General features: G+C 39.2%; 1 protein-coding gene across 5 annotated transcripts; it reads left to right on the top strand.

Moving 5' to 3' along the window:
• The first annotated feature begins 17,840 nt into the window (after positions 1-17,840).
• On the top strand, positions 17,841-42,686 carry CCDC198 (coiled-coil domain containing 198). 5 transcript variants are annotated; one of them, XM_025392168.1, is made up of 7 exons: positions 17,841-18,211; positions 20,694-20,776; positions 28,693-28,779; positions 30,195-30,293; positions 31,095-31,254; positions 36,103-36,207; positions 40,398-42,686. In XM_025392168.1, exons 1-7 carry the CDS (start codon positions 17,989-17,991, stop codon positions 40,631-40,633), a joined length of 993 nt encoding a protein of 330 aa, XP_025247953.1. In that variant the 5' UTR covers positions 17,841-17,988; the 3' UTR covers positions 40,634-42,686. The 5 variants fall into 5 exon arrangements, with proteins under 5 accessions (XP_025247953.1, XP_025247957.1, XP_025247955.1 ...); XM_025392172.1 differs by lacking the exon at positions 36,103-36,207 and having other exon boundaries at positions 17,841-18,191; positions 20,694-20,823; positions 40,398-42,107; XM_025392170.1 differs by lacking the exon at positions 36,103-36,207 and having other exon boundaries at positions 40,398-42,107.
• The last annotated feature ends 29,403 nt before the right edge of the window (positions 42,687-72,089 follow it).

The raw sequence follows: 72,089 nt of genomic DNA, 5'->3' as shown, positions 1-72,089 counted from the left end.
TTTTCTTAAAAAGTTAAACATACACTCAACATATTACTCAATAATTCTACTTTTAGGCATTTACGCAAGAGAAATGAAACTTGTGTTCACACAAAACCTTGTACACAAATGTTCATAGCAGCTCTAGTCATAGTAGCCCATGATCAGAAACAACCCAAATGACCATATTAAGAGGTGAACAGATAAACTACAGTATATTCAGACAATGAAATATGACTTAACACCAAAAATGAACAAACTACACATACAACATGGATAAATTTCAAAAACATTATGCTTAGCTATGGAAGAGAAACACAAAAGAGTATTTACTATATGGTCCCATTTACATGAGACTGTAGTAATAACAAATCTAATCCAAATCTGACTACAAAAAGCACATTGGCCAGGGGTGGGTGGGACGGAGACAAGAAAGACTAGGATGGGGCACAGGGGCACTCTTTGGGGTGTTAGAAATATTCTGTATATTGACTGAGGTACCCATTACACAGATGTATACATTTGTCTAAACTTGTTGAAATGCACACTTAACATTTACAAATTTTGTTGTTTGTAAACTACACCACAACAAATTTGATCAGGAAAAAATAAAGAAGCAGAACAAATTGCTATGATCCTAGCATGCTCAGACACTCCTCACAAATCATTTATGGATTGCAATCACAGTTGTTCAGCAGCAGCCTCTGGAACGTTGTTGTAGCCAGTAAACATGCTCCTAGACACCAGAACATCAGTCACGCTGAAGAGATCATATTTCAACTCTTGTTTGGAGGATTTGATATATTCCCTGAACTTACATAGCCCAGTACCACCCACAACAAAATACTTCATTCTACAGATAAAGAACTGGAGACTGATCTATTATCTTACTCTCTCATACACCTTAACATCAATATAATTTTTCTTCTGTTATCAAAGTTCAAAACCCTAGGAAGGGTATGCAGGGTAAGTGTTACAAATGAGAAAATATATTCAGATGTACAGGTGGCTCATTTTCTCCAAGACAAATCATTCCAAAGAGACAATGTTCGAATTCCAGTAAAAATAGCTACAACTCAAGCTCTGTCTCTCACTGAACTTGACCAACACATATAAGAAAAATCTTGGCAGTTCTCAAGACAAATCAGCTGCAAGAACCTCTACTTTCTTCTTGCTACATTTAGCAAACAAGCATAATCTTGAGCCAACAATTGGTCTTTAATTAAACAGGCTTTATTTTTTAGTTATTACCATTGTATCCTTATAAGGGTAAGGTGATGAAGCAAAATCTCGCTAAATAGACCATAAAGTTTGTCACTAGTCCGAGAGTGAGACACACCAACAACCTAGACAACATTACCTAAGGTTTTTCTTTTTAATTTACATGGCATCCAGCTAAGGGCCAAGAAAATGTTGGTATTAAATAGGCACAGTGTAAAGGAGGATGACATTTGAGAGAAATGGGTTGGCAGAGAAGCAGATTAAATGCATAGTGTAGACCTACTTCCCTAGCATCCAAACACCTGAAAATTCAAAAACAGATTTTTTTTTGCTGTATAATTCAGGGATAACTGGTATTCACACTAAAAAGGCAAAGGCATTTCAAGAGTGTAAAGTGGTATCTGAATCAAAGGAAAGCTTATATTTAGTATAATTTCACATCAATTATACTCTAATTCTTTGGAAAAAATGTTTTTATAACTTTTAATAAACCAGGACATTTAATAATCTAGGAGTTCCTTATAAGCAGGGACTACATAAGTTTCATTCTATCCCAGTATCTAGCACAGTGAAAAGCACAAAATGTACCTTCAATAAATGTTAGTTGAAATAAAACGAAAACATGTATGATGGTTTGGGTTTTTTAAAAAGAAAATGTCCCCCATATACGTGTTTATATATACATGTGAACACGCAAAAAATATGGCAAGATGCACACTGAACTGTCATCAAGGAGCACCTCATGGATTTGAGGCAATGAGGAGAGTTTTAGCGTTTCTTTAATACACAGCACAATGATGAAGATCATAGGTTCTGGAGTTAGACTTGGTTCAGATGCCAACTCCACCCCCTCTCATATGTGTCACCAGGCAAGTTACTTAACTTCTATATGCCTCATTCTCTCATTTGTAAATAAAGATCAAATAGTTCTGCCTCAGTGTCAGGATGAAGATTGATACAATATGCATAATGCACTCAAGGGTGATTGACACTTAGCAAGCATTAATTAATGTTAGCTATTATGAATATTTTGATTTGTTAGTGATTTGAAATAAAGGAAAATTTTTTGTTACATGACAAAAAAATGTTAAAGGAACCACTTTACAAGAAAAAAAAGAGAAGAAGGAAAAAAGAGGGGAAAGGGGAATAGGGAAGAGAAGGAAGAAAGTAGCTATTAATTTCATGTTAAAGAAATCTCTCCTTCGGCCTTCTGAATTGGCTCCAGTTTGAATTGGTTGCTCCATGCTTGGTGCACAACTGTTATCTTGGGTTTTTCTTTCATCCTGGGAATTTCTTTTGTCTGTCTCTTATGTTGGATTACGTTTTTCTGGGTTTCAGTTTTTTATCTTTCTTCATTTACTCTCTTATTTTGGTAGGCTATATACACCATGACCTTCTTTAAAAAGGGTATATGAGATATTGCATGCCTTAAAGGGTCTTTGTTATATTCTCACACTAATTTATGCTAGTTTGGTTAGGTATAACATTCTGGGTTGCAATTCCTATTCCTTTGAATTTTTAAGACATTGTTTCATTGTCTTTGAGCTTCCTGTAGAGAAGTTTGGTGCCATCCAATCCTGGATCTTACTTTTGTGTTTGAAACTTGAGTTTTCTCTTTGAAAGATTTTGAAATCTTTTCTTTGTCCCATGTGCTCTGAAAGTTTACAGTAACTGGACTTAGTGCTTTAATCCATCGTGGCACTCAGCAGATCCTTTCAGTCTGGCAACTCATGTCCCTCAGTTCTGGGAAATTTTCAAAAATATTTCTTTGATAACTTCTTCTTCTTTTTGGTACTCTCTCTCTCTCTTTTCTGGAATTGCTGTTGTTTCCTATTATCCTTCTTCTGCTTCTTTTTCTTTTTTTTCAGAAATTTTCTAAAATTTCTATTGAGCTTTTAAAAATTTCTCCTATGTTATCTTTAATTTCTAACAGCAACTCTTTTACGTTTCTGAATGTTCTTTTTTTAACATAGTATCTGTATTCTTGTTTCATAGGTATAAAATATTCTCCTAGATCTTTGAGAATGTTAATACAAGGTTGAGATTTTTTTCCCCCAGTTTTTTTCTTCCTGCATGGCCTCTGTTTTTCCAAGCTATTGTCTCTGATATCAGCATCTCCAGGTCTTTTAGCCAGAGTCCCCAAACATTTCCTGCCTCAGAGAATCTTGAGCTCTGGGGCATAGTGGGGAAAGAGAACCAAAGGTCTCCGCACGCAGTATACAAACTTATAATTGATCACGCCGTATTTGGTGATCAGCATCCAACTGAAACAGCTACTGATATTCCCAGGCCAGAAATCCACTGTTTTGGAGAATAAACCTCTAGTCTTTTTCTGGAATGGGAAGGACTGTGGAAGGATAACTACGTTCTAACTTCTTTTAAAAAGATTTTCCAATTATCCTTCTCATTAGCTCTTTCTTTACTCCCACACTTCTTAAGGTATCCCCACATAAAAGTGTCTTCAATTTCTAGGCCATTAAGTTATTCAGAGATGTAAAAATTGGGATGGTCCTAAGATTTTTTGTTCTTAGCTTATAGTTTAGCTTTTTCAAGTTTCCTAAATCAATTATTGCTCATCCATCTACTTTCCAACTTGAGTTTTTCTCCTTTCCCTTTCTTACACAGATTTTTGCCTTTAAAAATATATCTTTACTGCCATCTTAGTGACTTTTTAGAAAGAAGCAGAGATAAAGGCATGTACACAATCCACTTTTCAACCAGAAGTAACCTACATTATTTTTAAAAGGAAAAAAATAAGCAAAATTCAATGATGGATTGTATATAAGAGGTAAAAAAGAGAAATAAATTAGATATTATTCCAAGATTTCTAGTCTGGGTTATTAGGAAAATGTGGTGTCATTTATAGAGATAGGGAAAACTGGAAAAGGAACAGATGGGATGGGATGGTAGCAGATGTTGCATTTAGACATACTGAAACTGAAGTGATTGGAAATATCCCAATGGAGGCATTATGGAGACAATTGGAAATGCAGTGATGGAACGCAGGGAATGGTGAAGGCTGGATATGTAGATTTGGAAATAGACTACATTGAGTCTATTAAGGTAAGTAAGATTAGGTAAATATTAAAGAAGTGAGTGCTTAAAAAAACAGCAGGGCAAAGACTCAGCCTTGAAGAACATCAAGGAATAAGAAAAAGAAATAGAAAGAAAGTGTTTTTACCAGGGAAAAATCCAGATATATGGTTAGAGATGAAAGATAATCAGTACTGTGTGACAATATGGAACCCCTAATAGTGTGTGAGCTTGGGCAGCCAGCAGATCAAGAAGTGGCTAAGCCCAGACAGAACCTCACGATAAAGCAGGAAGTTCAAAATGGGCCATTTTAGGTTGCTGATCTCACATCTGGAGCTGGGGAATATGGACTCTAATGGGATCTGTGACACCAATACACCAGAGTAACGGAAAAGGACAGGTGGGATCAGAAGCCTGCAAGTCAAGGTCAGAGCAGAGACCAAGAGCTGATGGAGTACATCCAGGTCAGTGTGATGGGGAAAGAAAGAAGAGGAGTAATTAGTGGAGATTCCAACAGGTAGATATTGGATATCTCAGAGGTACAGATATAAGATTCAGAAACATTGGCACAGAGAAAGTCAGGATAAACCAGAGGCAGAAAAGGAAACAAACAAAAGCAGAAGCTCAGACAAATGAATTACTATGGGCAGAGGCCAGGCACCAGCAAAATTTGCTTTTGATAAGTCATAAACTGAAGTAGGATCTCATAATATCTTTCCTATCCAGGAAGGTGCCTTCGTCTTAGATTTGAGCTAGACTGAGCTAAAAGGTGAAAGCCCATCTTGGTATTAATCATAGGAAAATACACCTTGCACAAGAAGCATATGCAAGGATGTTCATGGCAGCATTGTTTGCAATCAAAGAATTGAAAACAATGTTAATGTCCATCCATAGGGGAATAATTATGTGTATCCATACTGAAATAATCCATAGCCATGCAAAAGGATGAGGTAGTTTTCAGTGATTAATATGGGAAGATCTCCAATACATAATGTTGAATCGAGTGAGAAAAATGGCTCGATATCTATATTATATTATAAACTATATGAAACAGTTTATGTTTTTGAGAGGGATGAACAACAGGGAGAGAGAAAGAGACCTGCCTAATGCAGAAGTGTTCTTGAGGAGAGGGACCTGGAAGACCATTACACATCATTACGTTTTGACACGTTGCATATGGCAAAGATATTGAGTCAAGAAAACTAAGACAAGGCAAACGGATTTGGTTAGAAGAAAGTCATCTGATATTCAGGAAAGGACTCCCAGCTGAGGAGCCGAGGTGAGAAAAACATTGCAGAGGCAGGAAGATGATGGGAGATTGGTGGGAGTGGTCTCTATGCCTATAACTTGGACTTTAAAGATAGAGGAATATCAAAGCTGGCACAGCCTAAAAGGTACAATGAACAATTATTACAGTAAGGGAGATCCGGGTATATTTGAAGCTGAAAGGGAAAAAGCCCTTGAAGAGAGATAAGTAATAGATGTTATGGAGAGGGCAGAGATAGAGGACAGTTTGTAGAATGTTTGGATTTGTAAGGAATCTCAGAGCCCACCTTGTCCCATTTTACACTTGAGTAAACTGAGGCCAGGGAAGTGTTGTGTGTAAGATCATGGTTTTGAATCCAGACTCTATCTCTTAGTAGCTTAGAAACTGCTTTGAACCACTATTTCCTCATCTTTGAAACAGGAGTGAAAGCTGACTACTTCATAGAGTTGTTAGGTTTTATTTGTTATTATTGTTGTTGTTAATGAACTCAAAACTCTACCATGCCAATCACTCTTCAAAGTTCTTCACAAATATTAACTCACTTAATTTTCGAAATAACTCTACAGGGTAAGAACTATTGTTATTCCCTTTTTTGGGATCCAGAAACTGAGGCATAGAGGGACATAGTTACACAGATAGAAAGTTACAGATTCAAAGCAGAAAGCTGGCCTCTGAGTCCAAGTTCTTCAGCACTCAATCCACTACCTCTAATTTAGTTTATGTAAAGTATGTACATGTGGCAAATGGTGAGAAAAAAAGGAACTCTTATTACTAGTTATAGAAAGAGGTAGCACTAGAATTCAGGCTTCCTGGTGACCCCAGTTTCATTCCTTTACACTATGCTGTATTGGTCGCCTTGTTCTGAGCTCTTTTGTTCTACTGGAATTAGGCTAACCCAAGTATTGCATAACACAAAGGGATCATGAATCAACATTTGGTAGTCTTTCTGGTCATATGGAGGGTTTTTTAATTCAATTTCCCAGTTGCAACACTATCGATTCATGCATCTTATAGCAGCTCACAATGGATATTCAAAAACAGGATACAATATGTCCAGGCCATGCTGGTGTTCCACTAGGTTCCATTCAGCTCAGAGCATCTAGAAATCATCTTCAGGCCGGGCGCGGTGGCTCAAGCCTGTAATCCCAGCACTTTGGGAGGCCGAGACGGGCGGATCACGAGGTCAGGAGATCGAGACCATCCTGGCTAACACGGTGAAACCCCGTCTCTATTAAGAAATACAAAAAACTAGCCGGGCGAGGTGGCGGGCGCCTGTAGTCCCAGCTACTCGGGAGGCTGAGGCCGGAGAATGGCGTGAACCCGGGAGGCGGAGCTTGCAGTGAGCTGAGATCCGGCCACTGCAGTCCAGCCTGGGTGACAGAGCGAGACTCCGTCTCAAAAAAAAATAAAAATAAAAAAAAAAATAGAAATCATCTTCATTTAATGGATGTGAAATGTACTGGAGCACCCTTTCACCTTCTGAGTGAGGAGGTCTTCACCTTGCCAAAAGGATATCCTCATCAGCAGGCTCAGTACAAGGGCTGAAGATGGCAGTAAGATCACAGGAGCAGCGTATACTTCCAATAAATACTTACAGGAGGTCAGCGTAGCATGGACCAACCATGGGAAGCTTTCACCTTTCTGGGTAAGGAGCATGCCACGTTCTTCATGACACAATTCCCCAGCACGTATTATGGATTCTAAAGTGCAGCTTCTGCCTCCAAAGAGATTTTCTTCAAAGGCAGGTACTCAAAAGGCTTCACCTGAATCTTTACAATGTATGCGTCAATAAAGACAATTATAGATTAACAGCTACAAGATACAAAATGGCCACTACTTTTCTTCTCTTTGTTTGTTCCTATAATAAAACTCAAGAGAAGCTTAATGAGAATTTAAAGATTTTTTTTTCTTTATGTTATTCTAAAGATCTAGCACTAATTAGAAACCCAGGGTTCTGTCCCTGAGCATGAGGCAGAAGAGAGGGGAAGTAGGAGTAAGATACCTATTCTTCCAGTAAATACTTACAGGGGCCCATCTACAGAAGGTTCATCATTAAGTGTATGGAGGGTTGGGGTGAGAGACAGTATAAAGATGAGAGTACTATGCAATGCTGTGCTTCAGGAATTATGATTTCCTACACAATAAGGCGCAGATAGAGCTAGAGTTCTAGACTAGTCAGAGTGCCTGAGTTCATATCCTAGTGAATACATGCTGTGTAACTCTGGGCAAATCGCTTAATCTAAGCTTCCATCACCTTATTGTTAAAATGGGAAAAATGACAGGACTGCCATCATTGCGTTGTTGTAGGAATGAAACAATTACGTATTTTAAAAGTTCTGTAGAGTGCCTAGTGCATAGTTGGAGCTCACTGTATGCTATTTGTTAATATTATTATAAATAACCAAAAACAGATGAAAATCATGTTAATAATGGATATTCACAAATATGAAAAGTAGTTCTTTGAATAGAGACACAACTTTGAAGGGATTTGGCCTCCTGTAAGATTGGAAGTTTTATAAAACATTTGAAAAGAAAGGATAGCTATAAGTTCTCCAAAAATAAGGATTAATCTTCTCTTCCATGATATCTAAACTCCAGCCCTGTTTCTAGACCACCACACATCCTAACCCCACTATGTCTTTGTACTGGCCACTCTGTCTGCTCTGCATCTGACTTTATGGCCTTGCATCCATCCAAACACAAAAGCAGTCTTCCTGGAGTTTCCTTGCTACTATGACCACAGGGCTGCCTATGCCAGTTTTTCATTATTCACACTGAATTCTCATTTAGCCTCAAAATTTTTATTTAAAACTTGCCTCTTTTAGGCAGAACTGGGCCTGCCCTTCAGGAAGAAAATAAGATCAGAAATTTGACCAAAAGTCTAGAAAAGTGTTTCTCTCTTAGATATGATTCCATGTGCCCTTTGACCCAGCAAGGTTTAGAGATGAGAGAGAAAAAATATTAGGAATCTCTTGACCCAGCATTTATATGCTCCAAACTCCTGTGCTTGCTGTTTAGGGCAACCACAATTACTATTATTGGTTGCATCTTGCTTTTTCAAATGAAGGGGTCCATGAACTGTTTCCCTAGACCTAGATGTCAAGGAAATGTAGTGATGGTGCAGGGAAAATGACAGGCACTGCCTCAGGGTCCCCAGGGAAGCAGCTGCAGCCATTCAGCCCTGGGCTGTCCCTGCATAGTTTAGACCCCAGGACACACCTGGATGTCCTAGAGCAGCTTACCAGGCCTGGCAAGGGTTAACGAGAACAGAGTGTGTGTGAATGCCATCAAATCACTTGGTGCTTTGGGGTCTATTTTGAGGCTCAACCAGAGTTGATTGCATAATTGGCCCATTTGACATAATTGGAAGTGGAAGCTGGCAGTTTCTTTGCTTGTTCGGGACCTGTGGCAGCTGGCATGAGAACCAAAGAGGGGCCCAGCAACATCTGGTGTAAATCTGAGTAAGTGCAGGAAAGGAGGGGCTGCACCTAACACTTAGCAGGCCTTGGAAACAAGGCAAGAGCAATGGCCAATGTCCCCAGGTAAAGAGCTCTGTGCCAACATCTCCTATCTTTTCCTTGTTGTTGCTCAACTTTTGCAGCCAGCAAGAGCCTAATTGTTATCTCCACATGGAACCTGAAAAGATAAGATTATAAGGCCTCCACCATGGCCAGGTCTAGGGAAACGTTAAGGGGACATGTGCAGCCTGCTGCTTCTTCGTGTCTTTGTAAAAGGCCAAGGCTGTCTGAGACCCTTTCAGTTTGGACCCTGATTACATGACACACACCTACTGTGAAACATTGGTGTTGAGATAGTTCTAGCATATTACGGTTAAGAGCACAGGCTTTGACAGTATCACCCCATGGTTTACTCACTGACTATAAAGGGGAAAAAGTGCAGTGTAACAACAGAAGGATCAACTGTTACCTCCTGAACCCACTGAGCAATCTTAGCATCGAGCCTCCTCACACCACGCAATATGACGCATACAGCACCAGCTGGGTTGTAGTATTGCTGAATGACTACATCTAAGAAGCCCTTTCGAGTTAGACTACCTTCCAGTTTAAGAAAATCAAGGGACTGGAGACACAAGGTAAAAAAATGACACGAGGAGGAACTAATAAGACCCTGTATTAGTCCATTTTCACACTGCTCTAAAGAACTGCCCGAGACTGGGTAATTTACAAAGAAAAGAGGTTCAATTGACTCACAGTTCTGGATGGCTGGGGAGGCCTCAGGAAATTTACCATCATGGCGGAAGGTGAGAAAGAAAGTGAAGGAGGAACAGCCAAACATTTATAAAACCACCAGATCTCAGGAGAACTCACTCACTATCACGAGAACAGCCCGGGGGAAACTGCCCCCATGATTCAATCACCTGCCACCTGGTCTCTCCCTTGACACGTGGGGATTATTACACAATTCAAGGTGAGATTTGGGTGCGTACACAGAGCCAAACCACATCAGATGCCAAAACCACAGGATATTCCATCAGATAACAAGTTAGTGGCATGAAAAAGGTGGGAGGATTGCTTGAGATGGAAAGATTTGACATTTTCAATATAACAACCCCTCCCCCAAACAACAACAACAACAAAAAACAGGCATGTGGCCTCAGGTTCATAACTTCTGAGCCTTATTTCCTTACCTGCAGAAAGACAATAATGCCTTCTGCTTCAGGGGGCTGTTGTGAGGGTCCACTGAGAAGTGCTTGAGAGCCTTCAGCACAGTGCATGGTGCATATCAAGCACTCATAAATGACAGCTATTGGTATCGCCCTAAAGATCCACTGCCTAACAAGCTGTACCTGTGGAACGAGCTGCACCTGTCCCTAAAAGCGTGGTCTGGTGCTGTCCTGGCCTTCCTGCTTACTACTACCAGCCAGCTTCTCTGCATAATGATCTCTAACCTATTCTATGGGAAATATCATCTCCCCAACACACATCCCCGTCATATACACTCTCTTCCAGAGCTAAGGCTGGAAAAGCAGCCAGAGGCCTGCTTGTGTAGGAAGATGTAAAAGCACACTTGGCAGATGCTGCCTGATCTCCTGGGCCCTTCCCACTTCAGGGCACACTGCCAGCACTCACATTTCTCTGCCTTAGGACTTTCTTTGACTGTTAGAGCCTGCTCTGACCTAATGCATGTGGTTAGGAAATTCAGACCGCTCTGCGCCCTCCCTCAGCAGTTCTCAGCCAGGCACTGAGAGTTGGGGACAGCTATCCCAGTTCCCTCACTCCTCTGGTGGGATATCTTTGAAGAGTGTATTCTATAGTGTTTCCCAGAATTTTGCAGCGGAATTAAGTTCTACTCACAGTGGAACAAGCTAGAAGACACCCCTTTATCAGCTTTTGTTCTTTTCCCTGAATCACTTCCTCACCTGCTACCTCTGTCTCCTAGGATGATCTCCCAAACAAATCATTTGCACTCAAAGCTATGTCTGAGGGAACCCAAACTGAGACACCACATAAATGAGTTTGGATTTTTCCCTAAGGACAGTGGGAAGCTGTTGAAGTGCTTGTTAAACCATGGCTAATGTCATTCTAGACTCTGTCCTCCCCCTTTGCCTTTCCATCATTGGAGCTCAATTTTGAACCCAGTAAAGAAAAGTAGGCGCTGTGTCTCATTCACCTCAGCTCCTCCCCACATAGTGCTTGGCACCAGGGGCTGCCTTCAGATTCTCCTCGACAGCAGCCTTCCCACCAGGAGCACAGGCAAGAAAGCTGGAGGTACCCACAGAGACCTTGCTTATACAGAGCCTAAGCATCGTAGCCACGTTGGCCGCAAATAATTAAACAGAAAGTAACTGTTGCTTTCTGCTTGAAGATGTCTGAAGTCTAAGTGTAAAATCCTGCAGAACGAAAAATGCCAGTAACAGCAGGAGACATCTACATCTAGAAGGGATGAAGGTCTAAGGGAGCGTCTGGCCACTGTGAGTCCAGCACCAAGGAGACCGACCTCCCACATGATAACAGAGAAAGCCCTGAAAAAGACCTGTGGAAGACTGCACTGCTCTAATACAGAGACTCCTAAGCCCTCTGTCTCTCTTCAGCAGCCATGCCCATGAGCATGCTTGAGAGGACCCACAACACGCCAGGAAGAAGTAAGATCAGACAACTGGCCACACCATTGGCACGGCTTTGCGTACTGTACTTGCATGCTTCAGAAATGGCATGGGTCCAAGTTGGTATTCTTATGGAAGGTACCTGGGAAAAATCTCCCCAGTAATACCTAAGAATACCTGACACTTCTCTCCCTTCTCCTGAGAAGCAGATGAAATAAACAGACTGAGCCCATTGTTCTGTAATTCTGTTGTTCTAACGCTAGATACCCCAAGATCTATGTCCTTTACCAGGATGCAAATTGGTAGCAAGGAAGTAAGCCTAAGATCAGCAAATCTTTTGACTCTATTCCTTTGTTTAGCAATCAGGCCGATTTGCTTTCCGTTTTTGTTTAAACAACAAAGACAAGCAGAAACTTGCCCTACAGAGTTCCAAAAGAGGTCACAGAGTTAGAATTGGATGTCATCATGGTCATATAATTTCTGCCTCGAGGAAAGTAAGAAATGGGGCCAGAGCAGTCATCCAACTGGCCCTGCAGACGCTCAGCCACAGGTAACAGGAAGTCTTCACTGCCTTGCTTAGTGACCTGAGCCAGGTCTAGGGCCCTGGGTCACCTGGACAAATGTGTAATGCCAGGCAGAGAGCCAGAGCAGTGAGGGTGATATCTTGATATTGCTTGGCATTGCATTTGATTGGAAATAGGAGGAATAAAGAAAGAGTGAAAAGAAAGGGAAATCTTTTGGACGGGCCTTTTTATTTGGTGTCCTCTAAATTTCATCTCAATGCGATTTTAAAAAATCTAAGTACAGACTTTCCCAGGGCAGAGAGACATCCTAATTTGGGCTGGACTCAGAACTGCTGTGTGTAAAACACATAACTGAAAACTGAGGTTTCTGAAGCTCAGGCTCTAGCACTGGCCATGCGGGCATTTAGTTCAATGAAACCAGCTGAAGCTTCACTCCGGCCACTTTAATCCTGACCGTTGGAACATCTGATTTACCATGTTCTTCTCCACCCTGGTTTTATGATGCCTGGAAGTTGGAAGCTCGGATATCCGCTTCTGGGTCCATAATTTAAAGTTCTCAAAGGAAAACAAAAAAAAAAAGACTCTAAAATTTGTTTTCAGTAAGCTAGGCATCAGTAAGAGTAGGTGTTTTGCCCTAGAGGAAAAATGCACATAATTCTATTTAGGCCTGTATTCTGAGTAACTGTTGAGACCGGACAGAGACCATGTATTAAAGATTAAATTTCAGTGTGAATTCTAGAGACAAACATTCATGGACTAACAGCTAAAACATAACCTTGTTTTAAGAAAGGACAGGGAGGAAAGAAAATGATTTTCTAAAGATGCCTTTAAAAGGATTATTATGAGTGGATTTTTAAAATATGGTATACACACACACACACACACACACAAAATGGGATACTATTCAGCCTTAAAAAACAGGAAATTCTGTCATCTGCAACAATGTGGATGAACCTAGTGAAATAAGCCAGGTATAGAAAGGTAAATGCCAGCCGGGCACAGTGGCTCATGCCTGTCATCCCAGCACTTTGGGAGGCCGAGGCAGGTGGATCACCTGAGGTCAGAAGTTCGAGACCAGCCTGGCCAACACGGTGAAACCCCATCTCTACTAAAAATACAAAAAATTAGCTGGACATGGTGGCAGGCACCTGTTGTCCCAGCTACTCGGGAGGTTGAGGCAGGAGAATTGCTTCAATCTGGGAGGTGGAGGTTGCAGTGAGTGGTCATTGCGCCATTGCACTCCAGCCTGGGCAACAGGTGCGAAACTCTCAAAAAAAAAAAAAAAAAAAAAGAAAAAAGAAAAAGAAAGAAAAGCAAATGTCATATGATCTCACTTGTATGTGGAATCTAAAAAGTCAAATTCCTAGAAGTAGAGACTAAAATGGTGGTTGCCGGAGGCTGGGGATGGGGAGGTGGAGTTGGGGGATGAGGCGATAGGGAATGGACAGGGAGAGATGAGATATCAGTCAAGGGTCACAAAGTTATAGTTAGGAGAAATAAGTTCTGGTGTTCCATTGTACAACAAGGTGACTACAGTTAATAATGTATATTTCAAAATACCTAAAAGAGAAGACGTTAAATGTTCTCACTAAGAAAACATGATAAATATTTGAGGTGATGGATATAATTACCCTGATTTAATCACTTCCAAGGTATACATGTATTGAAACATCACATTATACCCCATAAACATTCACAAGTATTTGTCTATTAAAAATAAAAATTTTAAAAATAAAAAGGATTGTGATAACCAAAGGTTGATGTTCCTTTTAGACATACAATCTACAAATATTATTTTATCTAGGTTAAATCCATTGGCAATACATTTTAAGAAACCCATGCACTGGCTGTCTTCAGAGTAGTATAGTGTATGAAGGCATGATTTTAGCATCTCATTCAATGATGCACTTGCAGATTGCATTCAAAGGGTAAAGATACAAATCGTATGCAACTGATCTCATGTAAGAGTTTATACAAGACGCTTCAGTTCACACTTTTCCCATTTGTTTTGCTTGAGCACTTCCAAATCCAGTATGTCTGATTACACTGTCACCTTTACATCAATATATAAATAAATAGGGAGGAAAATAATCACTGGAAGGAAAATTAAGGTTTGGGTCATACATCAGCTCTGCTTAGTTAGCATCCAAACCTATAATTCACATTGCTGCTGAAAAGCCTCCAGTGATTGCTTATCCATTACAGATCAATTGCAGAAAAAGACTGTAACTTTATTAGAAGCATAATTTAGGAACCCTATAAACATTTAGAATTTAAGCCCCACTAACTGAATTAAGTCCAACCGTATGGAATATTTATATACACGTTGATTTAAATCCCTTCTGAAGCCTTTCCAAGAAAACTGATGCTGAAGGATCAAAAGGCAATTTAACCAACCCGACTCCAGACTACCACCATCCAATCCTAAGGAATATCACCTTAGCCTTTGTCACTTGCTTAATATAAAACATCCAGATGAAATTACCCACAGCTCATTAAAAAAAGAAACTCATTTGTCCAATATTAGGTTGTTTAAACTTTAAGATTTACTATTCCTCGAGCGTTTGCATGGTTTTCTCTAGGTAGCTGCTCAGAACATAGTGCTACTGCAGTCACGAATTCCTGTTAGCTGGTAAGCTACCTGCAGAAAATAGATAAATTTATTCATCCCAGGCATTTTCCTTATCTCCACGTAGTCAACTTACCAAGGTATGGGGAAGGAGATTGTAGATGACTCTGAGAAATCCATCAAAACTAAGGCAAGAGCTATCACATCACAATCTGATGGAAAAAGATAGGTAATGTTTCCACACAGGAAGAAAAGCTTCTCTCCTTGTGCTGGCTCTGAGTAGATATTACAGTGTAAATCAAGCTGTAGGAGGTTGTAAGGAAACTTAGAGAACACCTGCTCTCTTAAGTATGATACTAAATTCACATTTAAAGACCTGGATCTTGCCTCCCATCATTCAAGTGTAAAACTTTCTGTTATTAGCAGAAAAATCCACATATCTCATAATGAATTTGTATTGAGTTTCTATAGAACTTATATTCACTAAACAAGATTGCTTGATAGTTTTGCCCCCAAGGCTAGTTAGGAGTGAACTCAGAACAAAAGCTAAGATTTTTAACTTCAAAATGAATGTATATTTTGAAATAGACATTATATTTTGCCTTCTTCCTGCTTGGTTCACTCCATGTCTTGAAGGAAGGCATTTTCTACAGAAGGCAAGAAAGGTCCAAGCCCTTGGAGCTTGTACACGGCTATTTCTCGGGAACTTCAAGGTCACATTGCCTGTGGAGCTGCTCCAGGCTGAGGGCTTTCATTCTTCCTGGCAGAAATAGCACACTTGGCTATGAGTTCCTGCTCCTCCCCATCTCCTCTGGGGCCTCACCACTTTCTCTTAATACATTTTTCTCTGGACACTATCTTCAGCTTTAGAAAACTTTAGCTAATCCCTTCTGAGCTTCATCTTAAGAGTTTTATAAATTAATATTCTCATTCCATGTTCATGAATTCTGACTGTTACAAATAACAGCATATTTTATCATTTTTAAACACAATAATGTATAGTCACAGTCATTCTTGAACTAGGGAGTGGTCATTATAAAGTATAAAGTGTTTGGGAAGTAGTCAAGGTTTTAGTTGGGTGAGAGCTTTTTAATGTTTTACAACTCTAGCAATAAGAAATTACATCTTATATCTAACTCTATAAGTGAAATTAAACTCTCCTTTTTCTCTTTTCATAAAATTTAAATGTTTCACTATCATTTTAACAAAATCCTTTCAGCGTATGAATATTTTCTCATGATAATCCTTAGACATGGTGGTTTTCCCAGTAACATTGGCCAGATTAATTTAGCCTTCCCTCATTGGTCTTTTCTATACCTAGGGGCAAACTCCTTTAGACAGGAATATGTCTGTTTTAATTTCTGACCAGTTGGCAACAAGGACTATCCTATGCACATGTAGATATGTAGCAATACTTCCTCAGAGGAGGAGGATACTGGCTAATGATTACTGTGAGCTTACTACATGTCAGGTATTATTCTAAGTGCTATAAATGGAATCAGGTTCATTTCCCACAAAGTATTATTATTAACCCCATTTCACAGATCAGGAAAGTCACAAAGCTTGATAGTCATTAGTAATGAAAAGAGAAAGAAACACAGAAAGGCATCTTTATTTCTTTAATCATTCCTTCAATGACTAACCAATTTCCTCAACAAAGGCTCATGTTCTCCACAAATATTGTCTGAAAATTAAATAATAATAAAACAAAACATAAGAGCTGAATCCCTCTTACTGGTCCAGATCCATGAAGTCCACAGTTTTCAGCACAATGTCTAGTTCATTTGTTAGTTTGTAATACATTCCTCTGCCCTTAGAAATAATTAAACTGATTGTACCCAAAAATAAATCTTACTAGACCTTGTTCAAGTATTTTTATCCTTGTAATTAAACTAGTCTGTTTACCAAAAGTTGTTTTGTTTGCAGATACTGTTAATACATTAGTCTTTACTTATAAATCTCTCTGCTGCAGAGAAAATGATGTGGAAAATGCAAAGAGAATAAGGAAAAAACTAAATTCAGGCATCTTTTTAGATAAATGTGATTGTCTACCAAGACTTTCCAAACACCACCTTAGTCCCTTAGGAAATGGATTCTACAAAGATGAAAAATACATTTTCTTTTAATTTCTCTATGGAGATGTGATGAACACACAAGTAATCTGTGGTCATGAACAGTTAGAGCTTGAAAGTTAGTCCCACTTCTAAGTATAAAGAATAAAATAAAAATCACCCATAATCCCACCATTCAAAAATCACTACTCAATATTTCAGCATATTTCCTTCTAGTCTTTTTTCTACTTTAAAAATCATAATAGGCCGGGCACTGTGGCTCATGCATGTAATCCCAACACTTTGGGAGGCCAACACAGGTGGATCACTTGAGATCAGGAGTTTGAGACCAACTTGGCCAACATGGTGAAACCCCTTCTCTATTAAAAATACAAAAATTAGATGGGTGTGGTGGTAGTAGGTGCCCGTAATCCCAGCTACTTGGGTGGCTGACTCAGGAGAATCACTTGAACTGGAGAGGCAGAGGTTGTGGTGAGCCAAGATCATACCACTGCACTCCAGCTTGGGTGACAGAGTGAGACTCTGTCTCAAAAATAAATAAATGAATTTAATTTAATTTAAAAACATAGTAAATAGGCTATCTTTTTATGTTTAAGAAGTTTTTCCCCTCATCCCCAGGAAAAAAGTTTCTATTATCCTCCTGTCCTGCAATGTATTCATCCCCTTCAAAGGCAACTCAAGTCATCAACAGAAAAATCAAATGACGCTTTAGCCACTCCGCTGCTTTCTTTCCTAATTGGAGGATAAATTCTTCAATTAAATTAAAGATTAACAAAGCCTTGGTAATTAGCATGCATCCTCTTAGTTGCAAAGATGGCTTAGCTATTCTCAGCTGTTAGTTTTTTTACAAAGGTGCTTGCAATGAAAGCGTCAAGTTTAAGACTTCTCTAAACCTCTGCTCTACATCTCTCTCTGTGTTAATAACCTTCCTGGTGTTAGATATTTGTTTAATGATCAATAGTGGCTTCTATTCCTATCACTGAGTATTTCAGAAAGCAGCATAACCAAGTCAATGTTTAACTGGATTCTTTGGGTCTGAAATGGCAAAGTTGAAGGGAAGTCTCCATGGAAACCAGCCTCCCAGGAAGTGGCCAAAAGGGTTAGTGTGCAGTGAAACAGAGCTAGAAGGATGCCATGAAGGAAATGACTGCTTTGTAAAGCCAGGGTAAACTTCTGAAATGCCTTGATTAAAACAAGCTATATTAAAGACCCCAAAACCACTTTCCTCGCAGCTTTCCTCTGAATGTCTTTCACATGAAATGGGCCTGAGTCACTCTAAGACTCACCCGAGGGTGATCAAAGTAGCACCTTTGCAAAACAAAGAGGTAGAGACTCCCTCAGCTGGCCCTGTGGACTTTGCATTCAATCAGAATTTGGAAGAAAAGACTTCACATTCACTGGCAAGACTGCAGGACCAGAATAAAGCCTTGGAAGGGCAGCTGCCACCTTTACAAGAAACCTGGTATGGAAGATACTCTGCAGGTAAACATAAAACCCAGCATGAGATGTGTGTATCTGGACCAAGGAGCATTATTAATAGATTTATCTGACTGTCTCCATGATCTCAGAAAGTTTCTAAATTACTGAAATGTAGAGGAATTTAGGCTATCTTTGAAAACTCAAACAAATCTTTCAATGAGGATTGAATGTCAATTGAAAGTATTCTGGGTGCATTAGAATGAGAGTATAAACTGTACAAAGGGCTTTTCACCATTCCATATGAGAAGGATAAATCATTTTGTTTCAGCTCAGTTTGTAATGCTTTCAATATTTATACCTAGCTTTGCCAGACCATTAAAATTATATAGATACTAATGTGATAAATGATAGCAATCGCATTTCAGTTAAATTCTAAATTTAAATCATTCTCTCCAGTATAGTTTTATGCACCGGGCTTTGTGGTTTTGAAAGCAGCACTTTAAGAGTGAGTTAATTCTAACATGAATTTTGAAACCACCCTAAACAGAATTGATTTATTACAGTACATTGGAGTGGATGAGTCACCCTTTTCCCAAGCCCACATTCTTCATGGTCATCTGCAGAACTAACAGAATTCTTTCCCATTATGATTGGAAGCTCTGAGCCTGAAGTGGCTATAAATTATCCTGGAATATTTTATAAGCCATGTAAAATGTTTTATCATGACCACAATGATAATTAAACAGACATCCTCACTTAGAAAAATATATGTTTATTTTATATTATATATGCATATGTATATTGTTTTCCCTTTCCTTCACCTTCTGGATCAATAACACAAATAAGTTTCCCTTATTGGATGCCTCGTTCAGAAAGCCTCACATTCTCTTTTGGTACCTAGCAAATCTTGCCTGGAATGATTTTTCATGTCTACTGTCTGCAGAATTGATAACCTTTGGTTGTTTCTATATGGCCTATTTTTATGTTCTTTATGGTCTTCAAGTTCTTAAGCACATAGATGGGAATTTTCCCCTTAGGAATGTTTTTATGACAGACGAATAGGTGACAAGACACGATTTAAAAAATGGAGCACTAAGTGCTAGTGAATGTGCACTAAGAGTATGCAATGCTCCTACTGAGGAATTCCCTTTTTATCCAAATCCCCATTGAGAGTTTTAAGATTTTGGTGATAGAGAGAGACTCTGTTTCAAAAAAAAAAAAAAGATTTAGGTAACTGAATAAATGGTGAAAGCTGATTCATGTGCTTTAGAGTCCCAACTGGAAAATATGCTTATGTCTGAAGTGACAAAATCACATTGAAAATAAATAACAAGGAGATCATGAGGATTCTCATGATGATCTCCCATATTCTCACCGCAGCTCCATCAAATACCAAATCGAACGACCTTGGGCAAGTTACTTCATCAATTTTTTTCACTTGTAATCAGGGGTAAAAATAAACGCCTGACACAGCCTATGCCATTTGAGGAGAATCTAATTAAATAATGGACTAACATCACTAAAATAAAAAAATAAGGATTAGTAAGATTTCTGAAAAAATAGCTGAAAATACTTACATTTTTAAATCCAATATGTTTGTTGTTTCCATCCTGCTCAATATGCTGGCATCTTTTCAAAAGAAAATAAGGACATAGTTTGCATACCACTAAAAGTCAGAGAGAACAAAGTCCTGAAAGCGGTCATTCACATGTCTTAAAGAGAAAGATGCATAATTACCCATGGATTTTTCCATTTAAAATGCAAAGTGGGACTGTAAAATACTCTATGAAACAATCTAGAAATCAGAATGTGTCCAGATTATTAAAAGAGAAGGACAAGAACTGCACTCATGCAGCGTTGGTTATGGTAGCACTCCCAAGAGCTCAGGATAATCAAGCTGGAAAATAGAATCCATAATGGATCTGTTGAGCCTCTCTGTTTCCTAATAGAGGCTTAACTCTGTATCCCTGGCTTGTTTCATCAGGAAAGAATATTGATATGCTGTATTATAGTGGCAACCTGTGGAAATTTTTTTCACTAAAGGGGCTATTGAATTGTGTTCACACATACTCCATTTCTGTCTCATCTCTGTATAATCACCTATCTATCTATCATCTATTTCATCTAAGAAGATTATTTTCGTTTTTTAAAGTTTTATATTTTTCTGATGTCTTATATTTCGGTGAGGAGATTTCATGGAATTAAAACAAGTCAATAAATTTCTATTTTCCAGGCCAAATTCTGTTTGAAAAATATTTGCAGTCAACATATTGGTAATTTTGTAATTCTTCCCCTACATATGAACCTGAGTAGGAAGTTAGGAGAGCAGATATTAAATCCCAAGGCTAGACTAAAACAGTGTCATATGCACTAATGTAGGTTCCCTGCTTTCTGTGTTTCATCTCCACATTCAACCTACAGGTTAGACATATATAACTGGAAAGGTACAAAATTGTGTTGATAAAGTCTAGTAACTAATGATTACCTGATCTAATAGTAAATTATATTTAATGTTTAATTCTTGTTTCTTCTCCAATCCTTCAAGCATCCAGAGACGTGGATTTTGACATCCCACTGGAACACAGAGAAACAAGTATTATTAAAAGGCATCCACCCCAAAGACTTCAAGTAAGATGAATTTAAAAGGCTTCATAAGGAATTTCTTGGATATAATGGTAACATCCCTTTTTAAACTATAATCATCAAAGAGGGACATTGATAATGACCAAGCTATTAATGAGAATGTTCTTAAAGAAAAATGTAATCAGTCACAAATACTCTATTACTTTAAGATTTTCCTTTAGCAATGATTTTGCTTTTAAGACCAGCCACCGAAAGAAGCAAGTTTAGTAGCAAGGACATAGGTATGATGCAACTCAAGAGGCTTGAATCTAGCACTAATTAGTTGGGTGACTATGGGAAAACAACTTGTAATAAATAATAACAGCTACTACTATTTAATTATACCTACTATACCTACTACAAGTCAGATACTATAACAGGCAATTCAATCTGTCATTTATTTAATCTTCTTAGCCATCTATGAAAAGGAAGAATTATCTTTGTTGTATACATGCTAGTCAGAGAGTTCAGTAACTACCCCCAAAGACTCACAGAGGTCAGATAGCAACCAGGTCTCCAAAATCTGTACTCCTAACTATCAGCGTAAGTAATTTCTATAGTCCTTCTATCTTTAACCTTTTATTGTTCTAGATGTTAACTGGTTGTTTAAATTCAGGACATTGGATTCCAAGGAAGCAAAGCAAGAGCTTTAAACACATTCACCTTAATAAATATTTAATGGGTTCTCTGTAGATAGCTATACATTTTAAGAACTCTCAACCTAGAAAGGGAATGGGTAGTTTGGAGTGGTCCTTGAAAATGAGCATCATTGGAAGGAGGGTTTAGGGCTCTCTTGTGAGCAGGATCTATCACTGACATTTGAAGCCAAATCCCACCTGCTACACAATTCACCCAGATGCCTGGACCAATCCCAGAGGTACTGGAGCTCATTTGTTGAGGATTATTTCTGTTTCAGTTGGTTTTTCTTTACCTGTCTTCTGCAGAAGCTCACAGCCATTATTTGAAGTGATTATATCATTTTGTGTCAAAAGAGTATTTTTTCCCAAAATATTAGAAACTACAAAATTATTCTTTAGATAAAGAAAAATAAAATGAAATATAACAAATTAATATCTAATTTACAAGTTTTTATAAATCCTCTAAGTAAACAGGACAGTTTTAAAAGATATTTTATTCCTAAATCAAATACTTCCTTTCAAAGGAGTGTGTTTAATATATGTTTCCGTGAAGCCTCTAAGCTGATTAGTTCAAATAGAAGATATTACTCTGACTAGTGAAAAATATTTGTCTAGTACTTTATAGCTCACAAGTACTTTTTATATCTATCAATCCTAAACAAAGGAGGTTAAGTTTTGATTTTCTCAATAGTCAAACAAGGTCAAAGAGAGAACATTGGTATTTCAGAGTCAAACACTGCACCACCACCTCCATACACATACACCTAACCAACCATCTTAAAAACAAAGAATCAAGACAAATGAATTATTTCAGTGCAAAGACTATGCCTTTTTTATTCTTCAACTTTTAAATTCAGGGATACAGGTGCAGGATGTACAGGTTTGTTACATAAATAAATATGTGCCATGGTGGTTTGCTGCACAGATCATCCTATCACCTAGGTCTTAAGCTCAGTATCCATTAGCTGTTCTTCCTGATTCTCTCCCTCTCCACCAACACTGACAGGCCCCAGTGTGTGTTGTTCCCCTCCCTGTGTCCATGTGTTCTTATTGTTCAGCTCCCACTTATAAGTGAGAACATGTAGTGTTTGGTTTTCTGTTCCTGAGTTAGTTTTGCTGAGGATAATGGCTTCTGACTCCATCCATGTCCCTGCAAAGAACATGATCTCATTCCTTTTCATGGCTGCATAGAATTCCATGGTGTATATGTACTACATTTTCTTTATCCAGTTTATCATTGATGGGCATTTAGGTTAATTCCATGTCTTTGCTATTGTGAATAGTGCTGCAATTAACATATGCATCCATGTATCTTTATAATAGAATGATTTATATTCCTTTGGGTATATACCCTGTAATGGAATTGCTGGGTCAAATGGTATTTCTGCCTCTAGGTCTTTGAGCAATCACCACACTGTCTTCCACAACGGTTGAACTAATTTACACTCCCACCAATGGTGTAAAAGCGTTCCTTTTTCTCCACAACCTCTCCAGCATCTGTTGTTTTTTGGCTTTTTAATATGGCCATTCTGATTGGTGTGAGGCAGTATCTCATTGTGGCTTCGATTTGCATTTCTCTAATGATCGGTCATGTTGAGCTTTTTTTCATGTTTGTTGACTGCGTGTATGTCTTCTTTTGAGAAGTGTCTGTTCATGTCCTTTGCCCACTTTTTAACGGGGTTGTTTTTTTCTTGTAAATGTGTTTAAGTTCCTTGCAGACTCTGAATATTAGACATTTGTCAGATGGATAGATTGCAAAAATGTTCTCCCATTCTGTAGGTTGCAAATACTATGTCTTATTCAATCTTATGTCTTCAGCCATTAATACTTAATATGAGATCCACAAAAGTTTGTGAGTAAAATGAATGAGTGAATGAATGACAATGAGACCCATCATCCCTGCTGGAGGAAGGATAAAGCACTCAAAGTGCACTCCCTGCTATTGCAGATCTGTAATCACTGTATTAGAAGTCTGTACCATCACTGTAACACGACTGTATTAGAAGTCTCATTGACTAGCAAAAATAACTAACATGATTAATTAGAAGGATATAGGAATGCTTTATTGAATCAAAGATCTGGGAGATACCTAAGCTTCAGGGAAGAATTATACCTTGGAACCTGAAATGCAGAGCTCTCTCAATTCCTAAGCTCTTCTCTGTGCATTTGCTATACTCTTTCTCACCAAAGATGAGTTTTCTCTGTTCTTCAGGTAGGTACACATGAAATATGGCCACCCTGAGCTTGTATCTTACAGTTCCAGTCACATGGACAGATGGGCCTTCTTGACTCCAATTCCAGATTCCTAGGAGAAAAGATATAGGCTCATCTTTGCTCATGATTTCAGCTTTGGTCCAATGAGCTATGGCCAGAGGATATACTCATGCAGTAGATATGTGGGCAGAGGAGTCTCCCCTATAGACTCTGGAGTCAGCTCCCAGAGAGGAGGGAAATCACTAGAAACTTGGCAGACACTCCCAAAGAGATCAGCTATAATTATCTTCACAAATGAAGCTCAGCACATTTTCAAGCACAAATGAGTTTTGAGAGAATAATACATGCTGGGTCCTCATGACATGCTAATTAATAGCCTAATTTCTGCCAAAGAAAATTCTAAAAGTATTTTTAATTATTAAACCAAATCTAATTGTATGCTAAATTATTTGAGTTATATTTTTGGCACCTTCTACTTCCTAAACATCTACTCCTCAAATAAAGAGCAAGTCATGAACTAGCATTATCCAACCTAGAGCTGAGAGGCTCTGAGAGCCTCTGCCAGGGAACTCTGAATCAAATGGGCCTTTTTATTGAAGAGTTGATTAGCACTGTCCCCTCTGGCCTGATCACCTTCTTATGCATCCATTTCTAGCTTAAATTGGAGGTGTTTCCCCCCCAACATATAGTGTGTCCTCAGATGATCTCCTTGGATAACTCCCTGATCTTCAAATATTTCTTCAAATCTCACTGTCCCTATAAGGCTCACCCCGACCAATCAATTGACATTGCAACCCCCATGTCAGCACTCTTGAGTCCGCCGGCCCTTCACTAGATTCCCAAATCTCCTAGCAGACACTTCAACTGATTATGCTGACCATTTGTTTTGTTTGAGAAGTCAAATAATCCAGAAGTCTTTAAACAAATGATACTTATATTATAAAATGAAAATAAGGTGTCATTCTAACCGATTCTCTAGTAGTTCCTTCCATTGTGTTCTCTTTGAAGATGATGAAGTGAGGCATCTCACTTCCTGGGCAGGGAAAAGGAACATGCATATAAACCCAGAATTCTGAGGCAATTTCATCTGACTGGTTTATTTAGCTGAAGCCAATTTCGCCAACAATTTTTTCTGCAGTGCTTCTCAAATCAAGTGGTAAATGATTTAACGAAGAGATCCCAGTTGCAATGTTAGTTGCTGCCATCTAGTGGCTTTTGTGAAGGAATAGTGTGATTCCTTAGGCTCTTCTCAACGGCCAGGGAGAAACTCAACCTGGAGAGAGTTCTTGCAGATATCTACCACTGAACCCTTATTAGAATTGTGTGTTTAAATAGAAACACTGAAAATAGAAGAAAGAGATCTGTGATAACTACATATTTATACTAGCAAAGCAAAAACTTGGTCTATGAATTTATGGATAGATGAGTTTAATAAAACTAAAAATTCGTGGCTTTTTCAGACTCAATTTTTCAAAAATATTCCACAAAAAAAGATCCTCCGTAGTCTATTTTGATGTCATTCCTTTGTTCACTTAAGGCAATGTGGAAGTCAGTGGCCCCCAACCTAGGAAGAAATCATCAGAATCCCTGGGAGAGTTGTGAAAATATTTATTTCCAGGATATACCCCAGACCTGTTGAATCTCAATCTCTAGTGAATGGGCCAAGAATTTCTTCTTTTTTAATGCCAGAGAAGTCTGAGATAAGCCATTCTGGAGAACATATAGTGCAGAAAAGAGGTTTAGATTTGGAGCTGGACACACTTGTGCTTGAATCATGGAGATGCCACTTTCTAACTGTCCAACCTTAGACAAGTCAGCAACCTCTCTGAAATGGGGAATCGTCATAATTATCCACGGAGTTCACATGAGGATTGAATGAGATTACATATTTATAACCCTGGGTATGGCATGCAGTAATAGCTGCAAAGGCATATAGACCTAATAAGAAAGAACCAAATCCTGAACACTCTCCACGTCCAGAGGATGGCACAAACACTTGTTCTCCCCAGCTTCCAGAAATCCCCCTTGAGTCATTCCTGATTCTTCCTCCCATAGGTGCCTTGAGGGGCTCCTCTCCCTTGGCCTCCCCTCCCCTTCCTCTCCTTCCACTTTTCTTGCAGTGTTCTGACTTGATCAGCAGCTGCCTCTCGTACCAGCAGGTCCCATTTGCTTTGCATCTTTATGTCCTGCAGGGTTAAGAGCCAGGGGAACAAACTCCTCTTACTAGGATTGATCTCCTCTCATTACATCTTTGCTAAGTTATGTTAAAAAGACCCACTTCCTCCTCTGAGGTGAGAATGGAACAGAGAACCACTTCCCACCACAAATGCAAATTATTACCTGGCACATATCTAACATAAAGATGAGCTCTTTCCCCTTGTTGTCTCTTCTTTGTCTCCACATTCTTTGCCCTTCTTCTCTTCCTTACCAGGTCTACTTTGGGGTGCTCCAGCAGAAAGGACTGCTGGGTGCTCTCCAGTCCAGGACCAGGGACCTAGAAGTGGTTGTACAGGGAAGTAGTGGTGGACACAGGTCATGCTCCCCATTACAAGTACTGAATATCCAGTATTTATCTTCCTTGGTCCACTCACTCCTTTTTTCCTGGTCACCTTGAAAGCCAAGTTGACTTCCAAATGTACCTCTTAACAATGCAACAAATCACACCAAAACTAAACCATTTTTAAGTAAATTAGCATGTGCCTTCAGCAGTGAACTAAGGTGGGAGTAGGGCTCACACTCTTTGCTGCAGCATGATGTCCTCATGGTTTTCCTCCTACTTCTTGAGCCATCATTTCCCAGTCTCCTTGGCCAGCTTATTCCTGGCCACCAGCCTCACCACTGGAACTCCTGGAGTCTACAGTCTTTATCTCTCCTCTTCTCACTCCTGACCTTTACCATGACCTCGGCTTCACTCATGCTCTACTCTGGGATTATTCCCCAAAGTCTCCAGCACAGACCTCTCCTCCCAAGCTCCCTGTATAACTCAACAGCTACACTGGCCTGTCTCAAAGGTGTCTCAAACTCAATCTACTGCACATCAAATTTGTATTTTCCTTCTACATCCCAGCCAAACTAGGTCTTCCTCTGGATTGCCCATCACAGGGTATAACACCCTCCATTCCTTGTGCTGTGGACTCTATTCCCATTTACTAACCATAATGAATCTCGTTTGGTCAGCTTTAAACATTTGTAGAGATCATCAGTTTCCCTCTTTCAACCCCAGCCCATCATCTTTGTCCTCCTAGCTGATCTCTCCACATCCATAATTATTCCTTTCTAGTTTCCACACTGCAGCCAGAATGACCTTTTTTAAAAAAGCAAAGGTAATCATGTCACTTCTTTGCTTAACACATCAGTGGCTTCTCATTGCTCGTAAGGGACCACTATCTTGATGGCCTGTCAGGCCTTACATGACCTGGCCCCTGCCTCACCTCCCTAGCCCATTCCAAGCTGCTGTTTCACTTACTCTAAACTGCAGCCAACCGACTTCGTTCCATTCCTTCAACAGATCATGATCACTCCCCACCTCAGGGCTATGGCACACCTTAGTCCCCTAAAAACTCCCAATCTGTCCATTTCTAGTGAAAAGGTACTACCTTAAAGCACTTTCTTGAACTGCCTCCCTAGCCCTTTCCCTCCTGCCTTAGATTGCTAAGGCTGTAACACAGTACCACAAATTGGGTGGCTTAAACGATCCGAACGTATTGTCTCCCATTTCTGGAAGCTAGAAGACTGAGGTCAAGGTGTCCATAGGGTTGGTTCCCTCTGAAGCCTGTGAGGAAGGTCTGCTCCATGACTCTCTTCTAGCTTTAGGTAATTTTCTGGCACTCTTCGGTGCTGTTCATTGGCTTGAAGAACCATCACCGAACCTCTCCCTTCATCTTCACATCGTGTCCTGCCTGTGTGTGTGTCTGCGTCCAGATTTCCCCTTTTTTACGAGGACATTATCATATTGAATTAGGGGCTTGCCCTACTCCAGTATGACTTCATCTTAACTAATTATATCTGCAATGACCCTATTTCCAAATAAATTCACATTCTGAGGTATGGAGGGGCTAGGCTTCAACATATGAATTTTGTGGGGTAGCACAGTTCATCCCCTAACACACCCTATTTTTCAGGTGGAGTCCTTCAGTTATGTAGCATCATAGTTCTGCCCTGCAGATTTTTTCTTCAAAGCACTGACCACAGTTTGTAATTATCACTTGAATAATCACACAAGCAAAATCACATCTATTACGCATAGATTGTAAGCTCCATGAGGGGCCATGTCCATTTTTGCTGACCGTTGCCTCCCCATGTCTGGCTTGTAGCAGTCGTTAAGTACTCACTGAAGGAACAGATAAACTCTGTGGTCCTCCACGTTCCCCATTGCATGTCAATGTGAAGAGACCACCCTTCGTCTCCCAGACCTGCTTGATCACTTCTCAGTGCTCAGCTTCTAAGGCAAGAAGGGCTGGAGGCAGACCGGCTGACATGAATTGCTGCCCAGTCTTAGTGAGCCCCTGAAACTCCAACATATCTCCCCTATCAAGCCAAGCCCCTGCCAGAAAAAGACATCTCTCTAAAATGTGTTAGCACACTGCAGTTTCATTTTAAATGTGTCTCATAGTCACCAGTGATTACTAAGGAGCTTCTCTAGAGATCTTAAAAACAGATTGCTTCCCTAAAGGCTGGAATAGTTCAGCTGGGTACCTAAGGAATGTGTGAAATAAAATAAATTCCTAGTGCCTCTTTTATCTCTAATATTCTAAGATCCTGGTGGTTTGATAACTTTGGACATGGTCCCTCAATGCAGACAGAAGAGGATTCTTAGTCTCCTAACTCTCTGACCAGTACTTAGATCAATAAGGCACTGTCTACAGTGCACTAGAATAATAAAGAACCCAGATAGGTTGAAAAGCCTTTTGCACCAATATAACTGTAATGCTGTTGGAACCACCTTTCCTGTATGCTCTCAGAAATAAGTGCCGCTTTTGCAAAGTGTTAAGATAGTTTAATGTCTGGCTTTTGTATTTCATCATCTCATGGCATGAGGAATGCTGACTGCTCTAAACGTTGAACTTCTAGAAGCTCGAACCCGTCGACTTGCCACGAGTAATTACTTCAGGAAGACTCCTGAGCCAGCGAGAAGCCAGGACAATGCACAAAGCAAAGGTGAGCTGCAGCAGTAACCTGACAGGGAGGTGAACTAGGGGTGGGCAACACAGGATTGGGGCACTGGAGCACATTGGTCCTTTCATGCACTCTCTGCATGGAGGAGTTCAAAGACAAATCAAACTGTTAAGTCATTCAGAGTGAGAACTTTTCAAAGCTATTTATTCTCTTCTGTGCATGCCTCCAACTGGCAGTGGCTCTTACCTCTTGCATGAGCTCTGCGCCCTTTTCTGTTTTGTGTTGAAAACAGGGCAATGTAGATGAGAAAAGACTTTTACTTAGAAATTGGTGATTCTGAAGTTTTCAAATCTGTGAAAAATTCAGCATAAGTCCCCCCTTTCATTCCTCCCCTCAGTTTAAAACATCCTCTTTGTTCTGTTTGCAGGAGAAATCTTATCTACAAGTTATTCCTGACTTATTTGCCACAACCTCACCAAAAATTAATTCTGAGAAATGTCTTCTGTGTATCTTTTCCCTGCTTTGCACTTGTAATGTTCTGTTGACTAGAACTCCCCTCACATAGAAATGAAAGCTGGGAGGCAGAAGCAGATTTTCAACACTTTCCACTCCTAATTTGTTTTGGAGCTAGCTAGGTGCTGCTGTGTGGCTGGCTGACTTGGTAAAGATGTCCAGGTGCTGTCAGAATCAAGCCCACGTTTGTGGTGCTGACAGCATCTGCAGAGATGGCCCCTCCCTGAGGTTCACATCAGCTGACAGTCACTATCCACACGGCAACACAAAAGGTATTGTCAAACACATCACCTTTCCTGGCAACAGCAAATGACAAATGAAGGTATATTCACCTCTGGCTGCCCTCAATAACTGTCTGCACTGTCCCACTGGACTTTATGATGCACCAGCGGGGAGATGTTCAGAGTCACAAATAATCAACTTCAAATCCTCCCTAAACTGCAATATTCTCCAAGGCTTAGGCTGGCATATGGAAATGCACTCTATAGAAATAGGTTCCATTTCACCATTCAGCAGCTTCCCTCTCATTTCATAGCCAGTCAATTAGTGGTAGAAGAGGCAGGGAGAAAAAGGAAGGTTTCTTCAAACCGAACACATTTCTGGGGATAGTTCTAGTAATAAGTAGTAATAAGCATCTGTTTACAAGGGAAGTGATATCTTGTCAAAAATGAGATGTGGAAAGATATTCCCATTTAAGGTTTACAAAACTCTATAGCAACCTAAAAAACTACAAATATACACATCAAAGAGCCACTTCATTCATTGACAGTGACACAAAGGACTTGTCAGGGACATACAATAGTCCACTTTTGTCATCACAAGATATCTCTACGGGTTATGACTGATTAAGATCTCACTCTGTTTCAAGAAGGATGTAAACTTGTGAATTGCAGAGTCAGTAACAAATTACCCCATCCTAACAAGTGTGTCGTCTTTCATAGCAGGTACTAGAAAAGAAAATGCAAACTCCAATGTATACTTCTGAGAACAGACAATATTTGCATAAGATGCAAATGCTGGAAATGATTCGTAAAAGACAAGAGGTAAATATGAGAAGAGAAAAGAGTGTCATATTTACCAAATTTTCATCACATAATCACTGCCCTGCCACGTGAATATATCAAGCATAGACACCCAGGCTTTACTTAGCATTTTAAATCTAGTCATTGAGGTTGAAAGTTCAACTACTAAAGCTGAGAAGAATCAGGAAGATTCCTTCTGCTGATAACCTTGTTGAGCCTTCTCTAAGTTTTCAGTCCTATCAAGGACATATCTGTGCCTCAAGTCTCCATTTTTAAAAATAGTTTGCTCCTATGACACTCTGGACATAGGAAAATGGGGCTAGATCGTTTTTCTTGGTTTAGTGAAAGGAGGAGGGGGTGAGTTGTTCTTTATTCTGATACCCAGGCCTCTCTCTATAATTGTTGCCATAGAATTATCTAACAAGAAAGACTGCTTGTAAAAAAACAAACGAAAACCCTTTACCAGTAATGCCTGTAACTGTCATATTCCAAATTCCTCCCTCTAGGAAACAAGCCTTTAGTTACTGCTCTCTGCAACTCCAATTATATCAGCTAGCCTACAGAAACACGCTTTTGTAAGGGGCCTCATCCTAATTGAGCCATACCCTTTTGAGACTGGGCACCCTCACCTTTCTCCTAACAAGCTTGTGAATAAAGAAAGTTCCCATACCTTCTAGTAGGAAAAAGAAAACCACGTTCTGCTTAGAGGACTGCAGATGTCTACAGATAAGCACACAACTTGCAAAGTGGCTGATCTGTTGCTCTCTTCTGGTGAAAGTAGCTTGGGAAGAACATTGATCATTTATGGCTGATGATTTTCAGGCCCAAATGGAGTTAAAGAAAAGTCTTCACGGAGAGGCAAGAATTAATAAGCAAAGTCCAAGGGACCATAAAGCCAAGAAAACCCTTCAAAGCACCCCAAAGAATGATGACCATGACCTTCTAACCATATTGCCTGATGAAATCTTGAACAGAGGTCCCGGTGAGTCATGTACGATGTTTTAGTAAAATATTTTTTAAAACTTCATCAAATAAACTACCAAGGAAGGGGCATGGTGAGAAGACAGCACACAGCTTTGAGTTCTTGCTGAGAGTTTTACTTCCCAGAATATAGTGGGCATGTTGTCATGTAATTTTGGATGGCTGGGAGGAAAAGACAGAAACTTCCGCTTGGTAATTAAATGTCTCTTTCTTTGTATGGGTTTAATATGCTTTGCATGCTTCATTGCAAGCCTTGCCTCATCCCTAGAAGGAGAAAAGGCAAAATAGCCTCATCTTGTGGTTAGAGAGAATGAAGCACATGAAGATATATTGCCTGCAGTCACATGGCAAATTTGCTTCAGCAGGGTTGGTACCATATGCAGACACTTATCTCCCCGACTGCACCCTTTTCCACTCAGGTCAACCCTCTTTGGCACATTCAGAATTTCTAGAATGAATCACTGCCCACCCTGAGCTTGCTGTTCCTGCTGATCTACCGGCTCAGTGGACAAGGTCTCCAATGTCACTCTTCCCTATCTCCCTACAGCTGGTCGGTCACCAAGCCCTGCTGATGTCACCTAGCAGTAAAATCTGCCCTTTCTCTTCCATTCCCGGTAGTATTGCCTTAGGTATGACCCTGGTCCTGTTACACCAGGGTTCCAGCTACAGCTTCCTGACTGGGCCCCTCCCATTAGGTCTCACTCTCCATCCATCAACACTTCACTTCAGTGGTTCTCCATGTGGTCACCAGACCACCAGCATCAGCATCACCTGGGAACCTGTTAGGGCCCAGAGTGACTGAATCAAAAACTGCAGGGGTTACGCCCAGTACTCTGAGTTTAACCACCCCTCCAGGTGATTGTGATGCTCTTAAAGTTTAAGAAAAGCTTAACTTTAAGTGATTCCTAACTCTACTCAGTAATTGAAGTATTACCACAGACCAGCATCATCAGTATCACCTGGGAGTTTATTAAGACAGGCAAAATTGGAGGTCGTACCCCAGACCTACTGAATGAGAACCTGCATTTTATCAAGATTGCCAGATGATTCTCATGCACACTGAAGTTCTAGAAGCACTGCGCTAACATCAGAGTAATCCTATAACATGCAAATCTGACCATGTCACTCTCCTGCTTAGAAAAACAAAAATCCTCCGTGATTCTCTCTCAGCCTGAAGACAACGTCGAAGCTCCTTAACATGGAGCTAAGTGTGATGACTCATGCCTATAGTCCCAGCTACTCAAGAGGCTGAGGTGGGAGGTCCACCTGAGGCCAGGATTTCAAAACCTAGCCTAGGCAACATAGCAAGCCCCCTGTCTCAATAAAATAAACTCAACCTGGGACTCTAAGCCTTTCAGGATCCAGTCATTGCCTACCTAGCCTTTCTAGCTTCACCTTCTGCCACTCTCGCACCCAGTCCCCACATTTCAGCCGGGCCGAATTGTTTATGCTCTCAGATCGCTCTATGCTTTCTAATGGACAGGCTTGTCCACAACTTCTATGCTACATTGCCCCACCAATTAGAGCCCCATAAAGCTTTCCTTGTTTGTATTTCCCCAGGGCAAACCCACAGTTGAAATTTCCAATATTGTTCACACACACAGATTGCTGTGCTGTGAGCCAAATTCCCCACATCAGCAGGACTGACCCGCCACGGAGAGAGCTGCAGAAAAGCTGGCTACGTCTCTAAAGGTCTTGAACTTCTAAGATGCAAAATCGCCTGCTGAAAGAGACACTGCTCCTACTCGGAGAAACAAGATGCTTAATCAATAAGTTAATTAAATAAGAAAAGGCTGAATAATTGAAAATCTACTTGAGGCATCTATTTAATCTATACTCCCAAGTCTCAGAATGAAATATTCTTTGTAGTCACACAAACAATTTTTACCATTTAAACAATATCTTTTAAAAAATATGCAAAACAACCAAGAAAAAAGCCTCAGCTAAACTTAGACACTTAACAGTCATCACCTGAGAGCACGTCAAGAAAAACCAGCATCGGCGAAGTCCTTGGAAGATGTCTCAGAGCTGGAGGGGACTGAGGAGAAACTGGCACAGGAGAAAGGAGTTTTCCTCTGCTCTCCTGATGCTTTTTAAAGCTGCTTCATTTTATTCAAGCTAAGGTTTGTTGAGTGCTTACTATAAGCCAGGTACTGTGGTTTGCCTTTAATATGCATTATCTCTTTTAACTCTCACACAACCTAGAAGGTAGGAGGTACCATTCACCCCAGTGTGACAGAGCCAGGATTCAAGTTCAGGTCTTTTTGACCTGCACTCACACAGCCCCACCAGGACCACCAAGGACTTGGAGCTCTGTCAAGGACAGCTTTGGAAAAGTTTGCAAATGTAGGGGTTGTGACTCCTTGACCTTATTTTTCAAAGAAGGCCGCACTCTGCAACTTCTGAAAGGAAAGTTAAAGCAGCTGGCAGACTTTGGAGCTCACGTTCTCCTGGAAGTGACCGAGTGTGGAGAAGAGAGAACAGAAGGAGTAACTCAGGCAGGAACCAATTCAAGTGCCAGTCAGGGAGGCGTAGCTGCATCAGTAGTGCACAAATGCTCAGTTAAGAGCAAAACCACCTGAGGAGCTTCTCAAGAACACTCAGCCCTAGGGCTGATCATGGTGGCTCACGTCTGTAATCCCAGCACTTTGGGAGGCCAAGGCGGGCAGATCACCCGAGGTCAGGGGTTCAAGACCAGCTTGCCAACACGGTGAAACCCCGTCTCTACTAAAAATACAAAAATTAGTCAGTCACAGCGGCGGGCACCTGTAATACCAGCTACTTGGGAGGCTGAGGCAAGAGAATCGCTTGAACCTGGGAAGCAGAGGTTGCAGTGAGCCAAGATCATGCCACTGCACTCCAACCTGGGCGACAGAGCAAGACTCCATCTCAAAACAAACAAAAGAAACACCTAGTCCTGTCTCCCAGCTTCAGCCTACTGAATCTGAATCTCTAGGTTGAAGGTGAAAGAATTTTACGTTTTAAAAGGTCCTCAAGTGATTTTGAACATTAGCCAAACTTAGATGGACTAGATAACCCTTGAGAACTCTTTCAACACTTTAACCTTATGAGAATCTTTTTCTTTGTAACAACTCGTGTGTGTGTGAGATACACAGGACAAAATAAGCCTAGAAAATGTAGATTTTGCTAGCATGAAATAGACAGGGAATTCTAACTCTTCCTATTATAATGATATCATAATTAACTAGACTCTTAGAATGACATGTCTGCATCAACTCACCTGCCTATTGCTGAAGTTGTTGGAAAGAGAAGTAAGACAAATATCACCGGAAATGTGTTTGATGATGGAGAGATTACAATGCCTACAAAGGGTGTCATTCTGTTCTGTGCTTCAGTATTCACTGTGCAGCCCTGTACATGTAAAAGTGTAGGATACTGGGATAATTATGGATACAGCTAGTATTTATAAAGTGCTTCTAAGAATTTTAAATGCATCATTTAATCCTCATATTAACTCTACAAGGTGAAAATTATTACCACCTCTCTTCTACAGATGAAGAGACTGGGTCTGGAGAAGTCCAGTCACATGTGCAAGGTCACAGCCAGCCAGTGAGAGGTGAAGCTGCTCGGGGATGCACTTACAGGGCACCTGACTCCCGAGCCGACAGGCTTCACCTCTGTGCTCAGCATTTGTCCTAGCGATGATTCCTTTTCACTTATTCCCAGAGAGCGTCTTTGATTTCTTTCCGCGCCTTCTAAAAGTAGTTCACTTTCTCCTACAAATGGGGTGTAGCTAAGATCTTACACTTACATAGGCATTCTACTGTCAGGGTCTGGTCATTAAGGTTCCTCTGTAGCTGTCTCTTCTTACTTAATGACATTCTCGACCTTTCTTGTTCCCCTGTTGAAAGGTGAAATGAGGGTTGTGGCTCTCTTGTGAGATAAAAGTCAGTCACTGCTTTCTACTGCATCTTTAAAATGAAATCTCCCATGCTTTACATATATTTTACATACATTCATATAATAAATTACATATACAATCATATGACACAAATTATATATAGCATACACATAGTGAATGTCACTCTTTTTGGTGTACAAGTCTATGAGATTTAATGTGTTTCTGTGGCTCCTACCCTTTGCTGAAGCTGTGATATGAATGAACATAGAGGGTGGGAAGAGCACTGGAACTGACCTCAAAGCCCTTCACTGAGTCCCAGTGGTGCATCTACTAAATGGAAGCTCCATGAAGGCAGGGACTTTTTCTTGTTCCTAGAATAGTACCTGACACATGATAGCCTCTCAATAAATATTAACTGTATATTTTTTATATAATTTCATTCTAGAGAGAAAGAATATAGCTAAATTCTAGTTATTTAACCTCCAGGAACCTCAGTTTCCACATCTGTAAAATGGGAATAAAGTATTGTATACCACGTAAAGTTTATGTAAAAAATAACATGTATAAAAGCACACATAAAATGTAAAGTGTGGCCGGGCACTTTACAGGCCATAGCTCATGCCTGTAATCCCAGCATTTTGGGAGGCTGAGGAGGGTGGATCACTTGAGATCAGGAGTTTGAGACCAGCCTGGCCAACATGGCAAAACCCCGTCTCTACTAAAAATACAAAAAATTAGCCAGGAGTGGTGGCACATGCCTGTAATCCCAACTACAGGGGAGGCTGAGGCACGAGAATTACTTGAACCTGAGAGGCGGAGGTTGCAGTGAGCCGAGATCACACCACTGCACTCCAACCTGGTCAACAGAGAGAGACTCTTTCTCAAAAAAGAAAAAAAAAAATAGAAGAAGTACCATACAAATGTATGGGAATATAGACAAAACTGAAGAAGAATATAATCGATGTCTTTTTTTTTTTTTTTTTTAAGATGGAGTTTCTCTCTTGTTGCCCAGGCTGGAGTGTAATGGTGTGATCTTGACCCACCGCAACCCTGATTCTCCTGCCTCAGCCTCCCAAGTAGCTGGGATTACAGGCGCCTGCCACCACGCCCAGCTAACTTTTGTATTTTTAGTAGAGACAGGGTTTCACCACGTTGGCCAAGCTGGTCTGGAAACCCTGACCTTGTGATCCGCTGGCCTCGGCCTCCCATAGTGCTGGGATTGGGATTACAGGCATGAGCAACCGCACCCGGCCAGAATTGATGTCTTATGGTGAAAACAGTCATATGCTTCAGGGATGTGTCACTTTGAATCCGTTATTTGAATGTCAGCTTCAAAATTCTGGTCTTATCTGGCCACCTGCACTCTTTCTATAAAGAATCTTATTTTGTTTTATTTTTCAATATAGCTCTGTATGTGAAATTCTGGGTTTGACATAGCAGTGATACAGTTTTCTGAAACACATATTATAAAATACACAACCATCAAACAGGTTTCATGCTTTATGTGATTCTTCTACTACCTAAATCATTTCCTATTTTTCCCACTGACAGCTGTTGCCTTCCTCTCTCCCTAAATTAATTTTGGAGTAGGATACACTTTCCTTTACTCTGCTCACCCGAAACCCATTTGGTTTTTAAAGACTGTGTTTTTATTTTTTAAACAAAACACAAAATTAAAATAAATAAAAAATAAATAAAATAAATAAAAAATAAAACACACAAAAAAAATTTTTTTGGTTTTTAAAGGCTGTGTTTTTATTTTTTAAAGTCTATAAACCACAGAGAATCAAACAAGGATTTATAAAAATGTAACAAGTAATAAGAAATCTAGCTCAGAAGTGCTCAAATTTTAATGCTGTATGCACAAAACTATATATGTAATACTTTATGAGTGACAAAGGATTGATTTTCAAGGATGAAACTGAATATTTGAATTTTGTCGCATACACTAACATTACACCTGAATTTTCATAACATCAAGGGTGTTGTGGGACTTAGGCTATCATTAATATTTCATTAGATCCCAACACAAACAAACATTCCCCTTCTGTTTCAGATCTCCTGCCGATAGCTGGATGTTCTAGAAAATTTCTGTTCCCAGTCTAAGTGGTGCCTCTGGTAGTTCTTGACTACTTTGCAGAACAGAGATGACTGACACTCCTGAGCCCCAATGAATGGGGCCTTTTTTAGGTCCTAGTTACCAATACTTCCCATCTCCCAAAATTCTCTGATTGCTCATTTGTTTATTCATTTATTCATCTATTTGTTCACCAAATATTTATTTAGCACATACCAAGTGCCAGGCATTGTGTGGTCGTTTCATTGTATGGTGATGAGCCAGGCAGATATGGTTCCTGGTTTGTGGATCTTGCATAGAGATGTTTAACAAAGAGTTGTTTAACGAGAGTATACCGGGTAGACCTGGTATCTGTGGAGTCAGGGAAAGTTTCCATGAGGAAGGGACATTGAAACCGAGATAAGAAGTAGCTGGATGAAGCGGGGAGGAGGGCATGCGAGTGTGAGGACCATGGGTACTGGAATGTTCAAAATGGTAATCAACCCCAGCACGTGCAAAAGTCCTGCAGGGGGAAGGAACATGATGGACTCTAGGCGAATGAGAGATTCAGAGAGTAACTGGAGATGGCTCTGGAGATATGGGCAGGGCCAAATCACACGGGGTCTTGTAAGCCATGTTAGGTAAGAATTTTAAACTCTACCTTAAGGTCATTGGGAAGCCACTGATAGGGCAGGAGAGTGGCATAAGCAGGTTCATATTTTTAAATATCACTCTGTCTACACTGTAGAGAATGGGTGGGAGGGGAAAGTAAAAGGATGAAGGAAGACCAGTTATAAGGACACAGCAAAAGCGCAAGTGAGAGATGATGTTGAGACCAGGAGAGTAGGGTCTCGATGAGGATGGAGAGAAGCAGCCAGATATGAGATCGTTAGGAGACAAAATAATCAGAATTATCAGGTGATAGGTTAGATGTGAGTGCATGGAGAGGGTAAGGAGACCAGGTGGATTCCTGGGTTTCTCTTGAAGAATTAGGCAGACAATGGGGTAAAGGTAGTACCGTTTGCTGAATTAGGGTAGCCAGGAGCAGAAGCTGGTTTGTGAGAGAAAGAGAAGGTAGGGCTGCATTATTGCCAAGTAGATATCAAAGTGGAGGTGTCCAGTTTTACAAAAACATCCTTTGTAGCTTAGGAGAGAGACCAGGGCTGCAGACATTAATTAACATGGTTCTCTGCCAGTGCTATCTAAATAGGCAACAACAATCATTATAATAGTATTCAAGGGGAAAAACTGGTAGCTTCTCACTGAGGCCCAACAAATCACAAGGCACGAATTCTCACATTAAAACGCTTGTTTCCAACTCACCACGCTGTATACATTAAATATGTATAGCTTTTGTATGTCAATCATAGTTCAATAAAGTAGTTTTTAAAAATATGGTGTACAAGGTAAAAAGAAATATTTGATTTTCTTATATAATAGTACACAACTTCAGATATCAAGGGCTTACATAAACTGCCAAAAGATTTAATAAACAATTATCATTAAGATAACATTCAAAAGTTATGGTCGTTTCAACCAGTCTAGTGGTAAACTCTGGGCTTTGATCTAAAATTTTTGTTTTAGCTACAAAGTGGTTGGGAAGATTTTGTTTGCTTAAAAGCCAGCTTCCCTTGAACAAAGCTCCTGTTGCTTTCTGGAGTGCATTATAAAGCATGCTGGGAACTGCTTAAATAAAAAGCTAAGGTAAATACATATGCACATAAATAAAATCCCAAACTAAAAATAAATTGCCTCTTTTAATAAAAAATATAAAATAAAATAGAATGCCAGATTCATTGAACTTCCCAGTACTATGGGTCTGGAGTACAGTTTAAACATCTGTTTCTAAAAGGCTGCAACAGGTGATTCTGCTATGTCAGAAGTATATATTATGTGTCTAGCACATAGTAGATGTTCAATATAAAGCACCTGTGCAATATTCTTGCCCAAAATGTTTAACCTCAATTTAATTGCAAGGAAATAATAAGGGAAGCTAAAATTTAGGATCTTTCTGTAAAATAATTGACCTGGATTCTTCAAAATGTCATCATTACATAGGAAAAATGAAAAAGACAATGAAGATGGAAGAGGAGACAAAAGAGAAAGAGGAAGAATGGTGATGGGGTGTAGAGACTGTGGGAGAGAGAAAGAGAAGAAAAGCATAGAAGAGTATTCTTGAATTAAAGGATACTGAGACGAGAAAATAAAATGCAATGTATGATCCTAGATTGGATCCTGGACCTAAAAATTAAAACTAAAACAGCAAATAAAAAGCAGCTATAATGGGCATTATTGTGACAACCATGAATATTTGAACATAGACTATATATTAGAAAATAGTATTATATCAATGTTAAATTTCTAAAGTGTAATAATTGTTTTGTTATGTAGAGACAATGCTCTTGGTCTTAAGAGATTTGTAGTGATATATTTAGGGGGGAGGTGACTCTGCAACTAATTTTCAAATGGTTCAACTGAAAAGCATGTATAGATAGATAGATGATAGATAGATAGATGATTGATAGAGAGATAGACAGATGGATAGATAGATGCATATATATGATGTAAGCAATATTGTGGCAAAATGTTGATGGATGTGGTATATAGGTGTGTGTTGCATTATTGTGACTTTTGGAAGATTTAAATCATTTTAAAAATAACAACTAGGCCGGGCGTGGTGGCTCACGCCTGTAATCCCAGCACTTTGGGAGGCCAAGGCAGGTGGATCACAAGGTCAGAAGATCGAGACCATCCTGGCTAACATGGTGAAACCCTGTCTCTACTAAAAATACAAAAAACTAGCCAGGCATGGTGGCAGGTGACTGTAATCCCAGCTACTCGAGAGGCTGAGGTAGGAGAATGGCGTGCACCTGGGAGGCGGAACTTGCATTGAGCCGAGATGGCACCACTGCACTCCAGCCTGGGCTACGGAGTAAGACTCCGCCTCAAAAAAATAAATAAATAGACTAAAAACTAACAACTAAAAAAAAGTTTAATCCTTACAGAGATACCAGTTGAAATTTATATATATTTATATATATATATTTTTATACATTTATATATAATGTATATATTTATATATACCTCAAGTTACATATATATTACTATACATACATAGTTTGAAAAATTACCAACCAGATTGTTTATTAAGCTAGGCACTTAATAAACAAATAAATCATTGCTAAAGGAAAAAAATTAAATTAAAGAAACTTAATTTTTTTTGTAGGTAATTCACAGAATACAGAATTTTTGAAACATCAAGCAGTGAATAACTACTGTCCCTGGAAAATTGGCACAATGGAAACATGGCTTCATGAACAAGAGGCCCAGAGACAGCATCTCTGGGACAGTTCCAGCTCTGACTCAGATGAGTTGGGGAAAGATGAGAAGAAGCCACGAGCACTGGTGAGGACCAGGACAGAGAGAATCCCACTTTTTGATGAGTTTTTTGATCGAGAATAAGAATACTATTCACTAACCTAGATATTGAGTGCACTGAAAGCTTGTTTTACTCTAGAAATCTTTCAAACTGATATATGAAGTACTTTGAAGAAAGTAAATCACTTTGGTAAAAAGAAATGATATATTTAGAGTCTTATGATTAACAAGTCTATCATATGTGCTGTTAACTATTGCTGCATAACTAAATGCCTCAAAACACAGGGGCTAACCAACAGCCATTTTATTGTCTCACTTTCCTGTGGGTTGTTGAGTTCAGCTAGGTGGTTCTTCTGCTGTTCCCTTTTGAAATCCTTCATGTCATTGAAATTGGACTACGTTTAGACTACTAGGACTGGAGTCATCTGGAGGCCCCATTAGGACACTGAGACAGGGGGAGCTTGTCCCCTATCCATATAGTCTCAGAGCATCTTCACATGATCTCTTTAGCAGGACACTGAAGAGATTTCTCTCATATGAGCCCAGGACTCCCAAAAGCAATTGCCCCAAGAGGAGGAAACAGAAGTTGCCAGTCTTCTTAAAAGCTGTCATAGAACTGGCTTTGCATCACTTCCACTATGTTCTGTTGGTTAAAGTCATAAGCCAGCTTGGAGTTAATGCAGAAGAGGATTACATGAGGGCATGAATGCCAAAGTGTGGTCCTTTGGGGTTCATCTTTGAGACTTTCCACCTCACCATGTTTATAAAAAGAAAATTAGATTATATAAAACAAATAGATGGGCTGGGTGTGGTGGCTCACACCTGTACTCCCAGCACTTTGGGAGGCCGAGGTGGACAGATCACTTGAGGTCAGGAGTTCAAGACCAACCTAGCCAACATGGTGAGACCCCGTCTCTACTAAAAATACAAAAATTAGCCAGGCATGGTGGCGTTCGTTCATCTATAATCCCAGCTACTTGGTGGGGAGGCGGAGGCAAGAGAATTGCTTGAACTCGGGAGACGGAGGTTGCAGTGAGCCGAGACCACTCCACTGTACTCCAGCCTGGGCAACAGAATGAGACTCTGTCTCAAAAGTAAAAAATAAAAAACCAAAAACAAATAGACAAAAAAGTAGACTGGAGACAAATAAAAGTGAATTTCTAAAGGAAAGTCACAGTAATGCTACATTAAACACTAAGCTCACTTAGGTCACTTTCTAAGCTAACCATAACAGAAAGCCTACAGGATACAGGTGAAATAATGTCAAGTGTAGAAGATCATTGTGAGTTAAAGTTCAAAATTAAGACTTCTTAGATTATGATGCAGATTTTAAAGCTCCTTAAAAAATAAAAGGAATCTTATAAATGTTCAAATCAAAAGTTATTCCACTTAGAAAAATTAGCTTTTGGGACAATTTTTAAGAACTTTCATGTACAATGCAGCTCTATGTTTAGCATAATCTAAAAATAATTTTAAGCAATCCAGAATCTTTCAAGAATTTAGTAAAGCTTTAAAACAAAGCAAAACAAAAAGACCCTTTTATGCCTTATTCGGGAAGCTTCCAAAAAGGGAAAAAAATAGAGGAAAACACCACTTCAATTTGACATTCAATGCATTCACATCAGGAACTAAGAAGATAACAAGCCTGAAATGTCAGGTGATAAAAATTCATGTTTCTTCCAAGGACAGAAGGCTATTAGATTGTCCCTGGCCATATCTACTCCCAGTTGTTTGTGAGTACTCTTCTTACTTTTTCTGTGGTAGGTAAAAAGCATATTTCCACCAAAAGAATACATACATTGTTTGACTAGCCAGCCTTCTAGAAAAAATGAGATCCTTGAGAGGATAAACAAATCCAATCTATTCATGGTGTCCTCACCTATTGTGGTCAATCTGAAAGGCTTAAAACACAAAAAGTGGGATGGACAACTTTGAACACTAAAACTAGTGGAGCCAAAGGTACATCTTCACCATTCTCCTCTGTGACTTGAAATTCAATTTCACGAAACCCGCTTCCATAAGCTTAACGAACTGTGAGCTACATGAGGGCACAAACTATGTCTTCTTCCTATGGTATTCCTACTTCCTAGCACGACAACTGGCAAAGGGTTTATCATTAAATGTTTTTTGGAATTAATGAATGTGTTGAGTTGACTAGTCAATTACAGAAACACTTGTTTCTCTCCAGCTATGCACTTGCTCACCCTCATTTCCATCATTTCCCAGGAGTCTTGGATAGACAAGGTTGATTATACAGTAAAGAAAATGGCTTTTTCTTCCAAAAGCTGTTGGCATTTATACATCTAAATGAATGGCCAAAATTAAGCATTGCCTTGGGATACAGGAACTGTGTATATGCCAATAAGGATGCCATAGCTCAAAATACTTTTTGAAACTATCAGAGTGTGTTAGCTTCAAAAGAAAATCCATCCTAATGCCTTCTCTGTTTGCCAGTTCCATGTAGAACTCCTTATAATGCAGTTATGAATTCAAGGATTTTAAAGGAGTAACAATCATAGTAATAATTGCCAACATGCATGGTCTGTTTATTGTGGGCCAGGTACTCTTTTATCTATGTAATCCTCACAGTGATTTTGTAGGTCAGTATTAATATCATCCCCATCTTAAAGATGAGGAAATTGGGTCACAGAAAGGTTAAGTAAGTTGCCGGAGTCACCTAGCAGAACTTCCCTTTGGAGTAGACGATTGTTTACCAAAAGTGACCTGATAGAAGCCAAGGACTCTTCCCTCCTTTCCTCAATTTTACTTCCAACTCGCCAGCTACATTACACGTCACTCTGTATTTCTTTTGCATCACATGGTGTGGTCCCTTTTGGGAGGAGCAGAGAAGAGGTAATAGTTCACTAGAAAGGGTGAGAGCTTTGTGGAATTATGTTTTAGCAAGGACTAGCTTAACTGATAGCCGAACTGCAGGCAAAGGGAGGATAAAAGCACAGGATAAAGGCAGATGAGAGAGTAAAGGAAACCTTAACTGTCTTCCCAATTTGGCCTAGGGAATCAGTCCCCAACCTTTTGGCACCAGGGACCAGTTTTGTGGAAGACAATTTTTCCACAGATGGGTGAGGCGGGGGATGGTTTCTGGACGAAACTGTTCCACCTCAGATCATCAGGCATTCGATTCCCGTAAGGAGCATGCAGCATAGATCCCTTGCCTGAGTAGTTCACAATAGGGTTCACACTCCTGTGAGAATCTAATGCCTCTGCTGACCTGACAGGAGGGGGAGCTCAGGCAGTAATGTTCTCTCGCCCACCACTCACCTCTTGTGTATGGTCCAGTTCCTAACAGGTCATGGACCGGACCAGCACCTGTCCGCGGCCCAGGGGTTGAAGACCCCTGGCCGGGGGGTAGCATAAGTGAGCATCCCCACCAGAAAGCCCGATCCAGGGTGGATCAGTTGCACACTGTGACAAGGACTCAAGGGTAGCGGTTCTCAATGCTGGTGACAGGTTAGAATCACCTGTCAAAGGATCAAAAACTACTAACAACCAAGATTTCTGGTCCCCAGCTTTTGATTTAATTGGGCTAGAGTAGAGCTCTGGTATTGGGTTGTTGGGGGTTTTTTTGGTTTTTGTTTTTAAGCTTCCGGATGAATCTATCACGCAGCTAAGGTAGAAAATTACAGCTTTAGCAATATGAACATTCTATTTCACCAGATTGTATCACCTTCTATCTATAAAAGAAAGAACTTCTGAGGTAATTTTTTAAGGTTAAGGACATTGGGCCTGGAGCGTCACAAAACAGTAAGAGAAATGTTCATTTTGTAAGTAATTTTCTGAGAACATCAATCCTACAGTTAATCTCGAATTTGTTCAGGGCAATGTACGGCCATCATAAACACAGCTGTTGTTGATAAAAACTATAAAATTCAGCCTGGAGGCTAAGTTGTCAATTTTCTTCAGCTGAAAATCTCTCCAGCTTTGGAAAGAAAAAAGGCTTGTCTAGGATGAGAAGCATACTTTCTCTTGTGAAAATAATATTTTCGTTCTTGCTCTGAATTTTTCATGAGAAAGAGAAATATCTTTTTTTCCTTCAATACTTTTGGAAATATATTTTTCTCAATTTTTTTTCAAGAAGAGCACTGTTTTTCATCACATACTTATTTTGATGATAATTCAGAGTTACTGTACTGGGGTTTAGTTAAAGATAACTTTTGTAGGAGTCACCTATGACATAGCCTTTTGAACAAATGGATTATGTTTGCTGCTTACATAGAGACTTTAAAAACAGAAAATAGAACCCCACTCTTTGTGCTCCTCCCTTTCTTACCACAGAAACATAATGGTCATCATATTATAATTAACATCAACTATTTCTTGCCTGGAATAAACAATAAAAGCCTATTTCCACATATTACTGCAAAACCTCACCAATTTAGAATGCTACAGGGAAGTCTTCAGAGAAAGTATGCTAAAGGGTAGATTATGGAAGGTCAAACCATTAAAACTCTGAATTACATCTCATTTTAAGAGAAATGCTATTTCATTCAAGTACAGAATACACAATAACACAATTGGAAACTAAGTCAATAGTTAAGGATTTTTTAAGATACACACTTTATAAAAAGTCTGCAATTCATTCATTCATTCATCATTTAATCATGCGTTCAACGAGTGGGTGTGAGTATCTCCTACATGCCAAGTACTGTTGCAGATGCTGAGAATACAGCCATCAACAAGACAAAGTCCCTGCACCCATGGGTTACATTCCAGTGGGGGAGATCACGAGCAGATAGTCAAGTACAAGGTAATACAACTACATGTAATGTTAAGCATGATTAAGAAAAATAAAGCAGGTAACAGGGTAGGCGGGGATGGAGTGAACTGCTTGAGGCAGGATGCTCAGGGAGGCACTCTGAGGAAGAACCATGAACGAAGGGAAGGTGTGAACCACGAGAAGATCCATGGAACAGGCTTTCCAAACACCAGAAGAGCAGGTGCAAAGGTCCTGAGACGAGAACGAGCTTATAAGGTTCAAGGGCCAACAAGAAGGCCAGAATGACAGAGCGACCAAAGGAGAGACAAACAGGGATGATGTCAGAAAGCTGGACAGGGCCCAGATGTCAGGAGCCCAGAGGAGCACAGTATGACAATGGGTTTGAAGTGTAGTACAGTTTTAGAGTCAGAAGGGAGTACTCGTGGTCTAGACTGATAGCTCCAATATGGTCATGAACAAAGGTAAACAGACCCACTAAAGTCATATGGCTATAGCTAGCTGACCTGGGGCTGACCCTGGACCCACTGAGCTAATCAGAGAGGGCATTGGTTTCTGCTGGTGGCAGGAAGTTCAGCGAGGAAGCTCAGTAGCAATGGGTGGCAGTTGCTACTGAGCTGTAGGCCAGAGATGCAGAGAATGCTGACCTGTAGCAGACGAAGAACCAGAGACCCACTGAGGCCTGACAGTACATCTGTTCCTCATTCCCAGCCCTGCCCAAGGCCCTGCTGCCTCCTGCCCTTCATTCTGAGACTGTATCCCTACCATAAATTGCAGTTTCTGCTTGGGCCAGCTCCAACTGATTTCCGGTTCTTAAAATCAAACAACTTCGGCCGGGCGCGGTGGCTCATGCCTGTAATAACAGCAATTTGGGAGGCCGAGGCAGGTGGATCACGAGGTCAGGAGATCGAGACCATCCTGGCTAACACGGTGAAACCCCGTCTCTACTAAAAATACAAAAAATTAGCCCAGCGTGGTGACGGGCGCCTGTAGTCCCAGCTACTTGGGAGGCTGAGGCAGGAGAATGGCGTGAACCCGGGAGGCGGAGCTTGCAGTGAGCCGAGAGTGGGCCACTGCACTCTAGAATGGGCGACAGAGTGAGACTCTGTCTCAAAAAAAAAACATAGATATCTTAAGCAGCAGCCACCACCTTGCCTCGTGGCACAACACCAGAGGCTGTGGTGTGCCAGAATCGGCATGAGTGTTCAGCACGGGCTCTCAAAAGGAACTATAAGGATCTCTTCCAAATCTGTGTTCCGTGATGCCATGCCGGCCATGGTGGGAACATTTACACCAGAAAAATTAGTGAAAGTTGCAGATCAGGGTTTTTTTCAGAGTTGATATTAAGCATTTACTGACACACCTGGCTAGAAGTAAGGCCCACCAGGCTCTGGAGCCAGAGGTCACATCCCAGCTTGGCCACTCCCTCTCTTAGGTAGTTATTTCACTTGTCTGGCCAGCACCCTCACTGTAAAATGGGGATTAGGATAATGCCTACCTCACAGCGTGTTGTGGCAATGAAATAAGATAACACACACAAAGTGCTTAGAACAATGCCTGACACATATTAACTGCTCAATACACGCTAGTTACCAAATAATGTTATTACCATTGACATCAGGAATAAAATAAGATTTTGTGTGTGAAAGTGGTTCTCGAAGTCTAATCAGTTCAACAAGACATGGAACAAAAGCCAGAAGTACATAACTATGGAACCATGAAAATAAATGCATCACGATTAGCAGAGGAAGTAATTATATGGCTGAACTACCCAAGGGAATCAACCGAAATATTTTTTGAATTAATAATGGAATTAAATGGGTGTTGGATAAAAGAAATACATTTTAAAATCATCAGCTTTTGCAAACCATTTCTCAGAATTTATCCAACAGAATAAAAATACCACTGCGCAAAGACAAATGCTCAAGGGTAATAGTGAGTTCACCGATCACAAGGGAGATGCCTCAGGGTACACTATCTTGGAATATTCTTTCTCTGTAACTCCAGGTCTCAAGCTCCCCTTTCCATTACTATTCAAAACTGTCCTTTTGCCAATCCAAGGTATGTTTGTCACTCCTGGCTTAAAGTGCACCCTCAGGATTCTCTCCCACTCTCCCTTTTTCCTCCCCAGCCAGGGTCCATGTCTGGGGGAAGACACACAGGCCTTGATTATGGTGCTATCCTGGGGGCATGTGGGGAATAGCTCATTGGCGCCATCCTTTGTCCAAGCTGGCCTTGACTGAATGATCCCCGTCTTGATGATCTTGGGCATCAGCCTTCCTCTCCTGAGCATCTACCCCCACCTCCCTGGCTGCTGTCACTTCCCACCATACTCTCAGCACTAGCCTCGTTTAATGATTGCTCAGGAAGAAGCCCAGTGGTTTTCTCCTGCTGAGGTGGTCACCACCTCAGTCTAGAGGGTGGGACTCGTCCTTCAGTAATCAACTATATCTTCTATGCAGTCCCTAGGGTAGGCTGTCCATGCCTCATGCCGTGCTAAGAAATCCCCGTGGCTCTCAATTCTCAGCTCCCCTCCCCCTACTCTGCTTTGGAAGCCTTGGAAACTTCTTAAATATTCTCCATAACCTATGGGGTGGGGAGGTGGGGGGTCTATCTCAGGCACTTTCTACCAAAACATGTCTTGCTGCCATTATTACTGTGCTGCAGTCCACAGATGTTGCCCTCCTGATGTAGCAAATGGGTGGAGGCAATGTACCATGAAGCTCAGAAAGCTTAAGCTTCAAGGCCCCTCATGCACACAGCCCCCTGCCCTGGGAGGGGCACCAGCAAATCATTTACATGAGTTTTCATTACAGTTCTCCAGGAGCAGACAAGGATGAAGTGCAAACAGTTTATGTTGGAGCCGATGCCACGAAATACCAGTAGGGGAGTAAAGTGAGACAGGGAAAGCTGCCAATCAAGGGGCATAATCAAGGAAGTTACTATTCTGGGTACCAGGCTTAATCCTGTTGGGGAATTCTGTGCCTTAAAGTTATCTCATCTGCAGAGGAAGTATGCTGGGGTCTGATACACCACCTTTAGTCAATCATTGGTTGGTGGCTGCTGGAGCACCAGGGAAGAAGAATTAATTCTCTGGTACTTCTTAAATGCCGTATGTCCTCAGGTCTATCTGCAGAGAGAAGTTCTCAGGCTCAGAGATCCAGACGCTGGTAAAAACCAAGCCAAATTAAGGCCTGTGGGGATATGGATGGGGCACCAAGAGCTTACTACAACTTGGTTACATGTTTTTGTAAAATGTGCAAAAGTGGCCGGGCACAGTGGCTCACACCTGTAATTCCAGCACTTTGGGAGGCCAAGGCAGGCAGATCATGAGGTCAGGAGATGGAGACCATCCTAGCTAACACAATGAAACCCTGTCTCTACTAAAAATACAAAAAAATTAGCCAGGCATGGTGGCAGGCACCTGTAGTCTGTAGTGCCAGCTACTCTGGAGGCTGAGGCAGGAGAATGGCATGAACCCGGGAGGCGGAGCTTGCAGTGAGCCAAGATTGCGCCACTGCACTCCAGCCTGGGTGACAGAGCAAGACTTCATCTCAAAAAAAAAAAAAAAAATCAGTGGTTGTCAGGGATTAGGGGAGAGAAAGAGATGAATAGGTGGAACACAGAGGATTTTTAGGGCAATGAAACTACTCTGGAAGATACTACAATGGTGGAAACATGTCATTATATATTTGTCAAAAACCCATAGAACGCACAACACTAAGAGTGAGCCCTAATGTAAACTATGGACTTTGGGTGAGCATTATGTGTCAACATAGGCTCATCAGTTGTAACCAATATGCCACTCTGGTGGGAGATGTTGGTAACAGGAGAGGCTGTATATATGTGGGGGCAGGGATATTTGGGAAATCTCTGTATCTTTGTCTCAAATTTTCTATAAAACCAAAACTACTCCAAAAAAAGTCTAATAAAAATAAAAATTTTTAGTTTATAAAGGCTGTCATGTTTTCCCCTCCAATTTCCCCTCTGTCACACTTCCCCCCGCTTGGGTAGTATGTGAAAAGTACCAGCAGCTCTCAGAATCTGGCCAAAGGGAAGTCCAGTTGGGGCTATACTCAGTTGGGGTATAGTGGGTTATATTATGTGATTCCCAGTCCCTTCCATGTGTAGCTGTTATCTGTAACCATTGTGATGAAGGAATGGCTTGGAGGCACACCCCAGCTGCCCACTGACTCACCCAGAGATGTGAGACCAGGGGTTGTGTTGCAATATGAATGTACCCCGCAGCATCTGGAACTGGAAGTATGGAAGTAGTGGAGGGGAGATGAAGTTTTACATATGCCAAAAGCTAGTCAGTCTGTGGTACATCGGGCAGTTAATTAATAGAAATACTATATTGTTTTTCTGCTTTCTGTGACATTTGTGGTATTTGTCAACTTCGTAAAATTTATAATTAAAACTTTTTTCTCATAATAAATACTTGCTTTCAGTTCTAATTTTATATTCAGAATTTTTATTCTTTTTTCCTTTTTTTTTTTTTTTTTACTCTTGTAGAGATGGGGGTCTCACTATGTTGCCCAGGCTAGTCTTGAACCCCTGGGCTCAAGCAATCCTCCTGCCTCAGCCTTCCAAAGTGCTGGGACTACAAGCATGAGTCATCATGCCTGGCCTACACTTTTTCTTAAAGAAGACACTCAAAAACATATGTTTCTGTCCAGCTTGCAGTCAGAGACATAAACTTTTCTGCTGTTAGATCAACAAATATTCCTGAGGGCAGGAGTGATAGTCAAAATATTTATGCTCATAGCATGGGCGGCAACCAATCAATGGCTCCAGCATGGTCCTTTAAACCTAACTTACTGAATCAGGATATGCTCCTCCTCTTGGACTTTGAACCAAAGGAAAGACCAGGAAGAAGATTCCACATTCGTTTTAAAGCTCTCTTGCTTTCTTCTCTCAGTTTCTTCCAACCCAAGAAGAAATCATTTCTTCTTGGTGTGGTAGGAAATCTGTTCCTGAGTCATCATCTTGCCACCTCTTAGCCCTATGTTCAGAACATAAACACTATGTCCTCTGTGTTCTCAGACTTCCAGGCTGTGGCTCTTAATATCTAAAGAGAAGGTTTTAAAATGTAAAAGCCTCCTTCTCTCTCAAGAGCCTGAATTTTGTTATTGGAAACTAGGGTTGCAAGTTAATTACAGCAGCATAAAATTTGAAGTAATGCTAATGTTAACCTACAGCAATGATTGAAAAATGATAGGATATCTATATTATAGCACCTCAATAAAGTGGATTCAACTTTTTTATTGATAAATAAAAGTTGTACATATTTATCGGGTACACATGATACTTTGATATATCCATACAACATGCAGTGGTCAAATCAAAGTAACTGGGATATTCATTAGCTTACACACTTGTTATTTCTTTGTGTCGTGATCATTCTAAATTTTCTCTTCTGGCTATTTTGAAATATACAATAAATTATTGTTATCTAATAATCACCCTACTGTGCTATCAAACACTAGAACTTGTTTCTTCTATCTAACTGTAATTTTGTACCCATTAACCAGCCTCTCTTCATCCCCCTCCCGCCTTTCCTCGTCTCTGGTAATCACCATTCTACTCTCAGCCTCCATTAGATCAACTTTTTAAACTTCCACCTATGAGTGAACACATACAATATTTGTTTTTCTAAGCCTGGCTTATTGCACTTAACATAACGTCTTCCAGTCCTATACATGTTGCTGCAAAATGACAGAATTTACTTCTTTTCATGGCTGAATAGTATTCCATTGTGTATATATACCATATTTTCTTTATCCATTCATCCACTGATAGGCACTTAGGTTTGGACTGAACACAAGCCCACAAATCAAGTAACCATCTCAAAGACAGATGTGTCTGAATTTCCAATGCATAAGATAGCAAAAAGATGCACAAAAATGGTCCACAATAATCAGTCATATAAAAAAGCATAAAATGGCCAGGTGTGGTAGTTCACACCTGTAATACTAGCACTTTGGGAGGCCAAGGTGGGTGGATCATGAGGTCAGGAGATCAAGACCAGCCTGAGGCAGGAGAATCACTTGAACCCGGGAGGTGGAGGTTGCAGTGAGCTGAGATCAGGCCACTGCACTCCAGCCTGGGTGACAGAGTGAGACTCTGTCTCAAAAGAAAAAAAAGCATAAAATACATCCTACATAATAACAACAAAGAACACAAACTTTTTAGGACTGATCCTAACAAAAATGTATAAAACCTATGTGAAGAAAACTACAAAACATTGTTAAGAAAGACAAATAAATATTAAAATAAATGAAAGGAAAAACTAGTTCCTGGGTTTTGAAATTTAGAATATTTGCGGGATATTAATTCCCAGTGGGACTGGAGAGAGGGTGAAGCTTGAAAAAAAGAATTCTGAATTTATCTAGGAGCATATACAGGTAGATTAATAAAAACATTATAGAAAGAAATAATGATGAGGGGACTTGACCTACCTATTGGAACTACATAAATGTGTTAATCCTCTACGGAAAATATTTTGAAATAGCTCTCAAAATTTTAAGGGCAATTACTCTTTGCCCCAGTAATTCTGCTTTTGGAATTTGTCCTACGGATATATCCACATGAACAAAATGACATTTATTCAAAGATATGTGTTGCAGTATTTTTTGTAATCATAAAATATTGGTAATAATCCTAATATCTGTGAATAGGAAACAAGTTAAATAAACAACTATACAATGGAATACAATACAGCCATGAAAAATAAAACAATGCAGATGAGCAAAGATATTTTTGAGTGAAACAACAACATGCAGAGAATATATATGGTATAGTATATCCTTTTGTATAAAAGAAAGAGGAAAAGAGAAATAATCTATATGATCTATAAAATACATGACATATATGGTTGTTTACACACAGAATTTCCCCGAAGGAATATACAAGAAAATGATAACAGTGATTGGCTCCAAGGAGGAAAACTGGGAAGTCAGGGGAGAAGGAGGGAGATTATGTTTTCATACTAAATCCTTCTGTGCCTTTGAGTTTTGTATCATGTGCAGTAATTGCCTATGCATAAGACAAAATAATTTTAAATGAATTAATGAAAATAATTTTTGATATTAAGACAAGAACTAAAAGATAGCTTAATACTAGGAATAACTGGCCGGGTGTGGTGGCTCACGCCTGTAATCCCAACACTTTGGGAGGCCAACGCTGGCGGATCATCTGAGGTCAGGAGTTTGAGACCAGGCCTAACCAACATGGAGAAACCCTGTCTCTACTAAAAATACAAAATTAGCTGGGTGTGGTGGCGAGCACCTGTACTCCCAGCTTACTCAGGAGGCTAAGGCAGGATAATCACTTGAACCCGGGAGGTGGAGGTTGCAGGGAGCCGAGATGGCGCCATTGCACTCCAGCTTGGGCAACAAGAGTGAAACTTCATCAAAAAAAAAAAGAAACTAAGAATAACTAACTGTAAAATAGAATTTTTATATGCATAAAATGATAATATGAGTTAGAAGAACCACAAATAGTTTAACAAATGTATTTGTCAAAAAAGAACCAATAGATGTTTTGAAAATGAAAAATATAATTTTAAAGTAGAAACTTCATCTCAGCTTGCAAAACAAACTCCAAATAAATTACTGAGTTAAATGCAAGGAATAAAATTAAAATCCTAGATAACTATATTGGAGAATAATTAAATACTATAGTACGTAATGGCTTTTAAAAATTAGTAATATTCAGTGATTAAAAAAAGATATAGCAAAACAGATATTCCTGCCATATGCCAGACACAACATAAACTCAATTACTATTGTTTTAAATGGAGGGATAGATGGGTGATTGCAGGAGTAATTTTACTTTTTGGGGAAGTAAACTAAGGAGTAATTAATGAGCTGAAAAACTTGTCTGAGGAAATCTCTAAGAATTTGAAAGAAAGGAGTAAACCATGAAAATCTGATCTAATAATTCCCTCCCTTAGAAAACTGACATTATGTACAGAAAAACAAAGAGAATGATGGCAGTAGGCTTTTCATCAAAACAATTCAAGACAGAAGGCAATAGGGCAATATCCTTAAAGTACTGAAAAAAAAAAAAAAGAAACTGTCGACCTAGAATTTTACACGTAGAGAAAATATGTTTTGTAAATGAAGGCAAAGTGAAGACTTTTTTTAACGTACAAAATCTAAAGTAATTCAACAGCCAACCAGCATTAGAAATAATGTTACACAAAGTTCTTTAGACAGAATGAAAATGATATCAGAAAAAGTAAAGTATGCTAGAAATAATAAATATGTGGGTAAATACTTTTTTATTTTAAAAGTCTCTGTAAAATCTAATTAACTGTGTAAAGCAAACTAACAATTTATTATGAGTTTTAGAATATACATGTGGAAGTAACATGTATGTCAATAGCATAAAGGCCAGGAAGAGGGAAATGGAAGTATACTGGTATAAGATTTTTATACCACACATCAGTAGTATAATCTTTTTAAAATTTATTTTTTAATTGACAAATTAAAAATGTATGTATATATTGTACACATGATGTTTTGAAATATGTATACAACATGGAATTGCTAAATCAAGCTCATTAACATATGCATTATTACCTCACATCATTTTTTGTGGTGAGAACACTTAAAACCTACAATCAGCAACCTTCAAGAAGGCAGTATATTGTTATTAATTGTAGTCATCATGTTGTACAATAGATCTCTTGAACTTATTCCTCCTATCTAACTGAAATGTTTTATCCTTTGTCCAACATCTCCTCAACCCCCATCCTCCACCCAGCCCCTGGCCACCACCATTCTACTCTATGCTTTTAGGAGCTTAACCTTTTTAGATTCCACATGTAAGTGAGATCATGCAGTGTTTGTCTCTGTGTGCTTGGCTTATTTCACATAACATAATGTCTTTTCAGGATTTCCTGAAAAGTTTTGAGATTCAATAGTATTCCATTGTGTATATATACCACATTTTCTTTATACGTCTATCCATTGATGAACACTTAGGTGGATTCTGTATTTTGGTTACTGTGAATAATTCTGCTGTGAACATAGGAGTGCAGATATCTTTTCAACATACTGATTTCAGATACTTTGGATATATACCCAGTAGTAGCATTGCTGGATCATAAGGTAGTTCTATTTTTAAATTTTTGAGGAACCGCCATACTGTTTTCCATAATGGCTATACTAATTTACATTCTCACCAATAGTGTGCAAGGGATCCCTTTTCACCAGATCCTTGCCAGCACTTGTTATCTCTTGTCTTTTTGATAATAACCTTTCTAACAGGTATAGGGTAATATCTCATTTTAGTTTTAATTTGCATTTCACTGATAATTTGTGATATGGAGCATTTCTTCATATACCTGTTAGCAATTTACATGTCTTCTTCTGAGAAATGTCTACTCATGTTCTTTTCTCATTTTTTAATCAGGTTATTGTTTTCTTGCTATTGAGTTTATTGAGTCCCTTATATATTTTGGCTATTAACTCCTTATCTGATATATATTTGCAAATATTTTCTCCCATTATGCAGGTTGTCTCTTTCATGAGTGATACAATATTACTTAAACATAGACTGTAACACACTAAAGAAGTATACTACAGATGCTATAGCAACCACTTAAAAAAAGGCATAGCTAATAACTAATAAGCTAATAAGAGGAGACAAAATCAAATCATAAAAAATACTCAATCCAAAAAAAGGCAGAAAAAGAGTAGAAAAAAGAGAAGAGATAAAAATAAATAAATAAACCCAAATAGTAAGATGACAGATTTAAACCCAACTATATCAGCCAGGCACAATGGCTCAGCCTATAATCCTAGCACTTTGGAAAGCCGAGGCAGGAGGATCACTTGAGCTCAGGAGTTCGAGATCAGCCTGGGCAACATGGTAAGACTCTATCTCTATTAAAATAAAAAAATTTAAAACAAAATAAAACAAAACCCCAAACTATCTAAATAATCATATTAAATTTAAATGGTCAACAACACAATTTAAATGCAGAGATGGCTGAATTGGAAAAAAAAAAGAGCAAGAAGCAGCTATATGCGATCTATGAGAAACACACTTTAAATGTAAAAATGCAAATAGGTTAAAAGAAAAAAAAACAGAAAAAGATACAACATGCCAACACTAATTTAAAAAAAGCAGCAGTGAGCATATTAAAACTAGATAAAATAGACTTAAGAGCATATAGCAGGCATGATTGTCATTAGCAGCCAAAGTTATATATCCTTCCAATTTAGGAAGAACAGAAATAAAAGATACATTTCATGTATCTTTCATGTATGTATTCATGAAAATAAATGCCTGGATGAGTCACATCCCAACCCTTCGCAATGGTGGGACCACGTGATTTAGTCTGGCCAGAATCACACGGATTTAGGAATGGTCATTTCTCAAAGAAGGGATTCAAGGCCACTGAATAAAGACAGATGTCCACTAACAAGTGGATGATAAGGGACTGGCTACCTCTCTAACACATCACACTTGTGAAGCACAGTCATGGTGTGGTCCTATCCAAGAACAATGTGACAATGATGGATGAGATTGACAGGAGAACATTTACAGGGCTTATTAGCTCTGGAGATAATTTATTTTACTTTCTAAGAGAATAAATGAGGAATTGCCTGAGAATTTATCAGCATAAACTCTACATTTTGGGATTCCTTGAATAAAAAAAAAAAGATGTCAACGTCAAATCTAGGTTTTCAGTAAAGACACAGAAGGTGATTTTACAGTATTATATATTTGTTCTCCAATGGACTTACTCAAATGCTCCTGTTATTCTTCAACATTTTCCCCAAATAATTTCTTCCAAAAATAAAATTCAAGCATTACCGCACCAGTGTAAAGCTGGGAACTTTCTAAATCTACTTCCAGTTCATAACGCATTGGGAAGCTTATTAAGGAAAAGTAAGACTCAGGATCAAGATGGAACACCTCAAATCACAGATTACTAGGACTGAAGAGGAAGTTAAGAAGATTCTATTTCAACCTCCCTTCCACAGGGACTGAGCTAACCAGGCACTTATATGTGATCTTCAAGAAAGATTGATTGACCAGCTGATTTTAATGCATATTTATTTCACTTAATTGGTAAATGTCTTCATAGCTATTTGAAAAAGGACTTATTTTTTCATTCAGTGTGTTTTGCAACATACCACACATACACACGCATAAGTCAACCACCACTGATACCCCGAAAGAAACAAGAACCCCCAGTACATATTACAGGCCTTCTTCAACCCTTATGCCACCTACTTTTTGCTGAAGTGTTTTGTTCTCCATGAAATATTGCTAATAATTATAAATCAATGCCAGTACACAGATTGAGGTCTGTATCCTTTTGCAACTATTTTCCAATAAGATGTAAATTTTTTCTTTTTTCTTAAAAAAAAACTATAGGTAAAACAGCAACTCAAAGTGCTTTATATATATGTGTGTGTGTATATATATATTTATATGTGTATATATATGTATATGTATATATATGAAAGAAAACCAAAAGCTCAAAGATCCTACATGAAATATTTAACATCATTCATATTCACTTGAAGTCCCTCTACTGATCATTCTCATTATATGTGCTTCTAGGTTTTAAAAAATAATAATAATAAAATTAATCACAAAAATTTGGGAACAGTGAATACATTTTTTCTAACATTTCTGCTTCTAGTTCTCTCCCCTACTCTAGCATTTCTTTTCCTTCCTGCTTTCTTTCCTGGGGTTTGAGTCAGATGCCAGGCATTCCTTATCACCCTTTCTCAGAAAACACTTTGGCAAATCTGGCCCTGACCTGTCTAGTTCTGAGCTGGCTTCAAAATTTTCCATTATTATTTGCAAAGTTCCTGTTACCTAGTTTATGACATATTTCTTAACTTAATGTTTCACAGGGGGTCTGAAACATAGGCTATAAAAGGCATACCAAGTCTTCAAAACAATGCCTAATTACTAATAGAGTAATTGGAGGTAGGCACCGAAAGCCATGCCCACTTATTACATGGGGATCCTCTACAGACTAGGTTGTGAATGTATCAGGACAAGATACATTGTTTACTAAATTCTGATAGCAGAGTCTATCCCCACAACTTATTCTTCCTTCCTTACTCCCATTTTAAATCTTTTTGCCTTTCCTATTTCCTCTGCAGAATCTGTTGGGATACTCTGCATCTCTTTCACTTTATCCTGTAGGCTAGAATCCTTCCTGTAAATATTGGAAAATATTAAAATATCTCTCGATATATCAAGGATGGGGTCATAACAGAACTACTAGGGTGGGGCAAGGGCAAGACTAGAGGATTTGTGAAATCCTTTGTGATCATCTGATTCTATGGTGATAAATCAGCCCAACTGTAGAGTTTATTTAAAACATTATCACAGATATAAATGAGTTGAAAGGCTTTTGATAAATGAAACCTAGTTAATAAAGATTGGCCTATAAGAACTATCACTTGTGGAGGCGTATAATTGTGATAATAAAACTACATTAGCAAAACTACATCGAGTCTCATAGACCAGGAATAGGGAGATAGAAACAGATTTGGAATAGAAAAATATTGTCAAAGCCAGAAATTTTTGAATATAGGTGATTCTCTGCCAAAGTTTCTCAGTCTAAATGGTAAGGCAACAGAAATCCTTGATGAAACACGACTACATGAAACCCTAAACAGAAACCCACTGTCTCTGGTCAGAGATTTAAGGTTAATATATATTTGTCATATATATAAATATATACACAGTTGACCCTTGAACAACACAAGTTTGAACTGCAAGGGTCCACTTACACACAATTTTTTTCAACTAAATGCAGATGGAAAAGACAGTATTTGCAGGATACAAAACCAGAGTATCTGAGGGCTGATTTTTCCTATAAGCTCCTTCCACAGGGCCAACTGAGAGACTTGACTATATGAGGATTCAGGTATGTGTGGGAGGAGAGGGGAAGTCCTAGAACCAACCCCTCACATATACCAGGGCGTGGCATGTATGTAATTTACTTCTCAAAATTCTCTGAAGTAGTAGTTATTTTTTCTATTTCTAAAAATTTCCCCTACTTTTTAATATGTGAATAATCAGCTTCAGAGATTAAGCAACTTGACCAATATAATGTGGATATTGAGAAATTAGAAAAAGACGCTGGAGGTAGTTTTCCTTTTTCTTAACCACCCGAGACCAATTTTAACTTCTGCTTCACAGAGAAGTCCATGAACAAGAGGAGAAAAACCAAAAGGAACAAGAGGAGAGGAGTAAGGGAGACCTGCAGAGATTGTCAAGAGTGTTGTGTGTCCAAACATCCCACTGAAATGCAAGCTCCATGAGGATGAAGATTTCTGTCCTGTAGGTTCAATATTATAGACACAGCACTGGCCTAGCACAGGTATTTCACAAATATCTGTTGAATAAATGAATGAATGAATATGTGGTATGAATATGCTACTTCAAGTTTTGATTAAACTTAGCATATAAGGTAAAGCTTTTGAAATTGTATTAATGTTTTATATATTTTAAAAATGAAATTAAATCAAAATTAAAATGTAATCTTGAGAATTACGGTTTTGAGTTTCACATGTAAGGAGCATAGAATTCCCTACCCTGTCCTAACAACAAGTAAAACACTGATGAAACTGAAATATTAATAACTTTTCTTGGATCCATCAGAGAAGTGAGGTCACAGGACAAATCATTGTCTTGAAAATTGGAGAGACAGACAAAATAAATACAGAAACTTATGACACCAGAGCAGAAACTTCTGCAGGAACCAGTGCCAGGGTAAGAGAACCTAAACTACAATTGACGAATTGCTGGAGGCTCAGTGTAGACAAGTCTGAGAGATAAAAACTCCAGAGGGGACACAGTCATAAAGACATACCCACATTTTTGTGAGTTTTACCTATAAAACTCCATAAGGTCTTCACAAGAAACATCAGAGAAAAATCTCCTCATGTTTCCAGTTGGAGGATAGAAAAAGTAATCATTTACAAAATATATTTCTGATGTATTTCAATACACCAGAGCATTCTGTTATTCTCATTAACGCCTGCTCTTAGGATAAACTATTTTACTAGAGGCTAACCTAATGGGGTTTTATCAACCTTACGGAAAAGAAATACTTAACTCCAGCCTCCTATAGCCATTCTGTGCCAACTAAGGGGGACACACATCCTGTCCCACATAAGGGGTGGAGGGGACTGCAAAGTGCTGGTGAAGTTCACAGTCCAGAGATACAAGCTTACCAAAAGATGGAGACCTAATGTTAGGACTATAAAATGCTTTCCCTCCCCCCACAACTTACCACGACATTACTAACGGCCTATTTAGTGCAGTTCCTTTCACCCATTATATCATGTCCACTTTTCAACAAAAATTACAAAGGCATACTAAAAGGTAAAAAAAATACAGTTTGAAAAGATTAAACAAGCATCCAGAACCAGAGTCATATATGGCAGAAAATTAGAAGTATTAGACCAGGAATTTTTAAGGATTATAATTAACATGCAAAGACTTTTAAAAGAAAAAGCAAATAATAGGCAAAGCCAGATGGATAATGTCAGCAGAAATATGAAAATTCTAAAAAAGAATAAAAAAGGAATGCCAGAGATGAAAATCACTGTAACAGAAATGAAGGACTCTGATGTGCTCATTAGCAAACTGAAAAGCTAAGGAAAGAATTTCTGAGTTTGAGGATATGACAATAGAAATTTCCTAAACTGAAAAGCAAAGAGAAAAAGGACTGAAAAAAAATGGAACACAGCATCCAAAAACTGTGGAACAGCTACACAGGGTATCAGTATATGTAATGAAAATGCCAAAAGGAGAAGAAAGAGACAAAGAAACTGGGCAATATTTGAAGCAATAATGACTTTCCCCAAAATCAATGTCAAACACAAAACCACAGATTCAGGAAGCTTAGAGAACACCAAGCAGAATAAATGCAAAAAACAAAACACAAACAAACAAAACACCCTATACCAACAAAAAATATACCTTGCCTACCTATAGAGTAGCATAGATAAGAATTATATCCAATGTCTTCTCAGAAGCCATGAAAGGAAGAAGGGAGTGGAATGAAATATTTAAAGTGTTTAGAGAAAACCACCACCAGTCTAGAATTCTATACTCTGAAATTATCCTTCAAAGGTTAAGGAGAAACAAAAACCTCACACCAACAAACTTGGAAGGAATTTGTTGCCAGTAGACAAACCTTGCAAAACTAAGTTTAAAAGTTTTTCAGAGAGAAGAAAAATGATACAGGTCAGAAATTTGGGTCTACATAAAGCAAGCAAGGGCATCACAGAATGAATAAAAAACAGAACCATTTATTTTTCTTATTCTTAATTAATCTAAATTAATTAATTAATCTTAATCTAAATGAAAACAAAATAATAAGAGCAACAATGTATTTGATTATTTGGATAGATAGACATGCATGTGTATGTGTAAGTAAAATGAATGACAGTAATGATATATGGGACTTGAAGAAGGAATTAGAATGATTTTGTTATTATAAGATACTCAATACATTTGAAGAAGTAGGGAGTATTATTTTAAAGTGGACTTGGATTAGTTATAAATGTATATTGCAAACTTTAGGGCAACCACTTGAATAATGAAAAAAGGGGTATAACTGATCGGCTAAGAAAAAAGAGAAAATAGAATCATATAAAATGCTCAACTGAAAACTACAAAAGTTGGAAAAAGAGCGGAAGACAAAAATGGGAACAAAGAATAATGGCAACAAATAGAAAACGGTAACAATATAGTATATCTTAATCCAACTATATCAATAATCACTTTGAATGTCAATGGTCGAAATGGACAAATTAAAAGACAGAGATTGTCAGAGTGGATCATAAAACAAGATGCAATTATATGTTGCCTACATAAAACAAACTTTAAACATAAAGACACATATAGATTAAAAGTAAATGGATGAAGAAAAATATACTATGCTAACATTAATTTTAAAAAGTAGTAGTTATATTAATTTCAGAAAGAGGAAATTGCAGAGCAAGGAAAGTTATCAGGGACAAAAAAAGGCATTACATAATGATAAAGGGGTCAATTCTTCAAGAAGACATAACAACTCTTAATGTGTATCTGCCTAACAACAGAAAATACATGAGGCAAAAACTGATGGAACTTCAAGAAGTAGTAGATGAATCCACTATTACAGTTGGAGACGTCAGGACTCCTCTATCATAAATGGACAGGTCCAGGAAGCAGAAAATCAGCAAGGACATAATTGAACTCAATGGCATGATAAATCAATAGGATACAATGGACATCTAAGATTATTTCATCCAACAACAGCAAAATACATATTCTCCCGAAGCTGACATGAAACATTCACTAAAATAGAACACATTCTGGGTGATAAAACACAACAAATTTAAAAGGATAGAAATTATACAATGCATGCTCTCAGACCATATGGAATTAAACTGGAAGTTGATAAAACAATAGCTGGAAAATCCTGAAATACTTGGAGATGAAACAGCACACTTCTAAATAACTCATGGGGAAAAAATGCTTCAAGAAAAAATGTTAAATATTCTGAACTAAATAAAAATAAAAACACAACATATCAAAATTTGGGGGATGCCATGAGGAAAACTGCTAACATTAAAAGCCTATGTTAGAAAAGGAGAAAAATCTAAACTCAATGATGTAAGTTTCCACTTTAGAAAAGTATAAAAAGAAGAGCAAATTAAATCCAAAGTAAGCAGAAGGAAAGAAATAACAGAAATTAGAGCAAAAATTATTAAAATTAAAAACAGAAAATCAATAAAGAAAATCAATAAAACCAAAAGCTAGTTCTTTGAAAAAATAAATGAAATTGATAAGCCTTTAGCTGGTCTAAGCAAAAAAAAAAAAAAAAAAAACAAAGAGAGACAGAGAGAGAGAGAGAGGACACAGATTAGTATTATCAGAAACAAAAGAGGAGACATCACTGCAAATCATGGACATTAAAAGGAGAAAAAAGAAATAATATACACAATTCTATGCCTACAAATTTGATAGCCTAGCTGAAATGGACCAATTCCTTTGAAGACATAATCTGTCAAAACTCACATAAGAAATAGACTACCTGGGGCTGGGTGTGGTGGCTCGTGCCTGTTATCCCAGCACTTTGGGAGGCCAAAACAGGTGGATCACTTGAGGTCAGGAGTTTGAGACCAGCCTGGCCAACACGGCAAAACCCTGTCTCTACCAAAAATACAAAAAAAAATTAGCCAGGCATGGTGGTGGGCAGCTGTAATCCCAGTTACTTGGGAATCTGAGGCAGGAGAATCACTTGAGCCCAGGAGGCAGAGGTTGCAGTGAGCCGAGATCACGCCACTCCACTCCAACCTGGGCAACCGAGCGAGACTCCATCTCAAAATAAATAAATAAATAAAATAAAAAAGAAAGAAAAGAAAAGAAATAGGCTATTTGAATAGCACTACTTCTATTAAATTAATTGAAACACTAATTCATAACCCCCCAAGACAGAAAGCAGAAGGTTCAGATGGGTTAGCTTGTGAATTCTACCAAACATTTAAGAGAGATATTACATCAATTCTCTATAACCTTTCTGAAGATAGAATCTCAGGGAATACTTCTTAACTCATCCTGTGAGGCCATCATTACCCTAAGAAAAAAACCACACTAAGACATTCCAAGAAAACTACAGAGCAGTATCTCTCATGATTATAGACTCAAAAATTCTCAACAAATTATTATCAAATTGAATACAACAACGCATAAAAATAATTATACTTCATGACCAAGTGGGATCTATTCCAGGTATGCAAGACTGGGTCAGCATTCAAAAATCAATAGGTTAAAAAAAAATCACATTAATATATCAATAGCTGCAGAAAAAGCATTTGACAAAACCCGATATCCATTCATGAAATAACCTCTCAGCAATTTAGGAGTGAAGGGAAACTTCCCAGCTGGGTGCGGTGGCTCACGCCTGTAATCCCAGCACTTTGGAAGGCCGAGGGGAGCAGATTACTTGAGGTCAAGAGTTCAAGACCAGCCTGGTCAACATGTCGAAACCCCATCTCTACAAAAAATACAAAAACTAGCCAGGCGTGGTGTTGGGCACCTGTAGTCCCAGCTACTCGGAAACCTGAGGCATGGAAATCGCTTGAACCTGGGAGGCAGAGGCTGCAGTGAGCCAAGATCACACCACTGCACTCCAGCCTGGCAACAGAGCAAGAGCCTGTCTCAAAAAAAAAAAAGGTGTGAGGGTAATTTCCCACCAAGGTTAGGAGTAAGGCAAGAATGTCCCTTCTCATCATTCCTTTTCAACATAATATTAGAAATCTTAGCTAATGTAGAAAAAGTATATAGATTGGGAAGGAAGAACTAAAACTGTCTTTGTTCATAGGTGACATGATCATCAATGTAAAAAATCCAAAAGAATTGATTAAAAATGTCTGAAATTCATAAGTAATTATAGCAGGATTGCAAGATACAAGGTTAATGTACAAAAGTCAATCATATTCCTATATACCAGCAACAAACAAGTGGAATTTGAAATAAAAATAACATCGGCCAGGCACAGTGGCTCACGCCTGTAATCCCAGCACTTTGGGAGGCCGAGGCAGGCAGATCACAAGGTCAGGATTTTGAGACCAGCCTGGCCAACATGGTGAAACCTCTTCTCTACTAAAAATACAAAAATTAGCCAGATGTGGTGACACATGCCTGTAATCCTAGCTACTCAGGAAGCTGAGGTAGGAGAATTGCTTGAACCCTGGAGGCAGAGGTTGCAGTGAGCTGAGATCACACTGCACTCCAGCCTGGAAGACAGGGTGAGACTCCATCTCAGAAAATAAATAAATGAATAAATAAATAACATTATTATTTACATTAGCACCCCAAAAATGAAATACTTAGGAATAAATGTAACAAAATATATACAAGATCTATACAAGGAAAACTACAGAATTTTTTTGAACTATAGCAAAGCAGAACTAAATAAATGGAGAGATAGTTCATGCTCATGAATAGTAATACTCAATATTGTCAAGATGTCAGTTCTTCCAAACTTGATCTATAGAGTCAGTAAAATATCAATCAAAATCCCAGAAGAATAACAGAGTTGGAGGACTCACACTACCCAACTTCAAGACTTATTATAAAACTACAGTAATCAAAACGATGTGGCATAGGCAAAAAGAAAAATAGATTGACAAATAAATAAATATAACAGAATAGAGATATTAGAAACAGATTCAACTAAATATAGTCAACTGATCTTTGACAAAGGAGAAAAGGCAATACAATGAAGCAAAGATAGTCTTTTCAACAAATGGTGCTGGAACAACTGGACATCCACATGCAACAAAATGAATTTAGACACAGATTTTACACCCTTCAGAAAATTAACTCAAAGTGGATCACAGATCTAAATGTAAAATGCAAAACTATAAAACTCCTAGAAGATAACATAGGAGAAAATCTAGATGATCCCAGATATGCCATTGACTTTTTAGATACAAAACAAAAGGCATGATCCATAAAAGAAATAATTGATAAGCTGGACTTCATTCAAATTAAAAACTTCTGCTCTGTGAAAGACAATGCCAAGTGAATGGGAAGAAAAGTCACAGACTGGGAGAAAATATTTGAAAAATATACATCTGATAGAGCGCTATTATCCAAAATATACAAAGAACTCTTAAAACTCAATAATAAGAAAATGAACAACTTGATTTATAAGTGGGCAAAACACCTTTACAGACACTTCACCAAAGAAGATACATGGATGGCAAGTAAGCATATGAAAAGATGTTCAGTGTAATATGTCAATAGGGAATTGCAAATTAAAAACACCTATTACAACAGCCAAAATCCAAAACACTGACAACAGCAAATGCCTGTAAGGATGCAGAACAATAGAAAGTCTCATTCATCGCTGATGAAAAAGCAAAATGGAACAGACACATTGTAAGCCAGTTTGGCAGTTTTAAAAAAACTAAACATATTCTTACCATACGATCCAGCAGTCTCCCTCCTTAGTATTTACCCAAATGAACTGAAAACTTACGTCTACACAAAATTCTGCACACAGATGTTCATGGCAGCTTTATTTTTAATTGCCAAAACTTGTAAGCAACCAAGACGTTCTTCGGTAGGTAAACAAATAAGTAAACTGTGCTTTGCTGGGTGCAGTGGCTTACACCTGTAATCCCCCAACACTTTGGGAGGCCGAGACGGGTGGATCACTTAAGCCCAGGAGTTCGGGCAATGTGGTGAAACCCTGTCTCTACAAAAATAAAAAAAAAAAAATCAGCCAGATGTGGTGGCACACACCTGTAGTCCCAGCTACTCAGGAGGCCGAGGTGGGAGGACTGCTCCAGCCCGGGAGGTCGAGGCTGCAGTGAGCCAAAATAATGCCATTGCACTCCAGCCTGGTCGACAGAGCAAGATGCTGTCTAAAATAAAATAAAACAAACTCTGCTTCATCCAGACCATAAAACATTATTCTGCACTAAAAAGAAATGAGCTATGAAGCCATGAAAAGACATTTAAATGCATATTACTAAGTGAAAGAAGCTAATCCGAAAAGACTACATGCTGTACAATTCCAACCATATGACATTCTAGAAAAGGTAAAACTATAAACACAATGAAAAGATAAGTGCTTGCCAGGGACTAGGGCTTGGGGAAAGGATGAATACCACAAGGCACAGATGATTTTTAGGGCAATAAAACTATTCTGTATGATACTACAATGGTAGATACACGTCATTATACATTTGTCAAGCCCATAGAATTTACAACACCATGAATGAATCCTAATGTAAACTGGATTTGAGCTGATAGTGATGTGCTGACGTAGGCTCATCAATTGTAGTAAATGTACCACGGTGGTGCAGGATGTCAGCAGGAGAGGAGGTCGTGCATGTATGGGGACAGGAGGTATATGGGAACTCGCTTACTTTCTGCTCAATTTTACTGGCAAACTAAACCCACTCTAAAAAAATAAAGTTTATTAATTTAAAAAATCAGTTACTAAATATTAAAAAGTAACCTAACTATCAAATTGGTGACATAACTACACAGAATAATTATTTCAGTAACTTTTAAATACAGTATTTGACTTTCTAAATAGATAGATAGATAGATAGATAGATAGATAGATAGATAGATAGATAATACAAAAAGATACAGGTATGAACATAGGTATAGATATATGATACATATAGATATATCCTATTGGTTCTGCTTTTCTGGAGAACCCAAACTAAGATACAGAGACTAAAGACAGTTTATTACTCATAGCAATAGCAGTAGCCAGAGTATCATAATTTCTGCACTGGTTTCTCAAGACTCAGTTCTAACAGAGCAACACAAAGAGGGACAGATGACCCTGTACATGTAATGGGTTACATTTGAGCAAAGAAACTCTGCGTTTAGGTAATTCTAATACTTTTATACTCCAAGAAGCTTGCCTGCCCTTTGCTCCAGAGGGAGACACTATCATTTTCTTCCAACACCATTGACTATACAAACATCTTTGAAAATACAATACAGACAGCAGGCAGTTAGAGCCTTGTCTTGTAAGATCAAGAGAAACACAAAATCCCCATGGAGAATTGTCTTCTAATGATCTAATCAGCTGACAAATCTTAAAATTGGTAAAAATGGAACAACCAGACATCATATGTCTCCTGATGTGCTAAACAAGAAGTCCACATAACCACCCAGAGGTTGTTCTTGCCAAAGAGGCTCAATCTGAATCTAATCAAGTCCAGAAATGTAGCTACCAGCTTATAGAAAATGGAGGGGATAAAGAACAACTTGAACAGAAATTGTATCAGATAAATGATTCAGTTCCTTCATCCAAAAGGTGAAATTTAAAAAGATGGGAGAAGAAAGGACAGTTATGGCTTAAAAGAGACTTGAGAATGCAATGTCCAGTCTTTGATTCTAACCTAAAACAGTCAATTTAGGACAAGTTTTAAACAAAATAAAAGATTCAACATGGGCAGGGAATCAGGTAATATTGAAATTATATGAGAGAATTATATTATTATTATTATTATTAGGGTTTATAATGGTATTAGGGTTATATGTTTTTGAAAATCCTGTGTGTTCAAGTTAGTTACTGAACTATTTATGAATAAAATATGACATTAACATTTGCTTTAAATTACTTCAGTACCACCAACAACAACCAAAGGAGAAGGAGAAAGATAAAACAAACTTTACAAAATGTTATTAATTATTAAAACTGGGTGATTAATACATAAAAGTTTATAATACTATTTTCTTCTATATAATTTTGAAATTTTCTGTTAAAAAGTTTCATAAATAAATAAAACTGTAGAAGAATTTGTTTAAAGAACCAAATGAAAGTGAGAGAAGTTAATTATAAACACAGGGGTCCGAGGGCCCCTGATGGAGTTGCTTTAATTCAGACTCTAGTGGAGCATCTCAGATCTTCCAAAGCCTTACCTTCAAAAGAGAATAACTTCCATTTCCCTTTGTTACATTTTTCACTGAGGTAACAGAGTTTCTATTTTTTTTTTGGGGGGGAGGCATCTTCCTGTCTTTATTTGTTTATATATTTTATTATACTTTAAGTTCTGGGATACATGTGCAGAACGTGCAGGTTTGTTACATAGGTATACACATGCCGTGGTGGTTTGCTGCACCCATTAACTCATCATCTACATTAGGTATTTCTCCTAATGCTATCCCTCCCCTAGACCCCCATCCCCCAACAGGCCCCAATATGTGATGTTCCCCTCCCTGTGTCCATGAGTTCTCATTGTTCAACTCCCACTTACGAGTGAGAACATGCAGTGTTTGGTTTTCTGTTTCTGTGTTAGTTTGCTGAGAATGATGGTTTCCAGCTTCATCCGCATGGATAAAAGACTCAAATGTTAGACCTAAAACCATAAAAACCCTAGAAGAAAACCTAGGCAATACCATTCAGGACATAGGCATGGGCAAAGAGTTCATGACTAAAACACCAAAAGCAATGGCAACAAAAGACAAAATTGACAAATGAGATCTAATTAAACTAAAGAGCTTCTGCACAGCAAAAGAAACTATTACCAGCGTAAACAGGCAACCTATAGAATGGGAGAAAATTTTTGCAATCTATCCATCTGACAAAGGGCTAATATCCAGATTCTACAAGGAACTTAAACAAATTTATGGGTTTCTATTTTTTTAAAAGGTAGGAGAGGCCGGTCACAGTGGTTCATGTCTGTAATCCCAGCACTTTGGGAGGCCGAGGCAGGCGGATCGCTTGAGGTCAGGAGTTTGAGGCCAGTCTGGTCAACATGGTGAAACTCCGTCTCTACTAAAAATACAAAAAAATTAGCCGGGTATGGTGGTGGACGCCTGTAAACCCAGCTACTCAGTAGGCTGAGGCAGGAGAATCGCTTGAACCCACCAGGCAGAGGTTACAGTGAACTGAGATCGCGCCACCACACTCCATCTTGGATGACAGAGCAAGACTCCACCTCAAAAAAAAAAAAAAAGGTACGAGAGATAGCAAAGTAGAAAGAAACAGAGAGGAACTGAGGGGCAAGCAAGAGAGAGACTGATTTTTGTCTAAAAACAAAAAACAAACACAAGGGTGCATTTGCCTTGGATTTTTCCCCAAGGTCCCACTCAATCTATTTGAGGCAAAATTTAGCTGTAGTTTTCTTCCTGTGTCCTTTTAAATTCCTCTTATCATTATTTATTATTTCAACAAATTCTTACACATTGGGCACTATGTGAGATGCAAAGAACATGAGCAAAAAAGATGTGTCCCCTTCTGTGGAATTTATAGTCTAGTGGAGGGGACACCCATTAATCTAATGGTCATGTGGATGAGTGTTTAGTCATCAACTGAGATTAATCCTGTGAAGGAAGTAAAAGAAGATATTTCTATAAGGGCAAATGACACAACAACTTTGGGAAGCAAATACAACATCCCTAAGGAAGTGGCCCTTAGATCTAAAGTATAAGTGGATGTTAACTAAGTACAGGAACCTGGGGAGAGCTGTTCTAGGGCAGTCAAGATGAAGGCCTTGAGCTCAGTCTGCAGAAAGGAAAACGTATTAAAGAGGACACCAGATACACTAAGGAGGGAGACTAGGAGACCCTTGCAGTAGCCACATTAGAGATAATGGTGGTTTACATGAGAATGCTGGCAGTGGAGATGGAGAGATGTGAACCACTGGAGAGATATTTGGCAGTAAAATTGACCTGACTTGGTAATGGATTAGATATGATAATGAGTATGCATGTTTCTTATTGTACTCAGTATTATTTCTGCAATATTCACTTAAAGCACTAACATTTGGGGGGCTGCTTTGTCAGTACATGACTGATTAATTGATTGTAGGGTGCCAGGAAAAGTTACTAGGAGCTGGTCCTAAAGAAAGACTGAGCTAAGTATTTTATACGAAGATGGAAAAACTGTGAGGAGAGAACTGGGACAGCTGTCTAGCATCTCACCACTTCTGTCAATACACACATATACGTTCCAACTTACTGCCCAGCCCCTGAGGAAAGAGGGCTTTTCTGAAGTCAAGAGATCCGGTTTGCTTTTAGACTCTTACAAGCTGAAAGACATTGGTCATTTTAAGTTTCTGAGTCAGGGAACTCAAGTGCTGCCTTCGAGGACCATGAACAGAGACTCTTGACTCCTATAATAGGGTACCTGGGCTGAAATCTGGAGGGGAAGAAGCTGGTGGGAGCAGTTTACACCTGGGAGTGATGAGCCCTGCAGTACTCCTTTAAGGAAAGGCTGGTCCCTTCTTCTTGCAAAATCATGCAAATGGTCCTTTTTATTGTATAAATGTAAAGAATGTTCAAAAGAGTGTCTTTGCTTTAAATTTGTCTATCCAAAACCTGATTACCTCCCCACCCATAGAGGGAAAGATCCAGGGTTCTAGTAAGCAACAGTCTACTAAGTTTTCTCTAATGACTATAAATGTGGAAAGAGAAGAAATGGCAGGTGAGGTGGAGTTAGAAATGGGGAAAGAGTACAAGCAAGGTAGATGTAACAACATAATCAAACATAATTTTTTCTGAGAAGGAAGCAGAGCAAGATGGCCAACTAGAAGCCTCTACATCCTCCTTACATGAACACCAAATTTAACATCTATACATACACATTAAATATATATATATATATTTATAAGAACCAAAAATTAGGTAAGCAACTAAAGTACATAGTTTCAACTTCATATCACTGAAAGAGGCACTGAAGAGAGTAGGAGAGACAGTCTTGAACTGCAAATTCCACCCCTCCCACATACCCCAGCAGTAGGCACATGGCATGGAGAATCTGTGCACTTGGAAGAGAGAGAGAACAGTGATTGTGGGGCTTTTCATGGGAACTCATTGCCTCCCTGTCACAGAAGAAAGCAACACCAGGCAGAACTCAGCCAATGTCCTTGAAGGGAGCATTTAAACCACCTAGCCAGACAGATTGTCCATCCCAGTGGCCAGAATTTGCTATCATGGGTAAAGTGCAATGGGGTCCTAAATAAACTTGAAAGGCAGTCTGGGTCACAAGGACTGCAACTCCTAGGCAACTCCTAGTGCTGTACTGGGCGCAGAGCCATTGGATTGGGGTCACACAACCTAGTGAGACACCAGCTGGGGCAGCCAAGGGAGCGCTTGTGCTACCCCTCCCTCAACCCCAGGCAGCACAGCTAACAGCTTGCTACTCCACAAGACACTTCTTCCTTCTGCTTCAGGAGAGGGAAGAGCAAAGAGGGCTCTGTGTTGTAACTTGGATACTAGCTCAGCCATGGTAGGGTAAGGAACGAGGCAGAGTCCTGAGGCACCCAATACAGGCAGGCCCTAGGTTCTAGAAGACATTTCTAGACATATTCTGGGCCATAAGGGAACCCACTGCTTTGAATAGAAGATCCCAGTCCTGGAAGGATTCATCATCTGCTGGTGATGAAAACACACTTGGGCCCTGAGTAATCAGCCCCAAAAGCCAGGTAGTACATGTTGTTGGCCTGGGGTTAAGATTCTGAGATGTGCTTGCTTCAAGCATGACCCAGCATATTACCAGCTGTAGTGACTACTGGGAGAGATTTCTTCTGCTTAAGAAAAGCAGAAGGAGGAGTAAAGAGGACTTTGTCTTACAGCATAGGTACCTGCTGAACCACAGTGGGTTTGAGCACTAAGTGGGCTCTTGGGGTCATCAGTTCTAGGCCTTGACTCTTGGGTGGCATTGCTGGACCTGCCCTAAGCCAGAAGGGAGCCCACTGCCCTGAAGGGTGAGTCTGAGGCTTCACAACATTTACCACAAGATGACTGAAGAGCCCTTGGGCCTTGAGTGAACATCAGTAGTAGCCTGGCAATACTCCTCGTGGCCCTATGATAGTGGTGACCACAGAGGTGGCCTCTGCTTGTGGAAAGAGGAGGGAAGACTTTAGCTTGTGGCTTGGGTATCAGCTGCACTATAATAGAGCACCAGATTGATTCCTAAAATATCCAACTCCAGGCCCTGACTCTCAGACAACATCTCTGGACCACCCAGAGCTTAGGGGAACTCATCACCCTAAAGGAAAGGACATAAGCCTGGATGGCTTTACCATCTGCTGTTTGTAAAGTCCTAGGGCCCTAAGTGAACATAAGCAGAGAGTTGTTACCGTGGACCTTGGGTAAGACCCAGTGCAGTGCTGGTTTCAGATCTGACCCAGCTCAGTCCCACTGATCATGGCCACAGGGTTGCTTGTGTCATCCCTCAATCAGCTTCAGGCAGTTCGGCACTGAGAGAGAGAGGGACTCCATTTGTCCGGGAGAAAGCAGGGAAGAAAACAAGAGTCTCTGCCAGGTAAGCCA

This window comes from Theropithecus gelada, chromosome 7b, assembly GCF_003255815.1.
Source record: "Theropithecus gelada isolate Dixy chromosome 7b, Tgel_1.0, whole genome shotgun sequence".
Lineage (NCBI taxonomy): Eukaryota > Metazoa > Chordata > Mammalia > Primates > Cercopithecidae > Theropithecus > Theropithecus gelada.
This window is presented reverse-complemented; position numbering and strand designations above follow the sequence as displayed.

What these genes read in the sequence shown, in the direction of transcription:
- CCDC198 (XM_025392168.1), top strand. Translation starts at nt 17,989, where the DNA reads ATGGGCCTGAGTCACTCTAAGACTCACCCGAGGGTGATCAAAGTAGCA. An exon ending in GGACAATGCACAAAGCAAAG is followed by an intron (nt 28,780 to 30,194) that starts GTGAGCTGCAGC and finishes CTTTCATAGCAG; the next exon opens with GTACTAGAAAAGAAAATGCA. An exon ending in AATCTTGAACAGAGGTCCCG is followed by an intron (nt 31,255 to 36,102) that starts GTGAGTCATGTA and finishes TTTTTTTTTAAG; the next exon opens with ATGGAGTTTCTCTCTTGTTG.